We start from the raw sequence: 72089 nt of genomic DNA, 5'->3' as shown, positions 1-72089 counted from the left end.
GAACCTAGTAACAAGGAAGCTTGTGTACATATGAGATGTCGTGTTCAGAGAGGTGAAATATGTTATTAAACATGAAGTCCAAGAAAAGGAACCTGAGAAGATAGAGTTTGAGCTAAAGGAGGAAGAATCAGACTCTACAGCAGAGGAGGAATCAGAAGATGAAGAGCCACAAACTCAAGGTGTGAGAAGATTAGTTCGAGAAAGAAGGCAGCCAGAAAGATATAGTCCATCTTCTTTCTGTTCAAATTTTTCTTTATCTATTACTAATGATGATCCCAGGACTTTGAAGGAAGTGGTAGATTCAGAGGATGGAAAACTTTGGAAAGAGGCCATGGTTGATGAAGTGGCATATTTGCACAAAAATGAGGCTTGGGATCTGGTGGAGTTTCTGGCTAGAAGGAAACCCATTGGCAGCAAATGGGTGTTCAAGAAGAAGACAAATGCAGAAGGAAAGGTAGAGAAATACAAAGCTTGGTTGGTAGCAAAAGGTTATTCCCAGGTGCCGGGAATTGATCTTGGGGATTTTTTTCTCCTGTGCCAAGGTAACTTCTATTATATTACTTTTATCTATTGCTGCTACTTTTGATTTTGAAGTAGAATAGATGGATGTGAAGACAACATTTCTTCACGGGGATCTGGAAGAGGAAATCTACATGAAGCAACCTAAAGGCTTTCCAGTGAAGGGTAAGAAAGAACTCGTATGCAAGTTAAAGAAGTCTCTCTGTGGCTTAAAATAGTCACCAAGGATGTGGTATCAAAAATTTGATACATTTATATGGGGACTTGGCTTCACCAGAAGCAAAGCAAATCACTGTGTGTATTTTAAATTAATTGGTGATCGTGTTATTTATTTGGTCTTGTATGTGGATGATATGTTGCTAGTTGGAAATGACAAAGAAATTATCCAAGATTTGAAGACCCAACTGTCCTCCAAATTCGACATGAAAGATCTTGGTGCTACAAACTATATTTTGGGCATGGAAATTAAAAGAGATCGGGTAAAGAGGAAGCTCTAGTTAAACTAGAGGAAGTATGTTGAGACAATATTGTAGAGATTTAATATGCAAGATAGTAAACCAGTGAAGGTTCATATTCCTGTAGCTGTAAAGTTATCTGTTGAACAATGTCCCAAGACATAAGAAGAGGAAAAGGACATGTCCCGTGTTCCATATGCAAGTGCAGTCGATAGCATAATGTATGCAATGGTATTTACTAAATCAGACATTGCACATGCAGTGGGAATATTGAGCAGGTTCATGTCAAAACCAGGAAAGGAGCATTGGACAAGAGTGAAGCGAGTTTTTAGGTATTTGCGTGGTACTAGTGATTATGGTTTGTGCTACCAAGGAAGACCAGGATTGGACAGAGTGTTGGATATTCATGGCTTTGTTGATGTAGACTGGGCTAGAGATCTAGATTAGAGAAGATGGACAAGTGGGTATGTGTTTAACCTATTTGGAGGTGTAGTCAGTTGGATAAGTAAGAAACAATATGTAGTGGCACTATCAACTACAGAGGTAGAATACATGACAACCACTCATGCAAGAAAGGAAGGAATTTGGTTGTAGAGATTGTGTTCAAGTATGGGGTTAGTAGAGGGAGCTATAAGGATAGACTGTGACAGCCAAAGTGCAATTTTCTTAGCAAAGAACCCTACATATCATTCAAAGACAAAGCGCATTGATGTTCAGTATCACTTTGTAAGGGATATGATAGAAGACAAAAAGGTGTTGCTGGTAAAGGTGGACACTTTGGAGAATACCGAAAATGCATTGAAAAAATCTGTGAGCTCTGAGAATTTCTCTTGGTGTAGAGAAATAATGGGCATTGCAGGGATGGATAAATGACGAAACTCTCTTGTGGCCCCCTGTGGAAAGAAAACAAAAGTTGGGAGAATGTTGGGTTGTGTTATATTCTTTCCATGATTAGCCCATGTAGTTAACTCAGGGATTAGAGAGGGGGGCAGAGCCCCCCCTTCATTGCATCAATTGCGTAGCGGGGGGTCACAGGGGATTTGAGGGGAGCAGGTAACCCCACTCTATGGGGTTCGGGACAGTACCTCAGAAAATTTTGGTTTTGGAACCTATGTTAGGTTGGGGAAACCCACTTATGGTTTTGTGCATGATTTTCGCACATGTTTTTGGACGCGATGGTTTTCGGTCCATGGTTTTGGACGCAATGGTTTTCGGTCCATGGTATTGGATGCTTCGACATGTATAAATATGTATTGTAATATTAAAAGGAACATAACAAAAAATCAATCTGGTAGTCCCAGTTTTGGGATCGAGGGGAAAATATATGTGTATATGTGTTTTATGTGTTATGCTCTCGCATTGTTTATTTTTTGTGTTTTAGAATTCATATGCATGTAATTTCTGTACGGGGTTAAAACCTACAAGAACTACTCAAGCATTGAGGACAACACATTTTGAAGGAGAGGGGCATGTTAGGCCCCTATACTACTAGTGTGTCCCCATAATTTTATTAGTACAACCCCCTTATTATATTGTTGTACCCATGCAGTCCCCATATTGTTATTATTGTGCCCCATAGAAGCCCACTATTGTTATTATTGTGCCCTTACATTATTATTGTTATGTCGCTCTGATTACATTATGACCCCTTAGACTCCTATATATAGAAAGGAGGTCTTGTCATTTGTATCATCCAAGAATTGTTCATTTCTGTAATGTAAAGGAGGTTTCCCCCTCAAAGAGGCTTATTTCTAAGGCATTTATCTATCTTTTCTATCATTTTTTGAACTGGTTTCATAACATCAAGCCCTGAAAAAAGACCAAAAATAGTAAATTGTGCTACAATTAAGGAAATTGAAAATCAATAGTGTCAAGCTACCATATATAAGAATAATTGTTCTAACCTTCTTTATGACAGGAAATCCACCATGTCTAAGATATGAGATGCTTTCCCAAATATAGTGTATAACAATATACCAAATCTTGGTGTCTCTATGTGTGAATGATTTTTTTCAATTATTCCTTTATATTTCTAATCCAGGTGGATATTAGTGTCCACCCGTCTATCCCACTCAGACCCCCACCATTGTTATGTCATTTTTTTTTCAATTTCCTTAATTATAGCACAGTTTACTATTTTTGGTAGTTTTTCGGGTCTTGAACTTCCGGAGCCGTTTTGAGGCTCTAAACGACATTGCTTTGGAAATATTCATCTAGGAGATTTCATTGAAATCAAATTTTCAGTTTTAGTCCTCAGAGAGATCTTTCCAACGAGGTATCATGCACGTCAAATGAAGATAATATGACCATTTTACGACCCCAGGAAGTTGGCTGCCCAACTAACCCGAACGGGGCCCATAAACGCTTGCTTTTACATCTCCTCAGGTTAGGGTTTTGCTTGTTTAGGGTTTTATCTTTTTGTTCAATAAGAAAAACACCCTTGAACCTCATTGTAACTCAGTTCAGAGGCAAGCAGTTGCCACATCTCTTATTAGAGATAAGGGTCTCATTTCCATTCTGTTTGTAAGCATATTTCATTATTTGATATTAATGAAAATAAGTGTTATTTTTGCTGCATCTCTGTATTTATGGTTATATTTGTAATTTTTTACATTCTTGTTTAAATTTGGATCAGTGGTGTCAAAGCAGTCTTCTCTTTCTCTGTTTTTCTTTGCATGTCCCCAACGAGGTCGGGATATAAGGTGTTAGGGCTCGAACTGGTCAAACCTTTGCAAGAGCAAACTTGTAAATCTCGATAGCTTCCTGTGGGGGAAGAAAAGAAAGACGATGGAGTAGGAGATATTATCAAAATATTGTTTGAGGAGGCCCTCGAGAAACAAAGGAATGTGATGATGAATGACTTTGCCTAGATCCTTCAACGGTTGCCCATCGGTGATGCATCCACATCCAAAAACCACTCTAGAGGCTCCACACCTTTTAAGGTACAAGTAAACTTTGACAGTCAAATATTTGAGGGACAAATAGATGCAGACACCATAGCTAAATTGGTTGAATCTGATAGAATGATATTTTTCTGTTCATGAATTTTCTAGCCAAGAAAATATTACTTTTTTCCTTCTCAAAGCCCCCCCCCCACGTCAAGTACTAGTGGGAAACCTATTGTGAGGAGAAGGATGAAAGTACGACCTCATTGTTTTAAGCCACTTCCACTGGGAATTAATTCCAGGACATCATCAAGGAGCAATACTACACTGTCGGGAGCTACAAGGACAAATACATAAAGTGGGCCACGCTGTGGCAAGGAAGGGAAAAAGATGTGCTGGAGTTTACCAATGTTTTTCATACCCTTCACACAAAACTGGGTATCAAGGATTTTGAGAAATATTTGGTACTCAAGTACCATGGATACCTACATAGATACATCTAGGACGAGATGGGGTTCCTTGAAGTCACCTCGCTCGGCACGACGTATCGAGACCCCGTCAAGATCAAGCAGAATTTTAAACAGAAGAAGCAAGAATTTATATCGAAGAATCTAAAGCAAGGAAAATGTGCCCCCAAACCACATAACAAAGGACAAATCCAAGGCAAAACAACCCAGGACAAACCACCAAGGCGACAAGAAAAGGAAAACATTGCAAAGCTGAAGAAGGACATGAGAAAGTGGTGTGAGTTCCATAAGAGCTCCAGCCACAACACAAGTGAGTGTCGGGCCAAGCAGTCACTAGTGGTGAGATGAAGGATTTAGAATCAGATGCATGTTCTGACCTTGAGTCAGAACCTGAAAAGGGGAATGACGAAGGGAAGCAGATTATTTATGGAGAGCCCAACACCATCATCGCCACCACAAATATCCAGAAGGAGGAACTCAAAGATCTAGAGGAGGAGGAGCATCTCTTCCACACCCAAATGTGGGTAAAGGGTTACTAGATACAGTTCACTATCGAGAGAAGGAGCCAAAAGAACCTCATTGCAGCAGAGGTCATGAAGCGGTTGTGCTTACTGATCACAACATACCCACAACTATACACCATCAGGTGGCTTCACCAAGGACGGGATCTGTGTGTGAGCCAACAATGTCCCCTTTCATACAACATTAAGCCCTTCATGGATGAGGTATTATGTGAGGTTGCTCCCCTTGATGTTTGTGATGTATTATTAGGCCAACCATACTTGTGGAAGTGACATGCTATGTATGAGTCAAGGCCTCATATTGTTATTGTTACATTGGGAAATAAGTTGTACATGATACTAGAGGTAGCACCACCTACTGTCATCTCTCTGGTTACTGCAGAAAAATGCAGTAAGCGCATTTCAAAAACTAGGAAATTTGTTTTCCTAACGATATGCCCTCAAGGAAAGAAGAAGAAGATGGCCATGACCTCCAGACCGGGCCCCTCTGCATGAAAAAAAAGATGGACAATGTCATGGAGGAGTACGAGGACATCTTCGTCATCCTTCACAGGGGTGACTTTGCACTATCAGTCAATCACTCCATCGATCTGAAATTGGGTGCGTCATTACCCAATGGAACAATCTATCGGCACTCCGTTCTGGAAAATGATGAAATCAAGAGGTAAATTTAGGAGCTGCTACGCAAAGGTCACATTCAGTCGAGTCCATCACTTTGTGGTAGCCCAATAATTTTGGTACAGAAGAAGGATGGGACTTGGAGGCTATGTATTGACTATCGGGCGTTGAACAAGATCAATGTCCAGAACAGGTACCCAATCCCATATATTGATGACATTCTGGACCAACTCAAGGGGGAAAAATATTTCAGCAGGGTTGACTTGAAGTCCAGATATGACTAGGTACAGATCGAACCCTTTGATGTGTCGAAGACTACCTTCAAAGCCAAGGTGGGCCTTTTCAAATGGTTGGTTATGCCTTTCGGGTTGAAGGATGCTCCTGCAACCTTCATGAGGCTGATGGATGACATCTTGTGACCATTCACCAACTCATTTGTAGTGGTATACTTGGATTTCATCCTTATTTTCATCCAGAGTTGGGAATAGCACCTCCACCACATCCAACAGGTTCTCCAAACTTCGCGGAAACAGAAACGGTGTGCCAATTTGTAGAAATTCGCTTTTGGTATGGACCAAGTTCAGTTTTTGGGATATATTATTGATGAACAGGTGCACGTGGATCTAGCCAAGATCCAAGTCATTCGGGATTGGCTAGTGCAAACCACTTTGATAGAGCTCTGCAGCTTTTTGGGTCTTCCCAATTTCTACCGCAGGTTCGTGTTGGTTTTCTCTTATATCACTTGGCCCTTGAGTCAAGTCACCAAAGGTGGAGTGAAAGAAAAATTATTGTGGTCTAAATCTCAACAGAAGGCATTCGCAGAGTTGAAACATCGCCTCTACTCTACACCAGTGCTCACATCATCAGACTTGCAACAACCATTTGAGATCAAGAGAGATGCCACTTATGACAAAGAGATATATTCCATAGTTCAGGCCTTCCGACAATGGAAGCATTACATTTTGGGGAAGGAAATGGTCCTCCACACATACCACCAATCCCTGCAGTTCATATAGATGCAAGGGAAGTTGCAGAATGATCGCCATCAGAAGTGGTCCACATACCTACAACAGTTCCATTTGAATATTAAGTACAAGAAGGGCATCACAAATAATGTTGTAGACTACCTCATCCGATGATTTGTCATGGCATTAACCACCGTACTCAACATTTATGGACATGAGACTTCTTATTGGCCACTTCTCTACTAAAGCGACCCAGAATTCAGCCACACATACCATACGCTCTTGGAGGTCAGCAAGTTCCAGATTTTCACCTTCAGGATGCTCTCTTATGCCATTTGGGACACCTTTGTGTTCCTTCAATTGAGCGTGCGAAGATGATTTGGGAAGCGCACTACAGTCGAGCCTCTGGGCATTTTGGGGTTGAGAAAATGGTGGCAATATTGTAGAAGTATTTCTATTGGCCGAATCTTCGACATGATGTCAGGAAGTACATGAGATACTACACTGCCTGTGCCATTGTCAAACCAACCATCAAGAAGCAAGGTATCTATACTGTGCTACCTACCCCTAGTTGACCTTTCAAATCCATCCCCATGGATTACATGTCAGGCCTTCCTTCTATTAAGCATGGTAACGACTGTGTTTTTGTGGTCATTGATAGATTCTTGAAGATGGCCATTATGGCGGCTTGCAAGAAGAGTATCAAAACAGAAGCAACTGCTAAACTCTTCTTTGAACGAGTGTGGGTACACTTTGGGATCCCACAGTCTATCATCTTAGATCGGGACAATAGGTTCCTTAGTACATTTTGGTCCAGACTTTGGTCGATGCTAGACACCAAGCCCACTAAGTCGACAACTTTTGATACAGTAGGATCTCGTTAGATCAATTGCATAGGTCATCATTAGTGTTCAATGTCATCATCAATTCAGTTCGGTGTTTTCAACTTCGACAGTGTTGGTTATCATTTTTTATGGCGTTTAGTTGCGATGGTTTAGCACCTAATTGTCAACATGAGCTTGTCATCAGTTTCGTCAGGATTTTATCATCGACATATGTCTTGCATTCGCCTTGCAGGATTTGGGTTTTGTCGTCCACTCACAGGTTGATCATCGACATGGGTGAGATGTTTGTTGTAGAGGTTTGATATGGTTCGTCGTCAGGTTGTCGTCACAAATGTCACTTGTGTCGACGATGCGCATTTGGTTTTATGTCACATGTTTCTAATGTCACTTTGTGACATTTGGGGGCAAATGGGTTTTTCTCTACTTTGATGTAAAGTCGTAAACCCTAACCTAATACATTACAAATGTATTAAAACCAAAATACATTAAAAAACCTAATGCTAAAACCCAACCTAAGTCATAAATCTAAACTTAAATATATGCAACATGTATTGAAAACAAAATAAATCCAAACTATGTGTTAATACATAAACCTAGCTCTAAACCTAAACATATTAACTCTCGGTCTAATGCTAGTACAAACAAAAAAAATTACAATATAAATACACAGTTCAGGCCCTAACCGTCACCCTAACCGCATCGTAACCACGAAGGGGACAAGCCACATGTGATCAAGTATGAGAATCGTCAGAGTATTAACCATCAGGTTAACCACCAGTTGGAACCGCGTCGGAGAAACATGTAACATGTGACAAAGTCGTGTGTGTAAACCATCGGGTTATCAAACCAACAGGCTTGGGGTTAACCACCAGTTAAAACAGCGTCGGAAAGTTGGCATGTGAATGGGAAGCAGTCAGTTTTGGAGTTAACTGCTGGCTTGGAAAACCGTTGGAGTAGACCATAGCAGAAATTTCCACGGGATTACATGTGACTGTGTTGTAGCATTAACCGCCAGTTCGAAACCATCAGCAGGATCATCGAAACTCAAACTGTAGGTTCAGTCACCACTCACATGAGCTATCCAACCTCTGGCCGGTTAACCTGACCACCAGCGGTTTCGAGATTTTCATAATGTTTATTTTGGGTTTGTTGTTAAATTTTTGTTACAAACTAATTCGAGGACCTTGTATCCAACCTACCTATGTGTCTTTTCACAACAGGACTGAGACAAACCACCCCTTAATGCAGCAAATTCATGCCATGATTAGCCAAAGGTAGTTTTGATATACCTACAGACCTATAAGAGGCAGATTTTCTTCATTGATCAGAAGGAGAGTGGTTTTGGTTTTTGTTTGCAGATTTTGGAGGTCATAGGCAGTTTTGTTTTCAATGTTACAGGAGCATCCAGAGTCAGAACTAGGAACTGTGACAGGCGTTGGAAACTTGGTTCATAGAGCTTCCTTTTGACAGTAATTAGAAGTGCCTGCATGCACATTCAATCTAATCTATTTTCTGTGTAATTTAACTCCTTGGTTTCAATCCTAATAAAGCGGTCGCACATCTTGAAATGAGACTCAGAGACGTAGTCTGTCAGGGATGAACTTCGTAATCAACTTTGCTATCTATTATCACTGTGTTTTTACTATTTTCACTTCTGTTATGCATATTTCTTATGTTTAATCAGTTGTCGTAAAGTCTTTCTTCTCAAGAAGTTTGCTCGATTTCTGCACTTTCAACTAACATTCAATTCATTAATGGTTAATCAATTCTACATCAGTTTTAGTATATGATCATTTCAGATCATATAATTTGGTATCAAAGCATGTTTCATTTGTAGATTTTTCCATTGAATGTTAACCAAGTCAAAGTCACAATGAGGAGAAGGAATCCTTGAGCATATCGATCCAGAGATTAGAAAGGGATGGGTCATTCATAAATCGACCATGACAGGATTTGATGCAGGTGAAAACACTCAAACTAAGATGAGTGATGAACAATTTCAACAAGCATTCTTGACTATGCGGCAAATGTTGGGAGAATTGTACGAAGATAGGAAGGCGAGAGATGTAGCTTCTTCTTCAAAGGCATCGAAGAAGGACGAAGGTAAAGGAAATACGGATAAACCACCTTCACCTCCATCATCTCCATCATCATCATCATCATATTCTTCCTTCAGCGTAGAATCTGAAATGGAAAGAAACCAAAGAAAACATCTCCTTTGAAACTTAATGTAAAATCTGAGTTACATGTTTATGATGGTGAAATGAATCTTGAAAAGCTAGATAACTTGATTAATCAATTAGATGTGTATTCTCACATTTATAACATTTCTAACAATAAAACTAAAATTCAGTTAACTACACTTAGAATGGGGGAAACAACTTTAATCTGGTGGGAAAGCAAAACTCATATAGATGTAAATCGTAAAGGAAAAGTCATCTCTTCATACTCTAAGTTTTTAAAAGCTCTTAGGAAACAATTATATCCTTTAGGATACATGCAACAAGTTGTTATTGATTGGAAACATCTAAGGCAAGGTAAAGGGAGAGTGTTCAACAGTTTACTCAGGAGTTTAGATAGAAATCATTGATGCTTGGTATTTCATTGGATACATGTGAAACTTTATTAAAATACATTGGCAGTTTACATTCATATTTGCAGGATACATTACTGATGTTTAATCCTGATGATTTTGATGAAGTGTGCATTCAGGCCATACATATTGAATGAGGTGGCAGACCATTTAAGTTTTCATCGTAGTCATCCAAAGAGTTGGAAATCAAATATTCCAGTGACAGTAAGGGGAAGAACATTTCGAAGAGAAAGAAATCAGCGATCGTTTAGAAGGAAAGACCTACTTTTTCTCATTTCTAGAGAATTTTTCATGATGAATCTAAGTGTTGGAAACTTCATCTAGAACTTAAGCCCAAAAAGTTCCATAAGGAGAAGGATGAAAATAAGGCAATTGCAACAATCCAGCAAGATCTAGGTTCAGATTCAGGTGATGAAAGGAGGATAACTGCCATGGTTATGAGAGGTAAAACTTTTGACACTGGTTCAAGTTCAAAAACTATTGCATCTTCATCAAACATAAATCCTTTAAAGGAGGATAAAAGAGTTGAATTGTTTAACATAAGGATAAATTCTAAGCATACAAAGATAGATATAATGTTTGAAAGTGGATCACGGGAAAATGTAATCTCTGAATATTTAGTTAAAATTTTTGGTATGGAAACACAAAATCATCCAAGACCTTACCCATTAGGATGGCTAAATAAATCAACTCAGATAAAAGTCACAAAATAGTGTCGATAAAGATTTTCCATTACAGCTAATTACATTGATGAAGTGGAATTAGATATGGTTCCAGCAAACATATGTGAAGTTGTCTTAGGAAGTCCTTATCTTTATGATCGAGATATAGTATTTTACAGGAGAGAATATAAATATCACCTCAAGAAAGATGGGGTTGAATTTATTGTCAGGGCACATCAAAGTAAAAATCACTTGAATTTAGTTAATGCTAATCCAATGAAGCAACTAATAAGTTCAAATAAGAGATTGGTAATCATCTGTGTAAAGGAGAAACATAATCAACATGATGTTTGTTTAATTTATGAGACTCAGCTTAAAGATAGTTTGATTAAAGAGACAAAAATTATTCCAATTTTATGGAAAACCAAACATCTTATTCATAACCATGAAATACAACATGAATTACAGTTTGTGCCTAAAGCTCCTCTTCCTAATGTCAGAATGAATTAATTTAGTTCAAACTTGGAAATTAATAGATACAAGGATACAGGTCAATATCGAGGAAAGTCAGTGCTTCATTTCTCTTGTATTGTGTCACCATTTCATGTTTCAAATAGTTTGGAAACCTGTTTTCAAGTGGAGAGAAAACCTATTTGTTTTCATATCAAAGCCATTTCTAAAGTAGTGTCAAAGTGTCTAAGGGAACTTATGCATTAGGGGGAAGTTCTAATCAATGGAAACATCATCTAATGAATAAGGAAAAAGTGATTCAAACAAATCAACAGCTAATTCAATACTTTCAAAGACAAACTAAGTTGCAACAAATTTCACCTTACAACTTGATGGGTTCATTGCATCAAATTCACTTAGTAATCAGGAAGCACGAAAGTATGTCAAGTCAAGTAGCTGCTTTGATGTCAAGAATATCATTGATTGTCTCTGTTATTCCGCAAACTAGATTGTTAATACATGTTGATGGTATTATACAATATCTAGTAGAGACTGTTTTCAAAGATGATTATGAATCACTAACTCATGGTTCTTCATGGAAAGAATTCATTTGCCATGTTCATAACAGGTTGTTTTCCCATCATTGCAAGTTGTTCATACTGCAGATGGATGAAACAGGAAACCGACTCAAAAAGTTCCATGGTTAGCATCATCAGGAACATCACTTGCAGGTGATTGATTGATGTATTGGTACATCATCAGGTCAAGGTGGAAAGTGAGGGAGCTCTACCCTAATCGACTGTTTGTTTTGTCAAACTTTTGTGGTCCAAAAGCTTTCAAGTGGAGAGAATTGATCGAGGAGGATCTCTTCAGATCAGTTGCATAGGTCATCGTCAGTGTTCAGTGTCAATGTCAATTCAGTTCGGTGTCCTCAGATTTGATAGTGTTGGTTATGGTTTTTCATGGAGTTCAGTTGAGATGGTTTAGCACCTGATTGTCGACATGAATTTTTCGTCAGTTCCATCAGGATTTGGTCGTCGACATGCATTTGTCGTTCTCCTCACAGGATTTGGGTTTTGTCATCCACTCGCAGGTTGATCATCGACATGGGTGAGTCATTCGTTGCAGAGGTTCGATATGGTTCGTCGTCAGGTTGTCGTCACAAATGTCACTTGTGTTGACAATGTGCATTTGGTTTTATGTCACATGTTTCTAATGTCACTTTATGACATTTGGGGGAAAATGGATTTTTCTCTACTTTGATGTAAAGTCCTAAACCCTAACCTAATACATTACAAATGTATTAAAACCAAAATACATTAAAAAACCTAATGCTAAAACCTAACCTAAGTCCTAAATCTAAACTTAAATCTATGCAACATGTATTGAAAACAAAACAAATCCAAACTATGTGTTAATACATAAACCTAGCTCTAAAACTAAACATATTAACTCTCGGTCTAATGTTATTACAAACAAAAGACGTTACAATATAAATACACAGTTTAGGCCCTAACCATCACCCTAACTGCAACGGAACCGCGAAGGGGACAGGCCACATGTGATCAAGTATGAGAACCGTCAGAGTATTAACCATTGGGTTAACCGCCAGTTGGAACCGCGTTGGAGAAACATGTAACATGTGACAAGGTCATGTGTGTAAACTATTGGGTTATCAAACCAAGAGGCTTGGGGTTAACTGCCAATTGAAACCGCGTCAGAAAGTTTCCATGTGAATGGGAAGGAGTCAGGTTTGGAGTTAACAGTCGGCTTGGAGAACTGTTGGAGTAGACCATAGCAGAAACTACTGTGGGATTACATGTGAACATGCTATAGCATTGACTGCCAGTTCGAAACCGTCAGCAGAACCGCCGCAATCAAATAGCGGTTTTGGTCACCACTCACATGAGTGGTCCAACCTCCACCTGGTTAACCTGATCGCCGACGGTTCTGGGCTTATCATAATGTTTATTTTGGGTTTGTTGATAAGTTTTTATTACAAACTAATTCGATGACCTTGTAACCAACCTACCTATGTGTCCTTTGACAATAAGATCGAGATAAAGCACCCCTTAATGCAGCAAATTCATGCCATGATTAGCTAAAGGTGGTTTTGATGTACCTACAAGCCTATAAGAGGTAGATTTTCTTCATTTATTAGGAGGAGAGTGGTATTGGTTTTTGTTTGCAGATTCTATAGGTCATAGGCAGTTTTGTTTTCATTGTTTCAGGAGCATCCAAAGTTGGAACTGGGAATCGTGATAGGCATTGGAAAGTTGGTTTAGATATTTTTGACAGTGATCAGAAGTGCCTGCATGCACATTTATTCTGGTCTACTTTCTGTGTAATTGAACTCCTTGCTTTCAATCCTAATAAAGTGGTCACCCATCTTGAAAGCAAACCTGGAGATGTAGTCCATCAAGGACGAACTCTGTAATAAACTTTGTTGTCTATTATCGCTATGTTTTTACTGTTTTCACTTTTTTTATGCATCTTTCTTATGTTTAATCAGTTGTCGTAAAGTCTTTCTTCTCAAGTAGTTTCCTCTATTTCTGCACTTTCAGCTAACGTTCAACTCATTAATGGTTAATCAATTCTACATCAGTTTTAGTCTATGATCATTTCATATCAGCTTTCCATCCCCAAACGGATGGCCAGATAGAGTTTGTTAACAGGATGATCGTACACACTATGTGCATGTACAAATCAAAGCATACACGCACATGGGATGAGAGCCTGCCCTATGTTTAACACAGCTCCAGTCGGGCTCTGCAGAGCTCGATTGGCCATAACCCTTTTCAGGTGGGCTTGGGATTCCAACAACTATGTCCCATTGATGTGGCCATACCATTTGCAGCGACTCAAGTAGATTCGGCTCATGTCCAATCCGAAGCTGACAAGACAAATAACTTCATTGAGCACATTAAACACATCCGCCAACAAGTCCATGAAATATTGGACAAAGCCAATGCTAAGTACAAGAAGTTGCATGATCAACATCGGGTGCAACACAAGTTCTAGGTGGGTGACAAAGTTTGGCTACATTTTCAGAAGGAGCACCTCATTGGACCCCACCACAAGATTCGCTCACTTCAATATGGGCCATACACCATCACCAAGGCTGTGGGAGATAATTCTTTTGAGCTTAGAATTGCACCATTCTTTTTCCTACACATAGTGGTCAATGTGGATCGCCTTCTGCTATACTTTCCATCATTATTGGACACATCCAATATTGTAGAACAACTCACACTAACAGAGTTAAATCCAGACTGCATGGAAAGCTCTGCAACTGATCGGATCATGGACATGAAAATCAATAACAATCTCCATTAGAATATCCAACTGTATCGAGCTTTCAAAGTTGACCAATTCCTACACCAAGGAAAATGGCTCACTAGGGACCAAGTTCAGCAAAAGTTTCATCATCTCATGGAGGAACTCAATGCAATGGAGACCATTGCTTCCTAAGGGGGGAGGAATGCTCTAGGTGGATATTGGTGGCCACCCACCTATTCCACTTGGACCCCCATCATTGTTCTGTCAAATTTATTTTTTATTTTTTTATTTTATTTTTATTATTTATTATTTATTTATTTGTTTATTTTTATTTTTATTCATTTATTTATTTATTTATTTATTTTCAGTTTCCTTAATTGTAGCACAATTTACTGTTTTTGGTAGTTTTTCGAGTCCTGAACTTCCGAGTCATTTTGAGGCCCTAAACGACATTTATTTGGCACTATTTCTTCAAGTGATTTCATTGAAATTGAATTTTCAGTTGTAGTCCTCGGAGAGATATTTCCAATGAAGTATCATGTGTGCCAAACATAGATAATATGACCAAGTTACAACCCCCGGAAGTTGGCTACCCAACTAACCCCAACAAGGCCCATAAACTCTTGTTGTTACATCTCCTCGGGTTAGGGTTTTGGTTGTTTAGGGTTTTCTCTTATTATTCAATATTAAAAATGCCCTTGAGCCTCATTATAACTCAGTTCAAAGGTAGGTAGCTGCCACATCTCTTCTCAGAGATAAGCTACCATCGCCCGACCTAGTCTCATTTCCATTCTGTTTGTAAGCATATTTCATTATTTGATAGTAATGAAAGAAGTGTTATTTCTGTTGCATATCTGTATTTATGGTTATATATGTAATTTGTTGCATTCCTGTTTAGATTCGGATCAATCCATTGCATTGATGATGACATTTTTCTTTCTATATAGTTGCATATGCTATTGATTTGAATACTATTGTAAATATCGAGAACGTTATAAGGATGGGTGAATTTAATATGTAAATAATGAAATTCAATTATCAAAGCAAAGAAAAATATATCCCTAAGAAAATTCAACATGGTTTTAGAGTTGGGTTGAATAAAAGTCATTGAAGATTACCTCTATGAAGATATCATTGATGGAAGCAAGAGAATATGGAGGAGACCTAAAACAAGGCTAGAGTTTGAAGGAAACCCTATGGAATTTAGTTATTATGGTTTGATGGAAGTTATGAAGTTATGGTTTAAAGAAAACATGGATTATGACAAAGATTTGAGATATTCCATCTAGAAACCCTAACATGATCAATGTGAAGATGTTCGAGCACTTGTGAGAAGTTAAATGTAGCACTAGATGGGATAGTCTCAATTAAGCTTGGTTGATCATCAAGTTGGTTGAAACATAATGAAAGCAAAAAATTACAATGGACAATCATGACTTTTGAAGGCTGGTTCAAGAGGGAGATGACCACTTCTCATTGAAGTTAAATACTATTTTTTTATTTAGGATACTTCTTTATGTCTTTACCTTTGTTTAGATTTATTGGTTTGGTCATTAATTATACATCTATTTAAGTATTTGGATACTTCTAACCTCTTGAAGATATGTGATAAGTGGATCCTTCAATAGGGTAATCTAAGGTGTAGGAAAAGAAAGCTAGTGTGGGAAGAGAAGGGTGAGTGATGGGAAAGGAAAGAGGAACCTTATAAAAAGTTGACAAAGTGCTTGAACTACCAAAGTTAAGGTGCATATGCATCTGAATACTACAAGGTGTGCATGGTGTATTTTTTCAATTTTATGTTTCAGCTGCAATATTGAATGGCATGGTAAGCCATAAGGTATGGTTGGAATTTCACCTTCATGAATGACTCATATATGCATGTTAGTAAGTTTGATTTATGGTACATATTAGTGCTCTTGATATTTTACATTCTAATTCATAGCAAAGCTACTTAGAAACATTGATTTTTGATATATTGGTATACTTGATATTTGGAAAATCATCTCATAGCTTAGACACGTGGATTTCCTGACGTCATAAGGAAGGTTAGCATAATGATTCTTATATATGATAGTGATGAGCCCCAAAAATGGATAATTATTTGGGCTCATTCAACCTCCTAATTCAACTTAATCCACCATTCTCATTATTTTATTGCATGTTTTTTATTATATTTATGCTAATAGAGTGAATTGGGTTAGTCATTATGCCAACAAGTCTAATGTGTGCTTTGTGTAGTATTTTTGGTCAATTTGAAGACAAAATCAAAGGTTTTAATGAGAACTTGGCAGCCAAATTTGTGGGAGAACAAGGGAGAGGATTTGTAGGAAGGTGTCCCCTTCATTTAGGGGCCCTTACCTCGAATTCTCCACCATCAGATCGGATTTCAAGGGCCACCAAATCGATTATCACAAGGGAAGCCAAGCAAGTCAAGTAGCACTGCTGTTAACTACAAGTTTTGGGCAGCCGAGTCCCTAAAGTTTAGGAGGACTGTTGGGGTCCTCAATTTGCATAAATAAGAAGGCTTAGGGCCTCACTTTGGTTAGCCAGCAGTTAGTCATTTTAGTTAGTAATTTTGTATTCATTTTGTAGTCATTTTGTAGTTCGATTTTTAGGCAGTAGATTAGCTTTGCTTTCAGCACATTTTCAAGTTCTCCTTATGGACAGTTTTTGGAATGTAACATTTCTTTTGATCAATAAAGATGAATCCAGCTTTGCACCAGCTCTAAATCTCTCTTAGGAGGCTGTAGCTCTTGGGGTTGGGCCCATCTCAAGTGCCCAGTACCTCCTTTCTTTACTTTCATGTGTCTTTGCTGCATTCTTAGAATAAAATCTGTTATTTAGATTTAAACCTTGTCTTATTATTTAGGTTGTTTTTGATGAGTAAAATAGATTTCCATGCTCAAATTTCGTTGATAGGTTGTTAACAGAAAGAGCTTCAAGAAAAGGTCCAACAAACATCTGTGGTTTCACCTCTCCCTCAGTGGGATCAGGAGCTGTGACTAGGGTGACTTTGCTGCCCACAAAAACATTGATTTTGCTTTGCTATGCAATCACTAGTGTTTGATCTTCATGTGTAGAAGTTGGTTACAAGTTCAGACTTTCGTTTGCTTAGTTGCATGAGTTAAAATACATGGTTTCATTGCAGGTCACGCTTTTGTTCATTCTCTTTACTGATAGCTACCAAATTAGGTCAACGAAAGTAGGTCTTTGAATTTACAAGTCTTTGTTGGTTCAGATTGGAAGAACGACTTGTAGAGAACCTATACCACTCCTTCATCTGCTTATTTTCCATCAGCACCATCCACTCCACCCTCTACTTAGAATCCTTACCTCACGTTTTCCACATTTTCTCACATAACCCTAGTTTTTGTACATCATTGTTTCAGCCTTCTTTGAGCCAACTTAGCTATCTACACCTTCTCACCACTCCATCCACCAGTCCCTAGGCCACTTCAGACCCCTATCCTACCTCCATATCCATTCATGCATCTTCCCTCACTCACCCATCCTCCAAAATCCAATTTTTAAACATCCTGTAGAAATTTCTGAACATCCTATAGAAATTCCTGAAACATGTAGAACCCCTGCAGACTTCCTGTAGAAGCTCACGAATGAGGTTTCTTGATAGCAAAACTCTGTGAAACTCTCTAGAAGGGTGTTAGGGACCCCTTAGGCGCCCTTTGAACCTTCCCAACCTCTTCCAAGCATTTCCTCTCGCCAATCCACCTTTGCACAGTCAAAAATAGTTAAAATGTATGCATGATAATTGTGACAACTTATTCAAAAATACAAAAAGATGTTTTCTTCAGATAGTGATAACTTAGACACATGCATTTTACCTTCCTAGAAGTCAATGGCATCTCTTTCAGTAGCTTGCATCCTCTTTTTCACATCAGTAGGGCTAGCTGGTAAAATTAGGGTTTACTAGGGTTTGCATTTCCTTTCTTCTTTCCAATTTCTTTCTGCAAGTAAATTAGCCCCTTTGAGTTAGCTTTCATTCATCAGTTAAAAAGCTTCTTCTAAGAGCTCATAGAAGTTGGCTTAAGCTCCTAGCGGACTTGTGCCAGCTGACCAAGTGATAGTTGTGGCAAGAGCTAGTACTTGTGCATACAGCACTGTTGCTTCCAAGTTTGTTACGAACTACCGGGTTGATAAAATTAAAGAAGGGAGTTCCAGGAGTTGCAGAATTATTGCTGCAATACTGGGGCCCACCATATTTTTGGCGTCATTGCCGGGGAAGCGTCAGAGTATTGGTGATTGCTACTTTTCTTCTATTTTCCACTACAACCTTCTGCTAAGTAGTTTATTTCATTTCATTTCGAGAAAAGTAGAGTAGACATTTCCCGCTTTCATAGATTAGCATTTCAATTCCGCAATTTCATTTCTGCAAGCGTAGATTAGCATTTCAATTCCGCAAGCGTAGACTAGCATTTCATTCCTGCAATTTCATTTGAGCAAAATAGATTAGTCATTTCCTACTTTCATTTCAATTCTGCTTTTTCATTTCAGTAAGATAGTTAGTTGCAGTTCAATCTATTTTAGTTTTTGCAGGTACAAGCAGAAAAAAGAAAAAACAACCAAAAATATTTCCTTTCATGCCTTGTAGGAGTAGAGATAATTTAGAAAAATATTTGCACAACACCCCCCACTGCTTCACACAGCCAACCTTCTCTCTTCTTCGATGGCTGTGATTAAGAAGAAGCCCTAGGTGGACATCAAGGCATCTTTAAAGAACCTCTAAGGGAGAAGAATAAGAAAACATTCCTCTGGATCGAATTGCTACAAGCAGAAATGTTGGGAGCAGTACCTTATCCAAAAATGAATTTGCAAATCAGATCGAAGATTTCAAGAGTGATATGAGGCAGTTTCTTGCCATGCAACTAGATACCTTGCAGATCCAAAAGAAGCAAGAGGAAGCCAAGAGGGCTTTGGCCATCTTTTGTCCCAGGTGCACTAGAAAGCATCCTAGGGACGAATGTCCAATGCACTCCCTAGAAGTGTGTTTCGTCTGTGAAGAATACCATCCTACGAATCAGTGCCCTTCCTTGCCTGGAATCAAAGCTTCATATTAGAGGGCAAAAGGAGCCACTGAATCACTCTACTATATGAACCAAAGGAGGCCACATGAACCTAGATCTTATCTGCAGGAACTGCAAGGGACATTCGAGACCTATTATGATCCCTATCAAGCCACTTTCATGCCTTCTTGGGGTTCCCCTGCTCATCCTTCTTGGTTCACACCTCCTCCTTGTTCCTTCATAGATCCATATTATGCCCAACCAGCTGCTCATTCATTTCACTCTTATGCTCAGCCACAACCTCAGTGGAATGCACCTCATCAGGGGTGGAGGCCCCAGTATAACACTCCTCCCGCTTCTTTTCCTCCACCACCTACTCATCCACAACCATCGCCTCCTACTCCACCAAGGCAACCCCAAATGCCTACCCAACCACAACCCCATCCACATCCATCTCAAATCTACACCCCCACTCAGCTACCCATACCACCATTTCCAAACCTGTCCATTGGAGTAGCTCAACACAATTGCAATGTTGGGACACAACATGTCCAAATGACTCCTCTTGAGCTCAATGATCTTCACCATAGCTCAGGAAGAGTGTTGTAAAGCAGAGATTATATTGACAACATTGAAGGATCAAAGGCAAAAGAAGATTCAAAAGAAAAGATCAAAGAACCATGGGTTGCACTTGATGAAGAGAAGGCATCAAAATCAGAGATCGAGAGAGTTCCCTCATGCTTACCATCAAATCTTCCATGTATTCAAGAGAAAGATCAACAAAAAGAGAAAGATGAGAAAGTCATGATAGAAGGTGACATGAAACATGATCCAGATCAGCAACAGGACCAAGGATATCAAAGCTATATTGAGATATGGTTCCAGACAGCCACTAAGTTGCAGCGGTACTCTCTTCCTCAGCTATGTTTTATCCCTTCAAAGTCAGACCATTTGGTCTCTGAAATCCGGATATCTATCAAAGCATGCATTTCAAGCCTCCACATCATTTTGTCTCTAATCTTGATGTGCACATGGCTCCATTGGAAGTATTCTTATACTTGAAAATGATTTTGTTTCAAGTAGGGTAGGGTAGAAAAAAAAAAGAAAAAAAGAAAAAAGAAAAAATGAAAATAAGAGAAAAATAAAAATTTAAGGTGAAAACCTCCTCGGAGGCGCCTTAGATTGGCTCATTGATTGAAAACCTCCATGAGGCGGTCAATGGGTTGGGAAAAAAGAGAAAAGAGAATAAGATCTCTGGGTGAAAACCTCCCTTGGAGGCACCCAGGGCAGGCAATTAGGGTGAAAACCTCCATGAGGTGCCCTAGTTGTTTTTCAAAACAAGGAGAAAAAGAAAAATAAACCTAATTTGCATTGAATAATTACAGGTTGCAGCAAGGACATTTCAGGTCAGGAGGATCACTCAAAACAAGGTCAAAGGACTTTTTGTGCCTTCTACAGAAAGTTTTGTATTTCTACAGGAAACATCCTGTAGAACCTTCAAGCGAGCCAGATTCGATTTTGGAAGGGAATCTAAAGCTTGGAATCTGTTGGTTATGCCTACAAGCATCCATGTTTCCATTCCTCGCCCTTTTCCATCATTTTTACCACCTCATTGTGCTTCTTTTATGAAAACTGTGTTTTCCACAGGAAGTTCCTATAGAAATTACAAGAAGCTAAAAATGGATTGTGAAAAGGTGGTTTGGCGAACAAGATAGCTTCCGCAAGGGTTCAAAAGTCCTCCTGCAATCTTAAAACTCCTCGTCGATCATCTCCATGCCTGCATCACAACCTAAGCTCAGCTTTTCTTTCCATGCAAAAACTTGCAGAATGCTTTGAAGAAAAAATACATAGAACAGAATTTGTTTTTGCCCTAACTTGGAAACCATGCATCCATTTGAAAAACCATTTTACAGGGAATTGTATAGGAATGATGGCAACATGCCCGAGCAGTTTCATCCCATTCCAATGCACGGATTCCAAGAAATCCGCCTCCATCACTGTCAGCCATTTTTGCATTTTCTCCATATCCGTGCATCTGTTTCAAAACCTGTTTCATGGGGAAATGCACATGGGTGATAGTAGCCTACCCAAGCAGTTTCAGCCGATTCCAATGCACGGTTTCTGAGAAATTGATCTCTGCAATCTTCAGCCATTTTCCATTTTTCTCGAAATCTGTGCATCCATTGATCGCAATTTTGCTATGGGAGGTGCATAATGATGATAGGAACATGATCAGCAAGTTTCATATCAATCCGATCTATCGTTCGGGAGCAATGGCGAAAACAAGTTTCGGTCCCGTGAAAATTCAGCAGCAGCAGCTTGAGGGTGTAGATCTGAATGTGGAAACGAAATCCTGCAGCTTAGATTCGGCTAGAGGATACCTACACAAGCAAAATAACCACACATCAGACAACAAAGAGCTTATAGCACAAAGGATCCATCATGCAACCACTGAAACAGATGCATGCAGCAGCAAAAAGAACCTCACAGCAACCATTTGACTCCAGGTACATGACTAAAACTTGTTCCTCCATTGCATGAATCTAATTGAAGAACTGCATGAATGAATGGAGTGGTGGGATTAAGCTGATAGTTCCTTGTCCAATTCTCTAGCAATCAGCCAGGAATTATGCAGCGTACATGTTAGACAACTCACATGAAAATTAAAAATAAAAATAAAAATAAAAAAAACAGACAGTGGTAGAGGCTTTAACTCCAATGCAACTGATTAACAAGAAGAGGACATGTAGCTCATCATAGCAATGTCGTCTGCATGTGGCCACGTACACCTGGCCACCTCACTCCTTCACCACAAATCACGCAGCAATTAAAGAAGGCTCGGCTGAAACTCACAGACTGTTGTTAACTTGCACTTGCAACATTTTCAACTGAAGTATGCATCCTCTGCTTCCACAAAACGATTAACCCATCGTCCTCCATTGAGCTTTGTGGTCGGGTTCACAATTCTCCAGGTTATCGGGCTCGCTCAGAGGAGCAGGGGCACTCCACAAGTGTTTCTACAGAAAAAGCTTCAAGAAAAGAGCCAACAAACATCTGTGGTTTCACCTCTCCCTCAGTGGGATCAAGAGCTGTGACTAGGATGACTTTGCTGCCCACAAAAACACTGATTTTGCTTTGCCATGCAATCACTAGTGTTTGATCTTCATGTGTAGAAGTTGGTTACAAGTTCAGACTTCTATTTGCTTAGTTGCATGAGTTAAAATACATGGTTTCATTGCAGGTCACGCTTCTGTTCATTCTCTTTACTGAAAGCTACCAAATTAGGTCAACGAAACTAGGTCTTTGAATTTACAAGTTTTTGTTGGTTCAGATTGGAAGAACGACTTGCAGAGCACCTGTACCACTCGTTCATCTGCTTATTCTCCATCAGCAACATCCACTCCACCCTCTACTTAGAATCCTTACCTCAATTTTGCCACATTTGCTCACATAACCCTAGTTTTTGTACATCATTGTTTCATCCTTCTTTGAGCCAACTTAGCTATCTACACCTTCTCACCACTCCATCCACCAGCCCCTGGGCCACTTCAGACCCCTATCCTACCTCCATATCCATTCATGCATCTTCCCTCACTCACCCATCCTCCAAAATCCAATTTTTAAACATCCTGTAGAAATTTCTCAACATCCTGTAGAAATTCCTGAAACATCCTGTAGAACCCCTGCACACTTCCTGTAGAAGCTCATGAATGAGGTTTCTTGATATCAAAACTCTGAGAAACTCTCTGGAAGGGTGTTAGGGACCCTTTAGGCGCCCTCTGAACCTTCCCGACCTCTTCCAAGCATTTCCTCTCGCCAATCCACCTCTGCACAGTAAAAAATAGTTAAATTGTATGCATGATAATTGTGACGACTTATTCAAAAATACAAAAAGATGTTTTCTTCAGATAGTGATAACTTAGACACATGCATTTTACATTCGTAGAAGTCAATGGCATCTCTTTCAGTAGCTTGCATCATCTTTTTCGCATCAGTAGGGCTAGCTGGTAAAATTAGGGTTTGCTCGGGTTTGCATTTCCTTTCCACTTTCCAATTTCTTTCTGCAAGTAAATTAGCCCCTTTGAGTTAGCTTTCATTCATTAGTTAAAAAGCTTCTTCTAAGAGCTCATAGAAGTTGGCTTAAGCTCCTAGCAGACTTGTGCCAGCTGACCAAGTGACAACTGCGGCAAGATCTAGTACTTGTGCATACATCACCGTCGCTTCCAAGTTTGTTACGAACTACCGGGTTGATAAAATTAAAGAAGGGAGTTCAAGGATTTGCAGCATTATTGCTGCAATACTGGGGCCCACCAGGTAGCTTGATGCTATTGATAATATTTGTGATAAGCATGGTAACCTCGATGATGAAAGTGTAACGATAATATTGATGCTCAATATATTCTTATTGACATTGGTTAGGTTTTGATAAGATTAGTAAATTTGATGATGTCAATGCCATGACTTGATGGATTGAGTTATGTGATAAAGAATAAATGAGCTGATCATGAGTCTTGAAGTATATTCCTATTAGTTGTTCTAATTACTTGACACTAACCCATGATGAAATTTTGATGCCATGTTCATTTGTGATAATGAAATAGTTGATGCCAACATGTTAACCATGGTGAATACTTGTTTTAGAACTTGATATAGCTTGATTCCATGAACTAGTAGTTCTGTTGATGCATGATAGTATTATGACAGACAATTTTATCTTTTGAACACTGATTATTGAACTGGATTCCCATTAAAAGACAGAAACTCTACATAAGATCCCCAAACCTATTAACATTTACATTAGATGTAAAGAATATTATTTTTTGTTAATGTAATATTTTTTGACCTGAATAGACAAATATTTGATGTTGTTGGTATGCAGTAAGTTTTGGTCTGAGAAGAGAAGGTTTCTCCTAGTCTAAGCCCCAACCACTAGGAGAGAGGATTAACAATGCGGTTATTGGCCTCCCAAACACACAGAAGAAGGATTATAGGTGTGGTTGTGCTTGTAGGTCACAAAAACTAAATCGTTATGCATAAAATCAGGAACACACGTGGAGTATGACAGTTCTACAAATATGGAGCATACGTGATCTGAACTTAAACAAGAATGCAAGAAATTACAGATATATCCATAAATAAATAAATTCAATAGAAATAACACTTCATTTCCTTAATATTAGAATACTGAAATATGCTTACAAATAGAATGGAAATAAACTAGCTTGGGCAATGGTAGCTTATCTCTGGGAAGATATGTGGCAACTACATGCCTCTGAATTATGTTATAATGAGGCTCAAAGGCCTATTTATTATTGAGAAACAATGGAAAACCATAAACATCCAAAAAACTAACCCTAGGAGATGAAGCACCAAAAATGTGGGCCCCATTTGGGTAAATTGGTACATCAACTTCCCGGGGTCATAACTTTGGCATACGATCTCTGTTTGGCTATCATAATACATTGTTTCAAATATGTCAAAGAGAAGGTTGAAAACAAAGTGAAATGACAATTTGGGACTTCTCTAGTATCTTCGTTTTCTCGAAAAACCTCGTTTAGGACCTCAAAATGGCCCCGTAAGGTCAGGACCCAAAAAACTCCCAAAAATAGTAAATTGTGCTATAATTAAGGAAACTGAAAAAGTGAAAGAGGCAGTGTTGGGGTCCAATTTGAATATGAGGTTGGCCACCAATATCCACCTGGATCAATACAATAGAATGTTCAATGTGCAGGGAAGTTTGAATGTTTGACTTATTATAGAGAATGTAAATGTGTTGACTAAACTTGTGTTTGTAGGTGACCGAAATATGCATATCAATGTCACTTTGATTTTTTTACTGAGGCTAGTATATGATAGTAATTGATAAAAATTGCAAGGGTTTGACTATATTTGGGTGATTGGTATAGATGACCAATATTGGATTTTTGACATGGTGCTTGATAGTTCATAGATATGTTTTGGCTTATGGATTGATTGAATTCACAATGATAACAAATTAAGGTTTTGACTTGATAACTGATGATTTTCCTTTATGACAGTGCTATGTGGACATAGTGACATTCAATGACTAATATTGGTATTCAATAGTAATTATGTATTGAGATCATTGGATCTAGCACATTGGTTGAAGTATAAACAATTCTAATTTAGTATGCAGTTTTCTCACAATGAATGCATGAAACTTATATGAATTATACTTGAAGTATGCATTTGCATGTAGTGACATAAATGAATTATACTAGGATCATGAGGATGGATTTATAAATTTTGGCTTGATATTGTTTTGTAAATAACAGTTGTTGACATGACAATAGATGAATTCATAACTTGGTATTTGGATGTGAGCTCTACATGACACTTGGTTCGAAGAATTCATTCCAGTGATTTTGGAATAAACTTTTATGACTTTGATATTAGTTTTGATCTAATATCTAAGGATTATTAGGTTGACTTAGTTGATTTGATTGCGCAATGATTATTTGTGTAAGGATGAGTATATTGGTTTGATCAATATAGTGTTTGCAGATAGCATTGTATGGTTTGCAGCAAGTTTCCTTAGCCTCTTATGTCCTCATTGACAGTTACCTAGTGAAGCCTGGAAGATGTGCCAATCCAAACCTATACTTCAATGTGGTCCATGTTATGTCTTTGATTTTTGGTTTTATATGTTAATGGTCTATTCTTGACAGGTAATTAATCTTCGATGATCAAAGTTAGAGGGAGTTGGACTCTAAATATTCGAAATGAAGATTCATGGCATGATGAATTACTTTTTGAAGTTTTGAAAAGAAAAGATATATTGTGAAGCTATTGAAGTGTTTTTGGAAAGTGCAAATTAAAATCCTTGGACACTGTGATTGAATTTCAAGAAGTTATGAAGAGAAATTATTGAACCTAACTTGGAGACTGATAGGTTATTGAAGAATTTATGTTCCACATGAACACCCGTCCGTATATGTTTTGCATAGAATCTAAGTCAAGTCGTGATTGAATCACTTCATATACAATGGTGTTTTGGGAAGCTCACTTCGAGATATTTGCATGGGAAGATCAATTTTTTAGATATTCTTCCTATGATATGTGATTGCATGGATGTAGTGATGTTGTTTGGGATTGTTATTGATGAGGCAAGCAAATCTAGGTGTTACCTTAGTATGATATCTACCATGATATTTTGGATGAGAAGTCTACAGCCTTAAGCATGACTGAGGTTGAGTACAGCGTTTCTAGCATGGTTAGCTGTGAAATATATTTTGAATAGGTTATGGATGTCATAGTGATACATTGCAATTATAAATATTGGGATCAGATTGGCAAAGAATCTCTTATGTAGTTGGGACTAAAATATCTTCATATATTAAGCCAATGGTTTTGTACAAGACAATATTATGCTTGTGGTTGCTACCTTCATGAGAGGGAGGGTGAATACGATATTCTTTTTGTGTTATATATTTGTTCTAATATAATATTTGATTTGGTGTCCTACATGAATAGGAGACTACTGCCATTGAGATATGTTGAAGCTAATACCAAATATGTGCATGATGATATGTTTCTGATCTATAAAGAGGAGGACTGATCAAAGACATTAAGCGAGATCTCCCCCCTGTCTAAGCTCTAGGGGTGAGGAATTGAAATAATAGGGTGTCATCCCCATATGTTACCCATAGTGTTGGAGATGTTTCTCCCTTATATTGATCTATGTAGTGTATACCCTTTTTGGAATCATATCCACAAGTTGGGTTTGTTGGGAATACCACTCCCCATCTAGACAACAAGTTGAGAGAGTGCTTGGAGGTGTAAAACCCAAGATTACTATGATGCAAGTTCTCTACCACATGAACCTTGAGGGTCATTGTTGTTTTTGTAGCTAAATCTAGCACCCTGTGGCACAAGTGCTGCATGAGAGATAGATAGCCTCCTAGAGACAACCTCTGGGTTGATTGTAGACCAGTGCCTAGGACATCATAAATAGAAGAGTGCATGAAAGGTTATATGTGAGGGGTTTGCAACACTCAAATTGTCACGTAAAAGGGGCTTTGTTTAATAGGCCTTCATTAAGGTAGAATCAAGCCAATACATGGATCCAAATGAGGGGGTATATCGATTGATCTTCAAAGAGAAATGCCTTCTCCTGTTGGTTGACACAGAAGAATGAGACAACTTAAAAATAAAGTTTGACTAGTGGTCGAAAGGAGGAGAAGGAAGAGGGGAATGTATGCATAGGGCTCTAAACAAGCAGAATCCTTAGCGATAATGTCCCAACAGAAATATGGAAGAGGAAGGAGTTGAAATGGTAGAAATAGAGGAGTGCAAAAGAAGGTCTTAGATCAAGCATGACATGGGTATCATTCTTTCCCAAAAGCTAACGTAGATTTGGACTAATACAGGGCCTACAAGTTAATCAAATGCACAAGTAAATTTGTAATTTTACAGGTACTGCAATGCTAGTGAATAACACATATAGGTCTATGATAAGAATAGGTATTGTCTTCTATATGAGCATCTAAGATAAATCCATAGATTGAAGAGGAACCAAATGCATTCATTATATTATTTCAAAGGAAGAAAAACATAGATGAAATGAGATTACCAAGAGGAACATGTTACACATTATTCATGCTCGAAATCAACTGGGAAACATAATTTATATCAAAGGGTCCAAATAACCAGACCATACATTCAACATGATATCAGTGAATCCCCCATGAATAAACATACTAGAACAAAATGGTATCACAAACCTCAGACCCTGCGGATGAGAAATTCTGGAACTAGCCAACTATTTCTTATGAATTTCATCCCTTTATTTATAAGAAGAGGGGGAGATCTTGAGTTATAATAAAAAATATCATAGCCAAAGCACTAGTTGTCTACTAGACTAGCCGTCTAGGCCAGTGTAAGGCTCTGCTACCTAAAGATTACAATTGGGATCGAATCCCTTCTTGGAAATATAAAAAGTACATAAATCCAGAAAGAAACAAGAGGAAGAATGGAGGAAGTGGTCTTTTGCTATCCTTGTGAAAGCTTCAGATCATGCCTTGTTTATGTCATAGTGTGGTTCCCATGCTGCTGAGGCGGTTCACTGTCCCCTCTCCCTTAAATGCCTAGAGGACTTGCTCTATGGAATAGGGAGTGGAGTTGCTATAATTTCCTGTCGTTGACGTAGTTTTTGTGTGGAGGAGTGTGGTTTTGTGCTGGGCTATTGATCTGTCTGAGCCCCCCGTACTACTCTACAACTGCACCATGCTCTATTAACTATCACAACTATTGGCTCATCCGCCCATTTAAATCTCTGCAAAACACTACCTAAGCACCATGATCGCTGGACCTTATCCTTTAAGAATAACATGAAATAGGCAAGTTATGACCTCTCCTTAAGCCCCATTTAGTATAGCCCCTCTTATGATCTTCTTTTCATGTAACCAAGGACTAAGACCAAGGGCTTAACCTTGAGGGACTAAGGCCTTCAAGCCGGTGTCCGCGAGCCTTTTCCTTTATAACATGGAAATCCCTTTCATTTCCCCTTACACCGCACCAGCCAATATCCCGGATGCAAAACCCTTATATAATACACATGAATAAATTATCCCATCCAGGGGGTTTTTCCTTTGTTACTCGGAATCCAGCATCCTAGCGCTAAATGCACTTTTCTTTAATATTTTCCCCTAGGCAGCTGCGATCATCAATATGTGGGATGATGTCATTGTTGCCACGTGTCACCCTATGAGTGGTTACACGTGTCACTCAAAAATGGCCCCATAAGACCCCAAAAAACACTGAAAATGAGTGACACATGTCCCTTACCACATCGGCATCCATATTTCCACGTCATTCAGGTCGCTAGCTGCCATGTTAGCTTTGAGGCCCAATCATATGCTGCCATGTGGTCCCCTGGAGGAGAGAGAAAAAGGACTACCCGATCCTATTTTCATGTGCATTTCCTTTGTTAATGATTTTTGGCCCTCCCTGGAAATTTTACATTGTATCACAGAATTGGCCCCCGCATTGTCTTTAGAGTGAGAAATCCATGGATCACTGATAACATAGGATTACGTGATGCCGGGTTGCTCATTGCAGATATGTCGTACCACTGTACTACCACATGGAGGAGACAGAATGGGGCAGCTTGGCCTTTTTTTTCTCGAGCATTTTCTTTGTTAACGAATTTTAATCCTCCCAGATGATTTACCAATATATCACAAGATTGATCCCTCGCAAGGTTTTGGAGTGTGCAAGACTATGGGATTGTGGTATTGTTGTGACTGCAGGATGCAGGGTCGTCGAGATGTGAGATGTGGGAGTGCAGGACCTGCGAGATGCAGGATCATGGTGTCACCGATATGCGATTTGAATTATGTGGGATTGCGGGATGTGTGGGACTTGTGGGATGCGGAACTGCAGGATTGCGGGGCCCTCCAATATGATTTGCATTTATCTTTTAGTGATTTTTCTTGGTTTTCTAGGTTTTCTAAAGGAAACCTTCAACAGGCTCTAGCTTCTTATCCAAGAGTCCTTTTTTGGACTTTTATATACCATTGGAAAGTCCTTTCCGAGCACTACGCAATGGGGAGGGTTTGATTTATCCCTGAGAGCTTTTGTGGCTCAAAAATTAGCACCAAACTTCACTTCTATTTGGAATTTGAAGTAACTCATGACTGATAAAGTAATGAGTGACAACAATTGGGAAGATCGATGGGCAATAGGATGGATGCAATATTATTGATCGACATAAAGTGAAAGTTGTTTTCTCCCCTATGAGATGACATGAGGTGAGAGTGTCCCATAGGACGTTCCTTATTGTCACTGGATCTTGGGTTGAGGTTAAGCCCTGTGATGTGGTTTTAGGTTGAGTTGGGATGTTTGATGTTAAGTTATCTCATGTAACATTAAGCTCCCCGATAGCATATGATTCTAGGTGGAAGCAATGGATCCCCAATGAATAAAGGGTGGTAGCTTGGAATCCCCTTCGATGTCAAATTCTTCTTATTTTATATTTGAGAATGTCCAACATATGAGCAGAGACAATCAAGAGATAAGCAGGGATAAGCAGAGATGAGACGAGATGAGCAGTGATGACATTTGATGATGAGATACTCGAGATAAGACATGATTTGGTGACAAGATACTTGCGATGATTACGTGATGCAGTTGGAATTTCTCCCTAGCTGAGAGGGAGTGTTAATTTGGTAGCTCAGTGACAAATTCCAATCATGGGACTAGATTCCTCTTTTCGAGAGGACGCATTTTGACTATTGAAACACTTAATTTGGACAAGAAGAAGTGTATTTTTGAAGTAAACCCCACATGTGCACAAAAGGATAGGTCAGACCAAAAGAAAAATTGGACACCCATGCTATAAATACAAGTTAAGTGACCCTCATTTGGACATCATCATGAATCATTAGTCTATTCTCTTCTTTGGTTTTGGTTCACATAGGTCTAAGGTATGTCCACAGAGAATTGGTTTTCTCGAAGTTGAAATTGTAGGGTCCAAAGTTTGCATTTGTATTTTAGGGCTTTGAGATTCAACTACAAGCTTGCCACAATGAAATTTCGGCTGCAACCACATGCAAGCCGAATAATCCGTGCGGCTGGAGCCTTTCAACCACAGGCACAACATGTCTTCCCTGTGGCTGGAAAGTAGGGTTTGTTTTTGTCGATTGTCGTAGTTGATCGTAGTTGAACACATATGACTTAAATTGGTTACACTTTCGAGAAGTGATATCTCATCAATACTTTTGTTGGGATCATCCTCTTGGATGTTGCTTGATTTTTCTGGATAGGATAATGGTTGAAGATATGGATCATTGTACTATATTTTGTTGAACCATTCAATGACAATCAAATAAGAAGAAGAATTTGAAATGGTTTTCCCTATAGTGGGTTTTTCCATGGTCCCTGAATCCGGGTGCCTCTATGTGTGAATGATTTTCTTCTATTGTTCCTTTATGTTCTGCTTTATTGATGACAATATTGCCCTTTGTATATAGTTGCATATGTGGTTGATCTCAATAATGTTGTAACTTGGATAATGTTATGATGATGTGGGGTGAATTTAATATGTAAATAATAAAATGTAATTATCAAAGAAAAGTACAATATAGCCCTGAGAAAATTCAATAGTCAACATTGATGAAAAAAGAAAAATGATGTGGGTCCGTGACAAACAAATATCAACATTGCAATGCAACAAACAAAAATCAACATCCCAATGGGACAAACAAACATACTCACCACGGTCAAACATGATCAATAAGTTCAACCTTAGTTTACCATATTGAGGCATGGTTAAATCAAATCATCAATAGTCAACCATGACCACCATTGTCAACCACTTTGTCATGTATAATCAATATGCACAACCATATTCATCTATCGTTCAATGTTGCCATCCATAGTCGACCATATTTAACTAGTCTCTTACGAACTAATCCTTAGTATACCATGCTAACCATGTTCAAACATGGACAAGAAGTTAAACTATAGTCAACGATGGTCAAACTAGGTCAAAAATAGTTAACCATGGTTAGCATGGTCCGCCATATTTAACCGCAATCTTCCATGGTCAACCTTTGTCACAAATGATTTGCCATGGTCACAAATAGTCAATCCTCATAAATCCTTAATGAACAATGGCCTGTCCTCATCAACCTTGCCAACCATGGTCAACCATCATAAATCATGGTCAACCATAGTAACACACAATCAACCATCTTAAACTATAGTCAACCACATTTAATCCTCAATAGCCATAGTCAACTAGGGTCGACTCTCATCAACCATAGCTTGACCATATTGAATGATAGTCAACCATATACAACAATGGTCAAACTCTAGTCAACAATGCTTAACCATGGCCTCCATTATCAACGATGATCGTCATAGACATCTAGGACTAACATGGTCAACCATATTCATCTTTAGTTAAACATTGGCAACTATCATATCCTATAGTCAATTGTAGTTGACCATTATCAACCATGGTTAGTCCCCATCAACCATAATCAACTTTCATCAACCATAACTTGGCTATATTCAACCATAATCAATCATAATTAACCATAGGTTAATAGTCATCCCATTCTACTATCAAATAATATAAACACATTATAAAATGATAAATATAACATTAATAATAAAGTAATATCATGAACATTTTCTACCACTTATATAGGAATTTCCCATTAATTTAAAAAAAAAATGGATCCAATCAACTTATATCACCCACTTTATATAAATATAGATGTTAATTGGTATATCAAAAAAGGGTGAGACTTCACATCTAAGTAAGCGCATTCGTTGCCATTATGTTGTAGATTGTATCACGATTTCATTATAATTTCTGGATTAAGGAGTTGAAGGGTTACATACGCTCACAGTAAGCTGGGCATGAGACCAGTTACACTATCACCAAATGCAAAGCGGGGCGGACTCTCGGCATGAGTTCATTCGGTGATTGGAGGTGTTTGGAAACTAAAATCCCAAACATAAAAAATGTCACCAAGTCAAACGCTGATAACGCCAGCTGGGAATGAGTAGATAGTAGATACAGTGGCCGGTAAGCAGAGTGGACACTTTCATACGCCCAACATCCACGACGGCCGGTGCACGTCACATGGAACGGAAAATTTCATCATGAAAACGTCTTCGAGCTAATAATAATAATGTATATTTTTAATTGATGAAAACGTCTTCGACCTAATAATAACGGCGTAGTCTTAAGAGGCTGCAAATTGGCTTCGAAAATAATAAAAATGTTGGCATGATTTTGTTATAAAATTTGGCAAATTTTTTTTGGAAGTTACAGCGGTTAAGAGTTGCAACGGTTAAGTTTCAAAATATTGAGAATCCATTTCTATCCTAAAACCTAAATTCAAAGAATCCTGTTATCAGACATTTTAGGAAAAATATGACAAGATTCAGACCATTTGTGGCTCTCCTGGCCGCTAGTAGACAACTCCAATATATTTTTAATAGAGTTAACTTTGACAACAGACACATAATAAGGATTGCAGATATAATTTTAGGCTATTTCCTTGGCACTGAAAACGTCTTCGAAGTAATTATAACAAAATATATTTTCAATCAATAGAGTTTCCTGATTGACACTTTCACAAAGGATTACATATATAATTGTAGACCATTTCAGCAGTATATATCATAATTTACTAGGAACGCGCTGGAATCGGTAAGGATGTTGACCGAGCAGAAAACTGGACTCGTTCCTATTGAGCGTAATATAAAATGCTTAGCGTATACCCTATAAGAATTCAATATATCTAACGAATGGGCCTGGATTCATTGAGTTAGTTGAATCTGAAACAAGAGAGAGAGGGAGAGACGGGGCCTTTATTGATGCCTCGCATCACTTTTGTAGAGCCCTTGTGTTGGCTCAACGACAACGGTAGCAGACAGGTTTCTAAGGCATCAACAAGTATCACCGCCGCTTCTATCATCAGCAGGTGCTTCTTCTTCAGGTCACGACATGGCTTGCATAGTAGCAGGGAATTCTTCCTCCACCATGGGCTCCTGCAAGTCTCCCTCTATACACGATTCTGATATTGAAACATGGGCCGCTACCCCCTGGAATCATGGTTTTCAGACTGTTAGAAAATGTAATTTCAACCGCACATGAGTTGACCCGTGAAGCAGCATTTAATTCGCCAAAACCGCTTCTAGAAAACCACATATCGGACCGCTTTTGCTGTGAAGGGGGTTTCCGTGCAATCGACTCCGATGCAATGAAATGCTTCCACGAGTCCTCTGTACCTTCTGCAAAACCACTGCTCCATCGGCAAACAAAGGTCTTCCAAAATCCACCTCAACCGTTCGATTCCATGAAAACAAATCAAGGGTTGTCAGACTTCACAAACCTGCAGCAAATAAATTTTAACCTGAGGTAAAAGTTTTTGTTTGACCGCCATAAAAGTATTTAATGCAAAGTTATTGCCATAGGTAAAAGGTTGGTCGAAACCTTTAATTATAATGTTTTTTTCCTAGAGAGGTAATTTAACTTGGGGTGTTTTTGTTTGACCGCCATAAAAGTATTTTGCAAAGTTATTGCCATAGGTAGGTTTCGAAATGCATATAATGTTTTTTTTGTATGGTGGACGCATGTAATTTTTTTTATTTTGTAGCATATGTATTGTATGCATTATGTTTCTTTTGTCATGTGGACTACTAAAAAATGTGAAGAAAACCGTGAAACCCAGCAGCGTAGGAAGTGTCCAAGCTTTTGCTATTGTATGTGAGGGAAATTAATGGCACCGCAGTGCGTAGAAAATTAATCGCACGCAGTGCGTAAAAAAACAGGGAGAATTTTGTTTTTAAGAGGTTGAAAATGTAACTTTTTATTGGTCATTACACATGCAATGAAAAGCTGGCGGCAATGAATGAAATAGTCACAGGAGTCAAACGTAGGGAATGTGAAGCAATGTAAAGAAAATGTTTTTTTTGTAAAATGCAGCAGTAGTCTGTAAACGTAGGTCGAAATGTGAAGCAATGTAAAGATGAAATGTTTTTTGCTGAATAAAATGCAAACTGAAATAAGATTTTCAATTTTACACAAAAACAGTACACACAGAGCTGTAAAAATAAATTTTGGAGCAGAAACAAAGTAAATTTTTTTTACTGCATCTGAAGCATCCCTCTTAGAGAAAGAGGAAGAAATATGTATCACGCATTTTATTTTTAATGAATACAAATATTTTTATGGGTGTGTAATATTCTCTTCTCAGAATTTTTTTTAAAGCTTCTCTGTGCTAAGATCCTGGAGTAAAAACAAAGCATTGTCTTTCTGTTCAGTTTTTATTTGTTTTTGGAATTTTACCAGAAAAATCCCCAACAGTGGTATCAGAGCAGGCTTAGGCTCTTTGAAGGTGTTCAAGAAGCTGAAGAAAGGAGTTCTTTTGCTGCAACAGCTTCTCCAGCTCTTTGAAGGTGTTCAAGAAGCTGAAGAAATGAGTTCTTTTGCTGCAACAACTTCTCCAGCAGAGTGAAAACTCAGTTAAGAAAAGGTTCAGGAATGGCTAGCACAAGCACTAGCATGGGTATGTTTAATACCCAGCTCCCAAGTTTAATGAGAAAAACTATGACTATTGGGCCATAACCATGAGAGCCGTGTTTGCCTCACAAGATTTATGAGAATTAGTTGAAGATGGCTTTGAGGAACCAACAGATGAAAATAAGTTTAATAGATTAACTCAAGCAGAGAAAGACCTGTTGAAGAGCAATATGAAGAAGGATTCAAAATCCCGTGTGTTTTTGTATCAAGCAGTGGACCAGAGTGTGTTTCCAAGGATAGCAGTAGTAAAGACATCCAAAGAAGCATGGCAAACTCTCAAGACAGCCTATCAAGGCATAGAGAAAGTGAACACAGCAAAACTATAGTTGCTGAGGAGAGATTTTGAGAATCTGAGCATGAAGGAGTCAAACAATATTGACTCATTCTTCACACATGTGATTGGTCTGGTCACACAGATGAGGACTCATGGAGAGACCCTTGAAGAAAGGAGGATTGTGGAGAAACTATTGAGGGTCCTACCCTCAAAGTGTGATGTGATTGTCACGACCATAGAAGAGACAAAGGATCTCTCAAACTTTTCAGTTAATGAGCTTCATGCATCACTGATAACACATGAGCAGAGGTTGAGTAGAAATGAAAACTCATCTCTAGAGCAAGCTTTCAAGACCCAGATGTATTTTGCAAGAGGAAGAGGTCAAAGTAGAGGAAACAAGAGAGGAAGAGTCAGAAGCCAAAACAGAGGTGGAAGGAACAGTCCAGCAAATGCTCAAGGAAGAGGCAGCAATCGAAATCAGAACCAAGGCCAAGGCAGCAGCCAACAAAGAGGACAACATCATGCTCAAGGACAAAGGTATGAAAAATCCAATGTGCAATGTTATTATTGTAAAAAATATGGGCATTATGCCAGTGAATGTAAAAAGAAGCAACATGATATAAACAATAGATCTAGTGAAAACATTACTAGAGAAAACATCAGCCAAGATAATGTGTTGTTAGTTTGTAATATGGCTGAAACAAACAGTGAAGACATATGGTTTTTAGACTCAGGTTGCAGCAACCATATGACAGGAAACATAGCCCTCTTTTCTGTTTTAGATCAAAATGTGAAATCACAAGTTACACTTGGCACTGATAGCAAAATTTCTGTTATGGGAAAAGGAGAGGTAAAATATTTACAAAGAAGGGTGAAAGGAAAACCATAGCAGATGTCTATTATGTTCCTGGAATGAGATGTAACCTCTTGAGTATTGGACAGCTTGTTCAAAAGGGGTACAATGTTTTCTTTGTGAATGATGTATGCACCATCATGGATAGAGCACCCAACAAAAGATGTATTGTTGAAGTGAAGATGACGAGGAACAGGATGTTCCCTCTCAGAATAAGGGCAGATTTGAAAAACAAAGAAGTAATTGCAGCAGTTACCCAAGAGGCTTTCCAAAGCGTGCCAAAGGACGAAAATTGGTTGTGGCACTTGAGATTTGGACATCTCAACTTTGGAGATCTTAACTTGTTGAGAAGAAAATGGATGGTAAGAGGATTACCACTGATAGAGAAATTGAACAGCCTTTGTGAAGGTTGTATCTTGGGAAAGCAACACAGAGAAAGTTTTCCATAAGGCAAAAGCACCCTTAGAGATTGTCCACTCAGACTTATGTGGACCAATGCAAACTCCATCATTAGCAGGCAGCCAATATTTCTTAACATTCATTGATGACTTTACAAGAAAAACTTGGTTATATTGCCTTAAAAAAAAAGTGAAGTGTTTGAGAAATTTCGAAATTTCAAAGCACTTGTAGAAAACCAAAGCGGGCTGCATATCAAAGTTTTGAGAACTGATAGAGGAGGTGAGTATATCTCCAAGGAGTTTCTACGGTTTTGTAGAGAAAATGGGATTCATAAGCAATTTACAGCTAGGTACACCCCACAGCAAAATGGAGTTGCTGAAAGGAAGAACAGGACCATCATGGATATGGCGAGGAGCATGCTAAAGGCAAAGCATTTGCCAAATGATTATTGGGCTGAAGCTGTAAATTGTGCAGTTTACATTTTGAACAGGTGTCCTACAAAAGCAGTGATGAACAAAGTGCCGGAAGAAGCATGGAGTGGGAGAAAGCAAGGAGTCACCCACTTGAAAATTTTTGGATGTGTGGCCTATGCACACATTCCAGATCAGCTAAGGAGGAAGTTGGACAGCAAAGGGGAGAAATGTATTTTCATTGGGTACAGTTAGGAATCCAAAGCTTATAGGTTGTATATCCCATCTACCAAGAAGTTTTTTGTCAGCAGAGATGTTCAATTCATTGAGGAGGAAGCTTGGGATGGAAGCATAGAGAAAACAGTGAATGTTAAAAACTGTTTGTCTCATGATGAAGATGATGAAGAGATGGCTGAAATACATCCCCAAACAACAGCGCCAACACAAGGACAACAAGGGACACCATTGAGGATAAATGAAAGTGCTTCTCCAAGCACACCACAAGGAGGAAATTCAAGTGCATCTTCAAGCACTTGCACACCAAATGAAAGAGGTAAGAAGTTTAGAAATCTAAGTGACATTTATGATGAAGGAATGAATTCCTTGTTTGCTTTATATTGTCATGTTGATGATCCTATTCATTTCGAAGAAGCAATTAAGGACAGGAAATGGATAGAAGCTATGGATGAGGAGATTAATGCCATAGAGAGAAACAAGACATGGGATTTAGTTGAGCTACCAAAAGGTAAAGAAGTCATTGGAGTTAAATGGGTCTACAAGACCAAGAGCAATGCTGAAGGCAAAATAGGAAGACACAAGGCAAGGCTGGTTGTCAAAGGGTACAAGTAGCAATATGGGAGAGATTATGAGGAAAATTTCGCATCGGTTGCAAGAATGGAAACCGTGAGAGCAGTGTTGTCCATAGCAGCACAAAACAAATGGAAAGTTTACCAAATGGATGTGAAGTCGGCATTCCTAAACGGAGTGTTAATGGAAGAGGTTTACATTGAACAACCTCTAGGCTATGAGAAGAAAGGTGAAGAGCACAAAATGTGCAAATTGAAGAAAGTTCTTTATGGGCTGAAGCAAGCGCCAAGAGCATGGTACAGTAGGATAGATTCCTATCTACTGGAAAATGAATTTGAAAAGTGTGAGGGAGAACCCACCCTCTACATCAAAGAAAAAGATGGTAAAATTTTAATTGTAGTGTTGTATGTTGATGATGTGATTTTTATAGGTAATGATGATCATCTCATTGAGAATTTCAAATCAGTCATGAAGGAAGAATTTGAAATTAGTGACATGGGTTTGATGAGATACTTCTTAGGAATAGAAGTAGATCAAAATGAAAATGGAATTTTTATCTCATAGGCAAAATATGTAAATGAAGTATTGGGCAGATATAACATGCAAGAGTGCAAGGCAGCAATCACTCCCACGGTGATGGGATTAAAACTCAGCAGAGAGGACAGCAGCAAGGATTTTGATCCTAGTTTGTACAAGAGCATTGTTGGCAGCCTTATGTATTTAACAGCAACTAGGCTCACATAATGTTTGCTGTTAGTTTAATTTCCAGATTCATGGAGAGACCAAAGGAAGCACATTGGCAAGCAGCGAAAAAGAATTCTGAGGTATGTCAAAGGTACCAAAATGTTTGGAATTTTATATACTATCTTAGAATGTTCAGATTATTGGATACACTGATAGTGATTGGGCTGGAAGTGTAGATGATTGGAAAAGAACTTCCGGTTATGTCTTTCACATGGGTTTAGGAGCCATTTCATGGGCTTCTAAGAAGCAGTCCATTGTAGCATTCTCTACAGCAAAGGCTGAATATGTGGTAGCTACAACAGCAACATGTCAAGCAGTTTGGATGAGAAGAATGTTAAGGAGCTTAGGCCAAGAGCAGGCAAAAGCAACGGTGATTTTTTGTGACAATAGCTCAGCTATTGCATTATCAAAGAATTCAGTGTTTCATAAGAGAACGAAACACATTGATACAAGGTTTCACTACATCAGAGAATTGGTGAACAATGGAGAAATTGTCTTAGAACATTGCAGGACTCAGGAACAGGTTGCAGACATTTTGACAAAGCCATTGGATTAGAAAAGCTTTGAATTTTTGAGGAAGTGTCTCGGTATGACTAATAACCCAACAGTTGAAATTAAAGGGGAGTGTTGAAAACGTAATTTCAACCGCGCATGAGTTGACCCGTGAAGCAGCATTTAATTCGCCAAAACCGCTTCTGGAAAACCTTTGACACATATCGGACCGCTTTTGCTGTGAAGGGGGTTTCCGTGCAATCGACTCCGATGCAATGAAATGCCTCCACGCGTCCTCTGTACCTTCTGCAAAACCACTGCTCCATCAGAACGTAACGTTCGGCAAACAAAGGTCTTCCGAAATCCACCTCAACCGTTCGATTCCATGAGAGCAAATCAACGGTTGTCGGACTTCACAAACCTGCAGCAAATAAATTTTAACGTGGCGTAAAAGTTTTTGTTTGACCGCCGTAAAAGTATTTAATGCAAAGTTATTGTGATAGGTAAAAGGTTGGTCGAAACTTTTAATTATAATGTTTTTTTTCCTACGGAGGTATGGGTGTAGTAAACGCATGTAATTTTTTTTATTTTGTTGCATATGTATCGTATGCATTATGTTTTTTTTGTCATGTGTTGACTTTTTGTAATGTGAAGAAAACGGTGAAACGCAGCAGCGTAGGATGTGTCCAAGCTTTTGCTATTGTATGTGAGGGAAATGAATCACACCGCAGTGCGTAGAAGAAACAGGGAGAATTTTGTTTTTAACTGGTTGAAAATGTAACTTTTTATTGGTCATTACACATGCAATGAAAAACTCGCGGCAGCGAATGAAATAGTCACAGGAGTTCGAACGTATGGAATGTGAAGCAGTGTAAAGAAAAAGTTTTTTTTTGTAAAATGCAAATGTAAGTTTTATTTTTACACACAGTAGTGTAAAAATAAATTTTGGAGCAGAAACAGAGTAAATTTTTTTTACTGCATCTGAAGCAGTCTGGGTGAATCCCTCTGAGAGAAAGAGGAAGAAATATGTATCAGGCATTTTATTTTTAATGAATACAAATCTTTTTATGGGTGTGTAAAACTCTGTTCTCAGAATTTTTTTTAAAGCTTCGTTGTGCTAGGATCCTGGAGTAAAAACAGAGCATTGTCTCTGTGTTCAGTTTTTATTTGTTTTTGGGATTTTATCAGAAAAATCTCCAACACAGACACCCAACAGTAGAGGCGACCAGGCCAGTTTTCTTGGGTCTTGGCCCAGTTCCATGTTGATCATCAGAGACAAGAATCTATAGCGCAACAAAAATGAGAAGAGTCTGATCAAGATGGTGCATCAGAGGGTGGTCTCTCCCTGTGTCAATGTCCCGGAGGAGAACGTTTCGCTTGGCCGCAAATGCCCTTCGCGCCCTAGCCTCAAAAATAAACTCCCGCAGAGGTTGGATAGTCCGCTCAAGTCGCCGCGCCTATGTGCGCCGTGCACCACCGTGCAACAGCGGATGGAGGTGAATGTGGAGGGTTTTCATTATGCAATTTCATGCAAAAAAGGTTGGAGAGAATTCATGGATACCCACAAAGTGATTGTCAATGTTCTTGGTGATTCCAAAGGCGCGTTCTTTGGTGTCTTTGATGGTCATGGCGGTGGGAAAGCTGCTGCTTTTTCTGTCGAAAATATTGGGCAGAATATTGTGGATGCTATGCTCCGCATGGGAGATGAAACATACAATATTCTTGAGTGAGTTGTTAAAGCTGGTTACTTAACAACAGATGCAGCATTCTTGAAGCAAGAAGCTAGCAGTGGTGCGGCTTGCCTAACTGCTCTAATTATCGATGGCAACTTGATTGTTTCCAATGTTGGGGATTGCCAAGTAGTTATTAGTAGACATGGTGCTTCTGAAGCCCTTACATGTGATCATCGAGTTGGAAGGGAGGACGAGCGCCAACGCATAGAGAATTTGGGTGGAATTGTGGAACTCCGCAATGGTGTTTGGCGAGTTTATGGATCTCTAGCTTTAACTAGGGCAATAGGAAATTCGCACATGAAAAAATGGATAACCGCTGAACCAGAGACCAGAAAGATTGAAATTACTTCCGATTGCGAGTTTCTAATTTTGGCATCAGATGGGTTGTGGGATAAAGTCAGTAATCAAGAAGCTGTGGATATTGCGAGGCCTTTTTGCATCGAGCAGTAGTTTAATTCAACAACATTTAGCGGTGGCCCTAAAGCTCCTTGCAAAAAGCTTGTAGATGTAGCAGTAAGCAGAAAATCTCATGATGATGTTAGTGTGATGATAGTGCAACTCGGTCCTTTTTGCTTGGAATCGACTAAGAGTGGATGAGGTGAGGGAGCAATGGAAGATCTGGTCTAAACAACCATTCAACTGTTGTGTAAAATAGAATAAGACTGAATGAGATGAGAGGGAGTTATGCCATCCATACAGTCCCCGACTTAACAACCAGGTAACCCATCCTGGGTGTAAGGGAAGACACCTATATCCCTTTATGTACTGCACCACAAATTGATAGGTCCACGTCCAATGATTATTTCCACGGTTAGTTTCCAATTTGACTTCAATGATCGTGCTTAAATTTGTGATAAAAATGGCGTAAGAATCAACGTCTTTCAATTAACTCAATATTTTAACGAGAGTGAAAGTGTGGGCATTGTTTGATATATGTACATGTGAAAGGTGCGTTGTTAATTTGTTACATATAGTATGAATTGATTCATTGAAATGTTTATGTTTGATCAAGTTTATCACCATTGTTAACACTGACAAAACAAAAGTTATGATTGTTGTAGCTCTGATACCAATTGTTGTAGCTCTGATACCAATTGTTGTGGATCTGATCCAAAAATATATGATAACAGAAATAAACCCAAGAAAGAACAAGATCAAAATAGATAGAAATGATTCTCTTTATTGATCAAAACCCTTATGGTAGGGCAACACCATACATTCACTCCTTAAGGAAGGAGAACACTCCACAAGCCATATACATGTTCATACAAGAATACTTCTCTTCATCTTCATATCTCTCCGTGTGGAGTCTCTAGCCTCTATATAGGCCTCATACATACAATACCATGCATCATTACTATGGTTTCTTCATACCATCAACTAATACCATGGGCCCATTACATTATTATTAACTACTTGTGGTCCCTTACATGACATGGGTTAACCACCTTATTTATTACTATGGCCCATCTTATTATTACATTATTACCTTGGGTACCTCCCTTGGTACCCCATATTATCCCCCCTAGGTATATAACACATGAGCTCCATAGTGAAACAGGTCGTTGGGCAGTTCCTAAAACACCATGGACGGCAAGGATCTGCCATATATGTGAGAATAGGAACATTGAGGATGAAAACCACTTCCTCTTAGAGTTCCCCGCGTATAACCACATTAGATCTCAGTTTCACAATCTTTGTTACAATACTGACCTTCCTAGCCTTTTACAATGTCAAAATTATAGTGAGCTCGGGAGACTTCTCTCCAAGCTTTTTGAGCATAGGAATAAAATCTTAAATCAAAATAGATAATTTGTTTCTTTAGGTCCGATAGACCATTATTTGATCTCAGCGGACGTTAACCATCATCATCATGTTATTAGAAATTTAATAATAATAAATTGTTTGACAATACGTTTTTTTTTTTTAATTTCTATTAATTAAAGATTTTATACTCTTTAATTTAATATATATTCATTTAAAAAATAGGAGTACATATTTTTTCCCTAATAAATATAATTTTATATTTATAATTTAATTATAAATTATATTTTTAATATAAAATTAAAATATTTCACCATAATGATAATAGTTTATTGAAAGTTTATTAATGAGCCTTTTTTTAATGTGAATCTGAAATATGAAATCTCTATAATATTTGCCAGAAACCTAGATAATTTAACTCATGATTTTTTAATAGGAAATTTTTGTTTAACCACGGGATTAGACCAATTAAACTAAATCTCAAATTTATTATAAATAAATTTATTAGCAATTAAATTAATATTTATTTTTTATTAAAATTTAAATTAAAAATATTAATAAAAATTGTATATTATTTAATTTAATATATATTTATTTAAACAACGATTACACGTCTTTCTCTCGATAAATACAATATTATCATTTATTTTTTAAATAAAAATTTATATTTTTAACATATAATTAAAATATTTCGAGACATGTGATGACAAGACCATTATCAAGGATTATATGCATAGAAAGTTATATATGTTGCCATCTAATCCATTTTCTGTTTCTTTGGATGGTAATAAATAAAAATTGACTGAATCCATATTATGGTTTAACACTGGATATTTCTATAGATATGATATATTTTTAGTTTTATATTTTTATAATTTTTTGTTGTTTTATTTTTAATTAATTTTTTTGTTGTGAGAGGTTGGTTTTTTTTATAGGATAAAGTTTATTTTAATGTAAAGATAAATTAGGTGATATAGCGAAATTAGGTGTTGGTAAATATCCAAAATACTATAAATATAATTGTATAGGGGTTGAAGGTAAAAATACATTCTCTTAGAATGATTACCTTCCACTCATATTGGATTTCATTTTCAAAATATTTATCACACTCCAACTTTCCTTGCATTTTAACTTAGCAAACTTATGGTGATCTTGAAGGTTTTTTCTCATTTTTTTTAAGCATAGAAAAGAATTGTTAAAGGATTCTAATTAATAGTACAATTTAATTTATAGACTAAATGAGTTTTTTCACATATTCTATTCATACAATTTCAAGCAATATTGTGATTTTTTCTTGTTTAAAATACATTTCTGAATGCATAAATGGATTTAACACCCTCAAATACCCTTGGACACTCAAATTCTAAGGGGTGAACAACTTAAACTCAAGTTTTAAAGAATCTCTAGTGAATTTTAGCTAAAATTAATGCCCTCAAAAATATCATTTCATCTATTAGATAAACTATATATATATATAATTTAAAAGTGATTAAAAAATTTATTTCCTTTTTAGATTATATATATAGATATAAATAAATAAATAAAGTGAGTGATTATTGTAGGTAATTTTTTAATAATTATAAAGTTGTTTAAGTATTTTAAAAGTTATTTTTGTATTTTTAATTTTTGAGCTTTATTATAAGGGGTCAAACTTTTAGTAAAGGGGAAAACTAGTAGTTATCCCAACCATTTGAACTAACTAAGTTGATCAAAACTTTACTTCAGTTACTAGCAATTATCAAATAGATGGTATGGATATAATCTCATTAAATACCCATAGAATATTTTTAGAAATATACATGATCAAGGGTTAAGATTTATCTCAAAAATAGTTATAGCATGTGGACAAATGTCATTGAGCTCTTATTAGTCCCTCTCAGAAACAAGGACTATAACAATTTTTCTCAAAAACCGGACATCATATTTTCCTCCAAAACGTTATGATCCTTGCCGAAGAAGGCCATCAATTCAAAATAAAATACATATAAACCTTGGAGATAATGAAACATCTAATTAATCTCAACATAGATGGTGTTCTTGCAGTAAGTAACAACCAACTATCCTTACTCTCACTACTCTCCCCATAATTCAACATTTTTCTTTCTCCCTTCTCTCATTTGGTTAGTTTCTTCTTCCTTGTGCCCCTTCCCCTAGCTTTGTTTGGTTGCATTCCCCCTTCTTCTTCCCACTTCCTTTTCCCCTCTCTCATCTTCCTTTCATTAATATATCCTCCCATGACTTTTTCCTCTTCTTCATTTTGTCTTTATTCACTGTTTCTCTTTCCCCTTCTCTCTATCATTACTATTTATTTATTTTACCCTCCAAATTAAGTTCTCCTTTCTCCTTGTCTTCGAATCCCTCGTTTAGGTATTTATTTTATCTTTGTATCTTCTACCATCTCCTTTCTTTTCATTTTTTTCATACCTCTAATTGTCAACATATCAATTCATTACCCTTTCTTCTTTCCTCCATCTCCCATTCCTCCTTTATCTCTCCTTATATTCTACCTTCTCTTTTTTTTTCATTCCTTTAATTGTCACCATACTTTCCTTTCCTTAATTCATTACCTGTTCTTTCCTTCATCTCCCCCTCCTCATGTCTCCTCCTCTAACTTTTCATCCCCTTCCCTAGGTCTTTTTTCCTTTCTCCTTCACATTTTCCCTCTCTTTGTTATTCTCCATATCCCATTACCCCACCCATATCGTTTTGCTTAGTTTTATTGTCTTCCTTACTTAAGCTTTTTCCCATTTTAATTTTCTCTTAACCTCTCTTTCACTTTTTGAATTTTATATTTTTGGTAGGCTCCCATGCATTAACTTATATTCTTAACTATATATTACTTAATATACTATATTATATTTTTAACAACAATGTTCCCACACATGGTATATTAATGTGTTAAATGTTATCTATTAATAATATAATACACTAATTAATATTTATACATTTATTTATTTATTTTACAATAAATTATTAATCATATTAAGTTAAAAAACTTAATTATAACTAACACATTTTTTATTTATTAATTTCAATTAAAACCTTTAAGTTCGTATAATTTTAATAATTAGTCATTACATATGGTTAAAAATTTAGGTTTAGGGATTTTTATTAATTAAATTAATAGAAACTAATTAAATAATTCAACTCTCGTCCCCATTTATTTCTTGATTTCTCTAGTTTTCTTATAAGGTCTTTTGCTTGCTTGTTTTTTTCTAGTAGACATGTTTTGGTGTTTGTTTCACTATTCTCTATTTATACATATTCTTTATCTCTATTCAAATATTCCCTTGACAATTGGTTTTGATGATGAGTCTTGTTTTAGATTTAAAAGAGTAATCATAACAATATAAACTATGGAATACACTCATTTTACAATTCAAAAATTTTGTATTAATAAACATTTTTATTATAAACTTGTGCATTTATTATATTTTTTTACATTAACAAAATATATTATTAATTGCTTTGAATTATTGAATTTCATTTATCTACCATTGTTGGGCAGCGGATCCCCCATGTAAGGGTTTTGGGGCTTAAAGCCCAAAATTTGGGTAAAGGTATGGTAAAGGCTCCGCGAAGTGCATAGAGCATGAATTGTAATAAGTCAAGTCAAAAAGTTTAGGGTTTAGGGTCAGCCTACCCATGGTCTGCGGACCATGAGAATGTATAAATAGAGTGGGACTCTAAGGGTAGAAGGTAGTTTTTGCTAATTCTTGATAAGATCTGAAGTGTATGGGGTTGTGAAGGCAATATATGCTCTGAGTCTGTAAGTCCAAGTCATGGGTGATAGTAGTAGAGTAAGCTCTAAAGCTGTGTGCACAAAGGCCTGATAGAGTCTGCAGCTGTGTGCGCGGACCCCTACAGCTAAGTGCGTAGGGTGGATCTGATTGTAATGAACAGAAGATTAATAAAGATAATTGACTCTGAATTATTGTGCATTTGGTCACAGATCTATCTGTTTAAGCTTATGTTTTGAGTTTATGCATTTATGTACGGTTTATGGTTGCGCACACTAGTTATAACTGTTGAATGTTTGATTAAAGACCTTAAGTAGATCAGATCTATAATAAGCGCATTAATACTAAGAATCTAAGAAGTGCCTTATCACTGAGCTACGTGAAGGTCAGACAGCTGTGCAGAGTAGCATGAGGATGCAGATCGGTTTGCGACCCTTCAAGTCCCCATTATGACATCGCTAGGGTGTGGAAACCTAGTTCCAACACCCTCCCCTACTACCTCAGGTGAGACTTATGTTCGCTCTCCGCGGATTGTTTCTGAAAGGGTCGATAGTGCAGGATTTGTTTGGCTAAAACACTTCTGAACCTGGGTTAGGCCCCATCAAGCCAAAAGCCATGCTATTGGTTAATAGAATTAAAGCGTCCAAGCCTAACAAAAAGTTAGAATTTAGTTTTTATCAACTTTTGTTGTGTTTCCTAGTATTCTAACTTCATTACTTTATAAAGGTGGATTAACTAATTTTAAAGCAAAAAAAACAAATCTTATTTTTATTGTGAATTTTTTAATTAGCTAATTCTTAAAGAAAAAACAACACAAAAACATTTGGTCTATTACTATGGAATTTAATATAGTTAGACCTAATTAACTTACATTAGAAATATATATATCTATAGTAAATCATAATATATAATTACCTATTAACTATGAATATATATCTTTAATATATAATCTTAATTAAATAATATTAAAATATTCCCCAAATGGGGTTTCATATGTGGGGGAGGAGAATGATGGGCTATCATCATCGCACCAAGACCCACACCTAGGGTACTGGCATCATGTCTCACTTGTGGTTTGTAAATTCCATCCAACGAGCATGGGGGTTGTATCACACACTCAGGATTCATCCTCGATTCTACCATCTATTCATCGATGTGATGCTCAATATTCTAGCCTAATTTTGTATTTGTAATGGCACAAAAATCACTTGTGATCCCTTTCATGTCACTATACCCCATTAATTTTATATTCATTGTTGGGAAAGCCAAAGAAATCAGCTCTTTCACTTTGCTCCAGGTATTTATTGAACCTTTTTTATTGGGTGGAATTTGGGTAATTCTCAACTCTTAAGATGAATATAAGGCAAATTATCCTCGTTGACTCTATTTTCTTCTTACTATAAGAAATATTATAGGATTATAGTGTTATTTGTGCCCTAGGGCCATTATGGAATTATACAATCTCTCATAATGGATTTAGATATATAGGTTGGAGTCATTAACAATCCTCTATGGTTTATTGTCGACTTCCTTGTTTGTGGCTGACACCCCCTACTTCACATCCATGTTGTAAATAAAATAATTGAGCATGAAGGCTTATTCATCCCTTAATATTCTCCCGATTGTGTTAGAGGCAGAATGCATTAACACTATTCAATGCGAGTTTATTGGACGTTCTTTCAGAAATTTTATTCTAACTCTTATTGTGATCATTTTTGTGTGGTATTTAGTTCTTTGTAGTGGGGCTAGCATATGGCTTTCCTCAGTCCCTTATGAAAGCCATCATAATCCTCACTCCCACCCTATAACAAGTCCAATTGCTCCTATTTTTTTTAATTTATACCAATCACACCCTTTCATGGACTATATTCCCAATCCATTTAACAATTAACTCTATTAAATAAGTATATATACCTAACTCATTGTAACTTTTTAAATTATAACATGAATTACTTAGTGCATTGGTTATGGTTGTCATCATACCCTAAGTCTTCAGTTGAGGGTGTTTATGAAATCTATGACAAGGCCAAGATGATTTCATACCTTAGGTGATTTTAGAACAACCAAGTTCAATGGTGAAAGGGTCTATATGTTGTACTACTCCTCATTGGTATATTGTATGTGTTTAAATTAACTTGTTTCGACCTACCTTGTTGGTCGAAATATAAACTTGTTGGAATATTTTAATTGCATGCGTGGATTACATTTATTCTAGCACACACTCTACTTTAATAGACAGATAGACCACCCATAAGTGGCACCTATGGTCCTTGGTGCTACAAGTGATTCAATAGTGGCCATGTCACCTTGGTTCATGTGACATTCACCTGGGTTGTCATATCATCTAGTATGGATGGTGACCATTCATTCGGTCAATCTAACGGTAGAAAATGCCCTCAAGAGCCTTAACTACAGATATTGGCCAAGGGTCCAACCCATTTGTTCCCTTTTCTTGGTGTTAGGCATAATACGCCGACAGTCATGGTGATCATTACTAGGGTTTGACACCTAGAAAGGAATTTTCCCAAATCGTGGCAACGCATACTTCTCTACTATGATGTAAGGAAAATATTGCCTTTTGGTGCGAACTTATATATAATGCTTTCATTCTCTGTTAATGTATTTACAATTCCTTTATGTCTCTTTCAAATTTTGTGCTTATGCTTTTCTCCGTGACCAAGTTCATCTCCCTCCATCCCAGTTCCTAGATTTTCTAATATATTGTTTGTTTGTTTTTATTTCTCTATTTCTCTAGCTTCTAGGGTTTGTTTTTTTTTTCCTCTTGTCTGGGTTTCTCTGGGTTGAGTAGAAGGTTCAAAGTGTGTCCCTTTCTAGTCACCTAGAGGAGCAACATTATTGCAACAATGGACCCCTTTCTCCTTCACTAACATGTAATTTCTTTTGTTCCATTCTGGGGCGACAAATACCCTTATGGGAATAATATGGATCTATGGTGTAGCTCCTTCATTTATAACCCTTGTTATGTATTTATTTTCCTTGCCTCTATTTTTTTCCTTTGTTATATTTTTAATGATTTAATTTTTGTTCCCTCAAGAACCTCTTCAATTTTAGTTACTTCTTCAATTCACAGGCTCATGGCTATTTCTTCCTTCTACACATACGTATGAGTATGTAGATTCTCTTTTTCTACAAGTTCATCTTACTTCTTCCCCTGTTCTTGTATATTTTTACTTACTTGGCTTTGTTTATTGTTTTTTGAGTAACTCTCTATCAAAATCTCTTTGGAAACACAGAGTGATTTCTTATATGATTGGATGTCACTAACAAGGTAAATCTGGTATGGGGCACCTATTTGTATATATCACTCTGTAACCTAGTTTCATGTAATTTTTCTTGTCGTATTGTTTCTTTTTTTATGTGTTACAGGTATTGTCGCATATCAATTCCATGCATCTATGATGCTTGGAGCAATAAAATTATTGCTGCTAAGTCCAACCATTTTGGCACAGGTTGGTTCACAAATTCAGTTCTTTCTTTTTCTTAATTGTTAGATGCCCTGCTCGTGCCATAGAATCGATACTGAGTCTATTTCGAGAGGCCGAGGGTTAACTTGATCATGATTGTTGAGCTCCCAATTATAGTGTAGGCTTATATTTTTTTCATGGTTTGTTAAGTGAGCTCGACTCACATTAGGCTTCATAAGACAAATGTAATCCTCTATTTGTATATTTTAAACCCTTAAGTTTTTTAATCACTTAAACTATTGAGTGTACATTGTATGATATTAATTATATACCTCCATTCGCTAGGGTTTCATAATTCTCGCTTCTGTGGTTGAATTCTTGCATATTTTTACTCTTCAAAATAGATATTTGCATGGGATTTAGAGTTTCCTATTTCATTCTTATGGAATTCTATTATGATAGTAGAAATAATGAAGTTTGTTTTGGGTACTATCTAAGTAGTTGGGAAATACTGCTATTTGTTTTACATACTATCCAAGTGTTTTGAATGAACATAAAATGGTGTAATTACCTCCTTTATTTATTGCACTCAACTTAATTTGGGACAATTCCTTAAGTAGATATCATAGCTGGTGTATTGTAATAGAAAAGTTAATCACCAACTGGCTAAATAGGTACTATGTACATCAAATATTTACTTCCATTATCTCACCTATATATGACAGAGACTTAGATAAAAATCCTTGATTATTCAGTTAGAGTTACGATTTTATAATAAATAACATTAACTAACATTGTTAGCATTACCGACAGGGTTTTCTTCGCGCAAATGCATTCAGTTCATTTTTCGTTGTCTATGCATAAGAATACAACCTTGTTTAAATTGCTAGTATGAAGAATTTTAGTATGCCAACTTACTGTGGCCTTTCGAATCAATTCGTTACAGATATCAACCTTAACACTTCAAGGTCGTTCGAATCAATGTGATTTAGATCTCAACCTTAACCCTTATAGAGATTATTTTCATTTTAGCATTTTCTGACAGTAATAAGTTATTTTGTTTTTTTTTCCAATAGGAATAATTATAAATGGTACAAATATTCCACTTCTTGTACATCTATTTATGTTGATTATAGCATTCTTGGAGTGTTGATTTTACCTTGATTTACTTGGTAGAATGATTGTATCTTACTCCTTGTTGCATGGTTTTGCAAAATTCTAAAAGTATTTTTGTTATACCTCGAGCTAAGTTTCAACTATTTACTTTACATCTATGAGCTAATCATTGTATCAATTCCAACAATTAGATCAATCTAGCTTTACAAAATCTCATTTGACCGCATCCCCAAATTCAAATATATAAATGGAATTCCTTAGTTATTGTAGAGTATAAGTACATGATTTATATCATTCGCTGATTTTTTCTTTATTTTTTTTGCAAAGTAACACATAGAAAAATAAACACACCCACAATGTTTTTACACTAAGATCAATCCTAATAATCTGTAAGGAATTTATACCTTCCACCAAATTGTTTACTAGAAATGGTTCCATGATAATGATCACAGACACTTGTTGGGTCGCGGAAGCCCCACGCAATAATTAAAGGGCGCGAAGCCAGATATTTTGGGTAAAGTTAGGATAAAGACTCCACTGGAAGCACGGAGCACGAATCATAATAGGTCGAGTCAAAGGGTAGTCCGCCCAAAAATAATGTAAATAGAGTTGGCCCACCCAGGGATTGCGGGCCAAGGAAGGGTATAAATAGAGCGAGGCTCTATGGGTAGATAGAGTCGAGTTTGGATAGTGAATGAAGAATATGAAATGTAATGAGTTCTTGAAGAATATTGTCTAAAAGCGTCTATAAGTCCAAGTCGAGGGTTGGGGTAGTAGGTAAAGGCTCTGCAGATGTGTGTGTAAAGGCCTGGAAAGTCTGTAGCTGTGTGCACGGACCCTTGCAGCTGAGTGTGCAGGGTGGATTTGGATGTATCAAGGATAAAGTGGAAATAAAGATAAATTTCTTATGAAATTTTGTGTTTCTTCTAAACTATCGTAATATCTATTTAAATTCATCTGCTTATGGTTTGAATGAATATAAATCTGGGTTTATTGTAATACGCGAATCAGTTGTGTTGGTTAAATGTTTGCTTAAAGACCATGGCAATCGGTAACCACCTCTTCTATTAAAATAGCGCACTAATAAGAAAGATATACTCAAGCTGGATCTGTGCAGATACCAAGTAGCACGGAGATGTAAACTAGTGCGCGAAACCTCTAGACCACACCAAGACATCCTTAGGGTGCGAAAGCCTGGTTCCAACACCCTCCCCTGCTACCTTGGGTGAGACCTCAGTTTGTGCTCTGTGGGCTGTTGCCGAAAAAGTCGTAGCTACGGGATTTTCTTGGCTAAATAACTCTTCCAAACCTGGGTCAGGCCCATATAAGCCAACAAATGATTTTGTTGCCGGGACCAGGATCTGCCTAAGGGGTGTCTAACGTGGGAACACTGGAATCCTACAAAGAAATAATTTGAAGATTAGTGGGATCTGAAGCTTCACGAGTTTGCAGTTCAGGAAAACATAAACTCACGGATATCGGAGGAACATTGGTTGGATCTTCTTCGTAACATTCTCGATAGAATTGTATGAGTGGATCGCGAAGTTAGCTGATAGCATGGAGAGGTGTAGATTAGACCAGCCGATAGTGTGGACTCTGAAACTAGTGCGCAGGTTGGAAGCCACCAAAGATAGACTTGCGCATGTGGTAGACCACTGATTAGATCAGATCATAGGGGGATTTATCACTGAATTTGCGATAGATACAACCGTAAGTTACAATGAAGCAGAAAGGAAATTTCTCTAAGGACCGCAGTGTAGATACATCAAATCATTGAATACTTTGATTAAGATGTTGTTGTGTGAAAAACAGATCCTGCGCATATATTGATGTCTGGAGTAATGCGGAGTGGAAGGAGTTATTGCAGAACAGGAGAAGTAGTGAACAACCCTTTGATTTCTATCTCGCAGGGAAACGAGGAGGATCTCGCTAGGTTCTCACCAGGAAGTGTGGTCTGATTGATTAAAGAAAACTTCCCACTGATGCCACCTCCGTCTACACCGCCACCCACTTCACCTACGTCGATTCCATCCACACCAACACCCCCTCCACCCCTTGCACCACCAAAAGCTATGATGGTGACCACAGTCGAGTTACCAACATTTCAGGGTGTATGGAATGAACAGCCAAGTCAGTTTTGGTTTGTGATAAAATCTGTATGGGATGCGCAAGGCATAATAGATGAAAACATTAAAAAGGCCACGCTAGTTAGTGCACTACATGAATGTGCATTGACATGGTACATAAAATCCTCAACTGACCATCCAAATGAGGGAATAATGGAGATCCGTGATCTGCTTAATAAAGAGTTTGGCCGGCCAAAGTCTGAAGCCCAGTCGGTCATTGGGTTCAAGGAGATAGCAACGTTGCCTAGTGAAACTCCATGGGATCTGGACCAGAGATTAAAGAGTACTATTCACGAAGCTAACATGACTTTGACAAATGGGAAGCATTGCACGTGGTTTGTGGCATCCTTGACGCCCCATCTAATGATGGCTTTTTCACAAGATAAGATCTCAACCCAAGCCGAGGCACTGGAAAAAACAATGAGGCTACACGTGACCCCAATACTGGACCCAAGATTGGGAGTTTAGCAAATCCACGCGCAACTTCAAAACTTGAGCTTGGAAATGCAGATTCTGAAGCAAGGAAGAGTGTCCCGACCAGAGGTACGACTGAAGGTAGGCTGTATTAAATGTAAGAGCCAAGTGCACGACAAGGATCATTGTCCGGTTTTCTCGAACTATCTGGCGGGAGGAGGCCCAATGTCGTTAAAAGTAGAAGTACAAGCAGGACCAAGTACTGTGCAGGCACTCTGGTGCATGATTTTCCAGGTGGACGTGAAGCATGTGACAGATAACTGCCACTTATTATAGAAGTATACCCAGACCTCACAATAGTTGTATTGCAACTTTTGTTGATCGGTCAGACACGATGAGTGAAAGTGTCAAAGTTATGACTTAATGCTAGAGAGAACCCTAGCCTACCAGATGCAGACTTAAGTGTGGGGAGGATTTCGAGGACCTGGCTGGGGAAGAGGATTGGGGCCTGGACGGGGCCAAGGACAATTAATTTGCTATAATTGTGGTGGACAGGGGCACTACGCTCGCGACTGCACTAACCCAACCAGGATCTTGTGTCCCTACTATGAGCAGTTTGATCACGAATTAGTGGACTGTCCAACCTTAATTGCCCAATTGAGTGAAAAGGGAGTACTCCAATCTCCACCAACCCAGAATATCCAAATGATGCACGTGGAACCTCGCGAAGAGGACCTTAGTATAAATATGGTACTAAGAAGCAATGCAACTGTAGGAGGGAATGAAGGCAGGAAAAGGTATGACACACCTATGCATGAACATAACACTGAGATGGAACAAGGGAAGATGGGGTCAAAAGAAGCTCAGCAGAGCTTCGTGAAAGCGTCTACCCTAGGTAGGAGGGATCGAATAGAGTCAGGAGTGGACTACTCCATGATCACTACCTCTCTTGAAACCTGCATGAAGTTGCTGCACGATCATAACACTGTGCAAGGATTGCAAGAGCTGATCACCAGGTGCACCGGATCCAGTGAACTCCAGGTCGTCCAGAAGATAGGAAGACATGCTATGTGCACCGGACGAGAGATGATACTGAGAGCACAAATTGGTGACTATGAAATGGATCAAGTCATCTTGGATTTAGGCTCGGATGCAAACGTATTTCCTAAACAAACCTGGGAGCATATGGGCAAGCCCGCACTGCAATGGTCCTCGATTCAATTACGAATGGCCAACCAACAAAAGATCTTACCAATGGGCCGATTGCAAGGAGTGATGGTGGATATCGACGGTGTGAGTATCCAGACCGATTTCAAAGTCATAGAGATTGTTGATGATAGTAATCCTTACCCTGCACTGCTCGGAATTGATTGGGCCACAGACATGAAAGGGATCATTAACTTGAAAAGACACAAGATGACATTCAAAAAGAAGTCACTACGGATAGTAGTTTTGTTGGACCGAGCAGAAGGGGAATGTTATATTGAACCTGTACGCGATGAAGGAAGTGATGAGAAACTGGATTACATTTTTCAGATAACAACACAAGGCTCAAATCAAATGCAGTTCATCGATAATAGAAGACTCTCATGTGAATGTGATAGTATCCGTATAGTGGATTCGGAGGAGGAGGCAGAGTGATGGCAGAATTGACTGTAGGAAGTTACGACACTCAACTGCAATATGGTGACTCGGTCGGTACACCGCGTAACGATAGAAGAAAGACCACGCGACTAAAGGAGACTAGCACGACCATCGAAGCGTAGCTCAACCCTCCCGTTACGTTATGTGGAATATGAGAGGAGCCCAGTGTGCTGAAAGACAGGTTGTGTGCACCTGGGGAGGAGCCGTAGAAGCTGGGAGATAGGCGGTAGTTTCAAGTCTGGATTAGAGGATGTTCACGGCGGCCACGATGGCATAAAGCGGTAGCTCGAAAGATATGGATGCACATCGGATGACTGACAACCCAACTAGACCTACAGAGAACACTGGGTCACAACGTTGGGAGGGACCATCTCTCTATAACTAGACTAACCACTGTTGGTACAACTCACTCCACCGGTGACAATGTTCGTGATAGAGTTCAGCAGCTTTGGGAAACCATTGTTCATGGGAAAATACGACTTGATAAGCTAGAAGAAACTAGGGCCCGACTCTGTGCACGAAGTAGGAAGCTGGACAAAGCAATTGTGTAATTACAGTTAGAAGTTGCCTACCTGGATTACAGAAAGGAATTACCAAAGGAAACCAACGTGGCTAGCTCTCCTACCCTGTTACAAGCATTGACCCAGCTAGCATTGTTGCGAATTCACCCAGAGGAACAGGGATGTGTGCACCATAATTCAATACTAGGATCGAAGGAACGTATAGGGTGCTCGCGACCTAGGCTAGTCGGGAAACGAAAGACCCATACTAGGGGTTTGACCACCTGACTATTCATCACAGACCCAGCCCCAGCACCCCATGCAATTGAAAGAGGGCGCAGGATAATAAACTAGGTTGCTAAGAAGCTGTGCGACAGAACCATCGCATACATACAAAAACAACATTTGTGTCCTTGGGGATTCGCTACCGCGAAGGAAAGATGGAAAGTGGCCGTTTCAGGTACTGTTCATGAAATAATGACCCATTTGAAGCACTACAAAGCCAGACACGGGCAATTAAGGCAGAGGAATAACCGCTAAAATCGCATTTATGAGCTACTGCAAGGGCAAGAAACCAACTTGGAATAGCGAATCATATATAATGAGAGTTGGGGTTACGCCACCACGTCTTATCACTCTACAAGAAAACCACCCAATGTCAATAGCATGATGAATGACGAGCAATTCAAAAATAGTCCATGGTTTCAGGCATTGCCCAAATATTACCGAGATGCAATTATGAAGGCACAAGATCCTACCACAGATAGGTTGCAGACAGCTACGCTGCAGACCACTGAGCTCCCCAAATCATCCTGGACACCACGAACCAAGAAGGATCCTTAGAGCCCAGACCCAGTAAGATGGTCTCCCCGATACCTACCATCTGGAAAATTCACAATGGAAGAGAAGGCTAAAACTATGATAGTTAACAGCGAGGATGAAGATGAGGGTTTGCCCACATACATCGAAGAATTCCTCCCTAAAGAAGACCCCATACAGCTAGTACGACGACCCAAGTATGTGCCGCTAAGCAAAGGGAAGGCCAAAGTACCTGCAAATCTAGATGAAGTTGACTCTGTAATCATCAACCCATCGCCACCAAAGGGTGTGCTAGTGGAAAACTCGGTGGTTGGCTGTGTTGTGACAATGAAGTTCGAAGATTGAGACCTTGCAGATATAGTAAAGTTTCCCAATCTCACGATGGGCGAACTAATGGACCAGAAGATAGAAGGGATGATGAAAACCCTGCAGCCAAAGGCATGGCTACAAGAGGTGGAGAAAGCTGGGTTACTCTGTCTCTTGTTGATTCCTCATTTCTGTAGCCCCCTATCACCATTTTGGTCATAAAGCAGTTGCTCTGTTTAATCCATGAGGATATATTATGCATTGGTAAACCCATTCGTATCACATCAGAATAGGTTCATCAGGTTTCACACCTACCTTGTGATGGGAGAGACCCTCGGGAGATCACTGATAAGGGTAAAGATGTCATGATGATTGAACGACTGAAAAAGAAGTACCAGCTCGCCAAGGGACAACAAGGGTATATCATTGATAGTATCTCAGATAATGCAGTTCGAGTTGCCACCCAATCGCTGGTAGGGAAATTCATGAGGAAATGTCACAACACTGAGGTCCCCACTATAGTTATCACTCTTGATGAGGCATGCGCAGCTAGTGTATAGTTCAATTGGTCGCAGTTCCTTTGTGAAGAGTTTTAGACCAATTGTCGCGACGTGCAGGAGGAAGGCATGAGATTCCATTATGCATGGTTGCTCCTATCCATCATGCTGGTCACCACTGACCTACCCTAGGAAAGCCAATTTCCAGTCTTGGATTCGGAATGGCCTGAAGCCGCTCGATATGCTTCCCTTTGGGCAAGAAGGGATGCAGGACAAATTCGCAATATCAAAATCTTTTGGGTATTAATGGACGCAACTGTGTGACAGTGGATTAATAAGTTACCCCATTTAACTGACGAGATATATGAAAGCATGAAGCACATTGTTGAATATAAAGTAGACATACATCATGTCTGCATCAGGGCGTGGAAGGACCCAGTCCAGGCATGGACATCAGTCCAGTTTATTGCCACTAATGACGTTATTGACTGGATTATGGATACTTGGCCGGCAGCTTGGCACAGAACCTTGGCGGAAGAGCGCGACTAAGCCGTTATTCAGAGGAAAGGATGAAGCCAAGCGTGCCGTACAACAAAAGTGGAATGCACTGTTGGCCGTGAAAGTTAAAGCAGCTCGTGAGGCGGCACTCATAGCAGCAGGAAGGATCCAACCCGGCGAGGAGACGTCGACAAAGAACAAAGGTAGTAGGAAGGAAACCACCCAGCCAATCGCAATAGATACTCCATCCACTACTACGGGGGCTCCTTTAAAGCGCTCAGTGACACTTGAGCGATCGAAGCCATGGAAGAAGGCAAAGACATCTAAGACAGACAGCGAGGTGACCACCCTAACCGAGGGTGACCTAAATGACATCAAAAATGTCGTTCACAAGGCCAAATTTGATGTAATTGACGAAGCCATGTCTGAGTAGCAGATTGTGTTGGGGGAGCTCCATACACAGTTACAGACGTTAGGAATCCATGTCACATCCACAAGTGAAAGTACTGCTACCATGGGTTCCGGTATGGTAGCTACGGAACCATTACTGAAGAACCAAGTCGCTTATGCTATTGCAATTCCAGTAGGCATGTTGATGATCAACAGCGCGGAGGACAGAGCTATGCTGGAATGGTTTACAGGATTGGGACTCAACATAACCGCTTTACCACGAAAAAGCTTCCAATAGCTCCAAGATAGCACCACGAGAGAGCTATGCACCCGGGAAGGCCATACTAAACAAATCCTCCAGGAACAGAAAATCAAACTCGAATAGCTGTGCATCCAAAGGGAGGAAGCCATCGCACAGAACCACGAAATGTAGCAGATTGTCGTGGAAGCTTGCTCCAGTGCCCCTGAATTGGAGATTATGGCTGATCTCCCTCTTGAGACCTAAGTTCAGAAGCTAGCTGCTGGGTTCCCTAACACTAAGGAGGAGGCTGCATAGATCCATCAAGAGCTTAGTGTGCAGATTGCAGAGTTAAAATTTCAGACTCAGCGAGTGACACCGCTTGAGATCGTGGAGCAGCACAAGAAAATCATCATCGTCGCCCGTGAAATTCTTACAAGAACAATGAAGGAATGTAAAGACTTGTTCACGCAGTCAATTGTCACACTCACGACCCTTCAAGAGGACCCAACCCTTCAACTCTTAGAAATGAAGCTTGGGAGCTTCAGGAAGCTTATGATAGGATCAAAGGACCTGTGTCAACTATTGTTATCACGTAGCGCTTGGCCAATATAAAGAAGGCCCACGGCCTAAAGATCCAGGTTGACGCAGCCTGACAGAAGGCAGCCATGATTAAAGCTCATCTCCAGCCATGTATGGACGAGGCATTTGCAGTTTCAACCACCATTGAGCATAGGGAAGCTCAAATGAATAGAGAGTATTGCACCATTAAGACAGCGCCACCCGAGACTGTGTTGACGGCGACATGCATGGAAATGATGCAACGAATGACAGAAGAATTTGTTGCTGGAACAAGTGAGGCATAGAGGATGCTAACCGCCCTATGCGAGAAGATTACTGCGCCGGCCGAGTGACTCGGGATGAGTCATGATGATTGTGTTAAGGGACTGCTGGGTAGTAGAAGCCATGCAATGATTAAAGGGCGCTAAGCCGGATATTTTTGGTAAATTTAGGATAAAGACTCTACTGGAAGCGTAGAGCGCGAATCATAATAGGTCAAGTCAAATGGTAGTCTGCCCAAAAATAATGTAAATAGAGTCAGCCCGTGTAGGGATCGCGGTCCAAGGAATGGTATAAATAGAGTGAGGCTCTATTGGTAGATAGAGTAGAGTTTGGATAATGAATGAAGAATATGAAATGTAATGGGTTCTTGAAGAATATTCTGAAAGCGTCTGTAAGTCCGAGTCGAGGGTTGGGGAAGTAGGTAGAGGCTCTGCAGCTATGTGCACAGAGGCCTGGAAAGTCCGCAGCTGTGTGCACAGACCCCTGCAGCTAAGTGCACAGGGTGGATCTAGATGTATCAAGGATACAGTGGAAATAAAGATAAGTTTCTTCGGAAATTCTGTGTTTCTTCTAAAGTATCATAATATTTGTTTAAATTCATCTGCTTATGGTTTGAATGAATATAAATCTGGGTTTATTGTAATACACAAATTAGTTGTGTTGGTTAAATGTTTTCTTAAACACCTTGGTAATTGGTAACCACCTCATCTAATAAAATAACGTACTAATAAGAAAGATATACTCAAGCTGGATCGGTGCGGATATTGAGCAGTGCAGAGCTGTAAACTAGTGCGCGAAACCTCTAGACCACACCAAGACATCCTTAGGGTGTGGAAGCCTGGTTCCAGCACCCTCCCCTGCTACCTCGAGTGAGACCTCAATTCACGCTCTGCGAGCTATTTCCGAAAGGGCCGGTAGCTGTGGGATTTGTTTTGCTAAATAACTCTTCCAAACCTAGGTCAGGCCCATATAAGCCAACAACACTTGTTAGCACTAATATATAATGCAATTCTATGCTAGAGTTTATTCAATTCATGGAAATAGCATGCACTGATTTCCTAACCAGACTTGCTATAGAAATTATACTTCCACAAAATTATATAATAGAAATAGTCACATGAAAAATAATGACACCCAATTATTAGCACTAATATCTAATAAAATACTATTCCATAATTCATTTCAATTACAGAAATAACATGCACATATTTCCTAACTAGATTTACTGTAGAAATTGTACTTGGGAAGTGCACTATCGACCCAATCGCGAACTGAACCACCAACCCCCCCTAGTTGAAACTATATGCCAATGGAACCAACAACCTATCTTAATTCCATATAAGGTATTTTATGCCTTACTTCCCTAAAAGATCTTTCCCTAGTGGCTTCTTGCTTTCCAAGGTCTGTCAACCCACGAGCCTAAGTTTTTATTTTTTATTTTTTTGTTTCCAAAAAGGGTATTTCCCAATAAATAATGTGAGAGTCACCATGAACATATTTCTTTAATAAAGACACATGAAAGACATTGTGAACAATAATATAGTTGGGAAAATCTAGTTGATATGCTACTAAACAATTCTGTCCAGCATTTGAAAAGGCGCATAGAACTATGGTGCCAATTTTGCATAGGTCCTAGTTCTTAAGGTAAATTTTCTTAGTTTTACTCTTAAGTAAAAATGGTCTCCAATCTTCAATTCTTTATGACTTCTTGTCTTGTCTGCATGACTTTTTTTCCTATCATATGCAGTTTCGGTGTTTTGTCTAATTTTTTGTACCACCTATTCTGTTTCCTACAATTCATCAAGTCATAATATCAATCGATCTTTCGGTTGGCTCCAACTGAACAATGTATGATATTGTTTTCCATATAAAGCTTCAAAAGGACTCATTTTTATTGAAGTTTCATAGCTATTGTTATATGAAAATTATACTAAATACAGAAAATCCTCCCACTTAATAGGTCTGTTCATGACATAAATTCCTAGCATATCGTCCAAGATCTGATTTATTCTTTATGTCTATCCATATGTTTGACAATCATATGTAGTGCTGAAATTCAATTATTTTCCCATGCCCCCAAACAAAGATTTCCAAAACTTGGAGGTAAATTTATCATCTTTGTCTAACACTACCATCTACGATTCTCCATGTAGTTAGAAAATTTCCTTCATGAATATATTAACAATCCATGCAGTTCTAAAAGTAGACTACACCAGTACAAAATGCGATGCTTTAGTCAAAATGTCCACTACCACCATGATGGAGTCATGTTTTCATTTTTTCCTTTTTAATCCTGTAATAAAATCCAATGAAATCACTTCCCACTTACATTTTAGAATGGGTAGTGGGTCCAACAATCCAACAGGGTGTTGATGTTCCACTTTTACTTGTTAACATTCTATACATTTTTCCAAGTATTCTGCCACCTCCTTCTTCATGCCTGGTCAAACTAGTTTTTTACTTAATTTTATCATATTTTGGTATCCAAGATGGCCTACATATGGATTTTTGTGATATTCATCCAATATCATTTGTTTTAGCACACTCACATTGGGAATATGCAATATATTTCGATAGGTTAGCAATTTTTCAGAATTTTTAGCATATCTTGGAACTTCCATTTATTGTAATTGCTATTAAATTTCTAGATATTTATGATATTGTTTCCTTCAATTTTTAATCCATTCCACAAAATCTATACTAATACTGCCAACTGATATTCCCATCTAATCATGATCATGTCTACCTAATGCATCGCCTATCTTGTTTTATTTTCCTTTATGTGTTTACTATCAAATTCAAACTCAATAAGGAAAGATATCCACCTTTATTGTCTGGAATTTAGATCTGGTTGGCTGAAAAAATACTTCAGGATGATGTGATCTATTAACAAAGTAAATTTTTTTCCTAAGAAATAGTGTCTCCACATTTTTAGAGCATGAATCATCATTCACAACTCTAGATCATACAAAACATAATTATTTTCATGTGGTTTCCACTTCCTAGACTCATAGGCCACTACTCCATTGTCCTATATCAATACTCCCATAAGGCCTTCCAAACATGCATCAATACAAACAATGAATTCCTTTTTTGGGTCTGCAATTTTTAGTATAGGAGCTAGTGTTAGGAATTGTTTTAAATTCTAAAAAATTTCTTGGTATTTGGATGTCCACTCGAAATTTGTTCCCTTTTTCTATAAGGAGGTAAAGGGGTAAGCCAATTTGGGAAATCACTCTATAAAGCTTCAATAATATCCTATGATCCAAATAAATGAGAAAACTAGTGACACGTCCCTAGGTACGGGCCAATTCATAATATACCTAATCTTTTCAGGCTCAACAAATAATCCCTCCTTGGAAATGAGGTGACCTAAATACTGTATTCTGTCTTTGTAAAACTCACATTTGTTGAATTTTTCATATAGCTGATGTTCTCTTGATATTTGTAACACCAATTTTAGATGTTATTTTTGACATGTGATGTTTTATAGGTGTTTGTGCAAGCATTGGCATTGAGTTCAGTCAAGGGTCAGCATGATGATTGGGTGTTTGGAATGAATCCCATGGTTATTGAGGTGCTTTGTAGAAAATCATCACAGTAGAAAGCTTATTGAAGAAGCCATAAAATGATCATCATGGTAGTTGGTGTTCAACTAGCCAAAGAGTCAATGGGCAAAGAATTTTGTAATCACCTTCACCTTCCAAGTAGTAGGAGGACACAAAGCTAATATCAGACTCTCTAAATTGGAAAGTGCATTGAATAAGATTTCCAACGATATGTGGAAGTCCAAAAATGGAATCCTCGGTCAAAAGTTATGGCTTTCCAATGTTAAGGGACTTGAAGTCCTAGGTAGGATCAGATATTGAAGACCAACACAATATCAGAGATCATCATGTCAACGCATCAAATATTGGAGATGGAGATGTCAATGTATTAGCATAATCAATGATATCAAAAATTGGAGGTGCAAATGTATCAGAGGTTGGAGGAAACTAGAACCCGAGAGATCAGAGTATTGGAACATCTTCAAGCGAGTGGAGTGAATAATGTTGCGATATCGATAAGTGTTGATAAGCATTTAAAATCACTGAGCAATGCCAAAAGAAGACTAACAAAGGATTTCGGTGCAAAACCAAGGTTAACAGGTCCTCTTCTCTCTCCTCTAGTTGTACACATGGTAGAATATGATTGGATCCTATAAGATATAGTGGCAGCTGGAGTCAGCATGACGTGGAAGTACGACAGAACACGTGGAATGAATATTTAACTATATTGGGTAGGCTAATGGTCTAGAACTAGGTGGCACGTGTCACCTCTAAGGAGTCATCATGTGGAGGTGATGATGTCATATCAAAGCTCATTAATTGGAGGATTAAGGGATTAGAACTCTAGAGTAGTTGGAGTATTGAAAAGTTTCGATACAGAGGGATTCTGATATTGGGCTACCACATGGTCATAACAGCTCAACAAATCAGGGGCACAAAGCAGTTAACAAAGGGATAATGTCCCCTGATAAGAGTGTGAAGGCTTAACACCTTAAAGCTAAGCGGAAGGTCATACCTAGAGGTCCTATGATGAGAAGCACTATGAGGGCTAAGCAGGAGGATCTCAGAAATCAAAGGATTAGAATATAAAAACATTGCACCACTATAAAGATTGTGATATCGAATCGCTCCGATAAGGAAGTACAAATATTTAAAGAGTGTATGTGCTGGTAGCTACAATATTGAATGAAGGCACATAAGAGTTGGTAGTTGAAATGAGCTAATACTATGGAAGACTATGTAACAAGGATCCGAGGACCAAATTGGGAGTATAAATTAATTCAAGTTCTTAACAGAAGCAATCGAATGCTTCACTTGCACAAATAGTTGTGGTAAGTAAGAAAAGAAAATCACCTTTATGGATGATCAATATCTATAGAATCATAAATAAACATGGGGCTCTCGGAGGAGTACACAGCTCATCTGAGAATTAATTTCTTAGTACATGAGATCTGTGCACTCAAACACCAATGAAATGCGAGGACCCTCTCTGCTTTGAGCATTGTGACTAGAAACTATCAGAAGATGCAAGAGTGGTAAGTGAAGCCATGCCTTACTACATATTGGTAGCTACAGGACAAGGTGGAGAGACTCCCTTGTGAAAAGTGCCTTAGTGGAACAAAACCATCGAAAACAATGAAAAGGATGGGTAAGTGAGCATATGTGTGTGTGAGTAGTGTTGTGAGAGCAGGTATCGAAGCAAAGAGGTTAAAGCTCCTAAGTGGACATAGTGTAATACTGCGGCAAGAGAAGTGCGAGGACTATGTGAAGAATTGCAAGGGTAGTGTTTAAATACAATGTGTGAAGATCCCTTGACAGTGAAGATAGAGCGCAGAGGAAGTGTTTCTATGAGAAATGAGAGGAGATCTATTGCAAGTGAGCACAGAAGGAAGAGAGTAGAAGTCAAATTTGTGAACAACCATTTCTTGGTATTTTACTTGTAAAATCGTATGCCTCTATTTTTAGTCTCAAAATTGTATGAAATAGTAGAACAATGGCAAGGGCCGGTTGGTGCCTCTTAGGTAGTTGGTGCTTTCTAAACAAAGCGGTTCAGTGCCTCCTATGAGTGGGATCTCACAAAAAAATAGATGTAATTAAGTGGGTACTTAATTGACATCATAAACAAACAACAAATTGGTGGTTTTTCCCCTCTAGGTTTCCACGTGAAAAACATTGTGTCAATTGTTTGTTGCTCATGTGATTGTTGTTTGAATACGTTTGTGTAAAGTACTATTGGTTCACTTTTTTGTGAATGAATGCTCTCACAAGTTTGTCAGACCACGAGGTAACGCCACAATTAGAATTTCTTTTTTCATTAATATTTCCCATGGGTATATACATGGAGGGAGAGACTCTTGTGCTTCACCTCCCAATGTATCTTCGTATTCCTATTCTCCTTATTTATTATTTACACTATTTTACATATATTCACCTAATCCCAAGGATTAGTTGTCAACATTCACCCCCTTAATCTAAAGGGATGTTGGTGAGTCCAAGGATCATTCTGAATCTTTCAAACTTTTCTCATCCAAGCGCTTTGGTGAAGATGTCTACAATCTGGTCATTAGTGGAATACTGGCATAAATGGATTGTCTTGGCATCAACATGATGTCGAATCAAATGGTATTTTTTATTGATATGCTTTGTTTGATCATGGAACTTTGGGTTCTTGGCCAAATTTATTTCGTAGGTGTTGTCAATCATGATTGGAGTTGAATGCACTTGTTTCACCTACAAATCTTCCAAAATATTTCCGATCCACACAATTTCCTTTGCTGCTTTAGCTGTTGCCACATATTCCGCCTCTATTGTGGAATCTGCTAGAACAGATTGTTTGTGTGACCTCCAGGAGACAGCTCCATATACAAGACTCATAGCATAACTTGAAGTAGATACCCCATTTTATTTATCTCCATCGAAGTCTAAACCAGAGTATCCAATCAAGCTGAAGTTTCCCACCTATGTATACTTGAGCCCAAAGTCTTGAGTTCCCTTCAAGTACTTTAGAACTCTTTCTGCATTAGAGAAATGTCCCTCACAAGGCTTTTGCATAAACCTGGAGAGGATTCCAACAAAAAATTAAATGTTTGGTATGGTAGTAGTAAGGTAGTTGAGACTTCCTACAAGCTTTCTATACTTTGTTGCATCCTCAAATTCTTTTCCTTCAATGGATGTGAGCTTCAAGTTTTGTTCCATTTGAGAAGTCAAAGGATTACATTCAGCCATGCCAAAATTGTTCAACATATATCCAATGTACTTCTTTTGAGAGAGGAATATAAGCTTCATATGTCGAGTTACTTCAATACCAAGATATTAGTGAACATAGCCTAAGTCTGACATTTCAAAACCTTTCCTCAATTCCTTCTTTATGGATGCAATGTAGCTATCATTGCTTCCTATCATCAAAATATCATCCACATACACCACAAGATATATAACTACTTTTCCAACTTTCTTGACAAACAAAGTTGCATCATCAAGATCATAATATTTGAAGTTGAGCTTTAGAAGATGCTCAATTAACTTTTCATACTAGGCCTGTGGTGCTTGGTTGAGGCCATACAAGGATTTCGCAAGCTTGCATACTTTGTGTTAATGGCCCTTCATGACAAATCCTTTTGGTTGGGATACAAAAAAATTCTCTTTCAAACCTCCATTCAAGAAAGTAGTTATTACATCCATTTGATGGACTTACCAACCATTCTGAGATACCAAGGAAAAGAGTGTCTGGATGGTAGCCCATTTTGTCATGGGGGAGAAAGTCTCCTCATAATCAACCCCTTCCTTCTGTGCAAAAACTTTTTCCACAAGCCTGACTTTGTGCTTGTCAAGTGAGGCATCAAATTTATACTTGTTCTTGTAGACCCAGTTGCAGCCAGTTGGTTTGATTTCCAATGAAGGATCAACCATCTTAAAAGTGCCATTCTTTATCAAGGCATCATACTCCTTCTGCATAGCTTCTTTCCATTCCACATGAGAAGTGACTTCTTCGAAGGAAGTGGGTTCAAAATATGTAGCAAAATTTAGTTCACAATCATATGAAACATCCATATCAACAGGTGAATCAAAATGATCTACATCAACTCCATTTTTCCTGGTTGAATTTATTGTTCCTGTTTCCAACCTCATAAGGATGAACAATTTGAAGTGTCTTTTTTAGCCATTTTGGAGGACCTTTCTAAGATGGCCCAGATTGCTCAATTGACTGAGTTGGGACTGAATCAAGATTGAGTCTCCCAATTCTTTCAATCACAACACTCAAAGTATCATCAGTGGTTGGAGCTTCATGTGGGGGAGAGAGTGCTTCAAATAATATTCCACAGATTGATCTAGTATAGGAATCCCCCCTTCAAGGTGTGGAAACTAATTATCAAATTCTTGAAACCATTTTTCATGTATGAATCTCTCCAAGAAATCAAGTTGTCTCTCAACAACCTTTTTAGCTTTAGAGAATTCAAGAAATATTACATCTCTATATACAACAAACTTCTTATTAACTTCATCAGAGAGACAATATTCTTTGGACATATTTGAATATTGCAAGAAGATACACTTACAACTCCTTGCACCAAGTTTGTTTCTTTGTTCCTTTGGAATTAAGGCATAGGAGGTGGAACCAAAGACCCTGATATGCTTTATCGAAGGAATGTGGCTATAAAACATTTCATAATCAGTCTTTTTTCTAATAGAATTAGATGGACATATATTCTTTACATATGCAGCACATAGAACTGCGTCATCCCAAAACATCAAATTTACATTCTTGAAAAACATCATGGAACGTACCATATTTAATATTGTCCTATTCATTACTTCATCTACTCCGTTTTGTTGGGTATTATAAGGCACAATTGTTTGATGTTTTGATCCCATGCTGGAAAATATAATATTAAAATTAATTTGAAGTGTGTTATTTTCCATTATCAGTGTGAATTGAGCCAGTATGAGATTATGCATAATTTTCAATCCATGTATGAAAGTTCTTGAATGTTTTTAAAGCATCATATTTGTTCTTCAATAAATAAACCCAACACATTTTGGTGTATTCATCAATAAATGTCATCATATATTTATTTCTGTTTGCAGAAGGAACATGCATTGGACCACATAAATATGAATTAATGAGTTCAAGTTTTTTAAGTGCTCTGGAATGTGAATAATGAAAAGATGGTTTGCTATGCTTTCCTAGAATACAAGCATCACATTGCTTAACTTTCCTAGGAATTGTAGGCAAACTAGTAACCTCACTCTTCTTCAACAAGCAAAGGTTGTCATAGTTCAAGTTTCCAAATATAGCATACCATAAACGACGTGATGGAAATGTACCTTCATCCTAATGAGAACTGTATGAGAACTTTTGTGCATGAGCATATGTAATTTACAACTTTAGAAGTCTTTCTTCTTCTATCCCGATCATGACAAGTGAGTGATATGATGCTTTTATGACCTCAAACTTTCCATCAAATATATGAATGGAGTTTCTATGCTGGTGGATGTGGACCAAGGACAAAAAGTTTCTCCTTAGTTCCAGGAAATATAAAAAATCATGTAGAAGAAAGTTAGGAAGACCAGGCTATTTGAGCCTAACTATGCCAAGCCCCGATGGCTTGAGTTTTGATTTGTCTACAAAGTATACTACTCCATCAACATTGTTACTAAATTCTTCAAAAAATATCTTCTAAACTTCATGTCGTAAGTTTCCCCTGAATCAAGCAACCAATCATTTTTCCAAGAAGCAAGTGAAGGATTGAACAAGTCTTTAGTCACAATCATCATTTTTCAATTCAAGGCCGAACAATTTAATCATCAATTGGACAACTTCAAGTTTAGAGTGTGAGTCATAGAGTTCCTTGAACTTCTATAAGGATTCAAAATCATTTGATAATGGTGAAATATGGCAACTCACCTATTCATTTACAGATGCTGCAATCAAGGAATAGGCCTTGTTGTCCTTGTTTTCCCAAATGATGATCTCCCTATTTGAGGTGGGCTTTATCAGTTCATTATCTCCTCCTACAAAAAATCCTTTCCACAACTCAATGAAAACGAGAGTGTGTTTTATCTTCTGCAACCATTCTAGATAGTTCTCTTTCCGAGAGAGAACTGTGGAAAATTTTAGGGGCTAATATTCATAGGTGGGCTAATTTTCCATTATTTTTCCCAAAAAGAGATTTTCCAATTTCCATTTTTTATAAAAATTATTTGCCCAAATTTTACAGTATAAAATTATTTTACCTTAAAAATCACCAACATTATATAAAGAGTATATATAAAATCATTGTAAATTTGAATAATTTTGCAAATACATCAATAATTTTTTTATAGTTTGCATATTAGGGATTAGTGAGATTCGCCAATGTTTTTAAACTTCAAGATAATTTTCCATCCTTAAAATTTTCCCTAGAGAGAACTACTCCAACTATAGAGATCAATGAATGCATTTAATAATGTATAATGCAAAGAAAAAAATGGACATGCAGTTATGGTGGAAAAAATGCACTTCTCGTGGAAAAAATGCACTTCTAGTGTAAAACAAATGCAATCTGATATTTATGGCATAAAGATAATATGTTGGGGAGTTGTTACTTGGGGGAGGTGGCGTGAGGGGAGGGTATTATACGGGGAAGGGTTGAATGAGGAGGGGGTTCAACATATGACCGTGGGAACCGAGTTGTATCAACTGAATTGTAATAATGTTTGTGGAGTGTGGGTATTATACAACGGTTGTGGGAGGGTATATGGGCATTATTACAGAGGTATTATATGACCATTATTAAAAAACATCGCGGAGTGGTAATAAGATGCATTGAGGGTGGTAATAAGAGCATGGAGAAGCACAATGTGGACCATTGCTGACTGTGCAAGGGGTTGTGGAGGTGTGAGGGACTGCATATGCAGAGGGGATTCAAAGCCAAAAGGTGGAAGGGACAAGGGGTTACACAAAAACGCAACAACGAATATACACCACTTGGAAACTTAAAAACACAACAATGAAAATATACTAGTAGGGAACTTCACGCGGCCACTCAGTCATGCCTCTGCTACCACACTGTAAATTCATTAACAACTAGCTAATTTCACCAACACAATCATGCTTCTGCTGCGACACTATAAATTCATCTACAGGGTAAATTCGCCAATGCATTCACGCTTTTGTTGCGTTATATTCCCATGAACTTTGACATAGTTGTGGCCTTTCACTCCGTAGTGGGAGGAGGTTGTGGGATATGTGAATTGGTATTAGAGGTGAGGCGGACAACGTGGGAAACAACCAATCCTTCAGTGTAATATTGCATGTGTGAGGATAAGTGATACCAATGGTTTCAAGGGTATTAACTATGCGGTAAAAAAAAAACTTAACACAGTCATGACAAAGATGAATCTTCTCCTTATGCTTTAAGAATAACACAATGGTGTCGAAAGAAGAGAGAGAGGGGAGCATTGTATGGAGGAGCATTTAAAATTGACTCTTATTAAAAATCGATTGTGGAGAGGGGAGCAGAGAGATTTGAATGACAGAACAAATGTGTCAGTCTACAGAATATAGGAAAGACAAAGGCAGAGAGGGAGTTACAAGGACAGGAAGAAAGCGAAAGATAAAGGTTGAGACTCGTGCTCTAATACCATTTCAGGCCAAGAGGTAACTCCACAATGAGAATTTCATTTTTCATTAAGATTTCTCATGTATATATACATGGAAGGAGAGACTCTCTAGCTTCACCTCCCAATGTCTCTTCATATTCCTATTGTCCTTATTTATTATTTACACTATTTTACATATATTCAATCTATCCCAAGGATTATGTGTCAACAAAGTTAAAGAACATAAGAAGAGCCTGTAAGCATAATAAGAATAAGAAAAAAAGAGTATCTTAATTACTGATTCACCCCCCGTCTCAACATTTCCTTAATTCAACATGTTCTTTGTGCTCTTCTTCATTTTTATAATACACTAAAATTTCATCTATAAATACTAGAAAAAACCTATCAAGATATTTTTGGAGTATGCTATTCGTTAAGCACATGAAGGTTGTTGGTGCATTAGTGAGAACAAAGGGTAACACTACAAACTCATAGTGACCATATCTGGTTCTAAAAGTTGTCTTATGAATATATTCAACTTTTACTTGTAGTTGGTAATATCCAATCTTTAAATGAAATTTTGAAAATATAATTGCTCCCCTCACTTGATAAAAAAAATCATCAATTTAGGGTAGCATGTATTTTATTCTTGATAGTTAACTTCTTCAATTGGGGATAATTGATTCACATTGAAAATGTTCCATCCTTTTTCTTGACGAATAGTACATGCCCCCCCATGGCAAGGCACTTGATCTAATGTAACCTTTGCTTAGAAGTTCATGTAACTGTATTTTTAGTTCTAGCAACTCCAGTATGCTCATTCAGTAAGGAGATATAGACACGAGGGTGGCACTTGGTACTAATCGATGGAGAAATATATGTCTCTACAAGGGGGTAAACCTAGAATTTCCTCTGGAAAAACATCTTGAAATTCATTGATGATTGGTAAGGTCTCTAAATTTTCATTTTCTATTTGTTGTTTATTTGTTTCCACCTGCACCATGTATATCTGGCATCCTTTTCTTGCATTCCTTTTCAGATGTAAAGCTGAAATTTGTCGAATTGATATTAGTTTTACTTTACCTCTAATTAATGAGATTTTCCCATCTTGACCCATACAACTCACTATCTTCTCCAAAATTTTTATAACAACTCCTTGTTCATCCAACCAAGCCATGCCTATTAATAAATCATAGGATCCTAAAGGAAGAATATTTAGATATGATACTATGTAATAACCATTTAATTCAATGAGACACTATCGTATTTGACTGGTTACCTTTCTTTTGGTACCAGTCGCCAAGTGTACCAATCATGTATTCTTCAATTTTTCAGATGTTAATTTACATTTTTCCATAATTTGGAGAATAATATAACTTAAAATAGCACCTGGATAAATTATAAGAGAAACATATTGGTTTTTATAGTACCTTCAATCTTAATCACAATAGATTGATGCTCAATATGCCTGTCTTCTAGTGTTGCACTAATCTTGGGAATACTTCTGGTAACATCATTCACATTCGTTGCTTCATGAACTCCTTGAATATTATGAATAGATCATGGATTATGAATATAGTCC

General features: G+C 38.0%; 1 pseudogene; it reads left to right on the top strand.

The window, feature by feature from the left end:
* The first annotated feature begins 40878 nt into the window (after positions 1-40878).
* Positions 40879-41508, top strand: LOC149211752 (putative protein phosphatase 2C 32 pseudogene; annotated as a pseudogene).
* Positions 41509-72089: the final 30581 nt, after the last annotated feature.

The sequence above is a fragment of the Pinus tabuliformis genome, chromosome 1_1 (assembly GCF_031772625.1).
Source record: "Pinus tabuliformis cultivar Carrire ecotype Pingquan chromosome 1_1, CPIR1, whole genome shotgun sequence".
NCBI lineage: Eukaryota > Viridiplantae > Streptophyta > Pinopsida > Pinales > Pinaceae > Pinus > Pinus tabuliformis.
The sequence above is the reverse complement of the archived record's forward strand: the minus strand, read 5'-3'. Positions and strand labels throughout refer to the sequence as shown.